The 72,089-nt window shown below is 41.3% G+C and overlaps 2 protein-coding genes and 2 long non-coding RNA genes across 4 annotated transcripts; 2 read left to right on the forward strand and 2 right to left on the reverse strand.

Annotated features, from left to right (window-relative positions):
* Positions 1–2,655: 2,655 nt before the first annotated feature.
* On the forward strand, positions 2,656–6,385 carry wfikkn2a (info WAP, follistatin/kazal, immunoglobulin, kunitz and netrin domain containing 2a). Its single transcript, XM_004558465.4, has 3 exons — positions 2,656–3,230; positions 3,962–4,278; positions 4,476–6,385. The coding sequence occupies exons 1-3, from the start codon at positions 3,018–3,020 to the stop codon at positions 5,674–5,676; spliced, it is 1,731 nt and encodes a 576-aa protein (XP_004558522.1). The 5' UTR covers positions 2,656–3,017; the 3' UTR covers positions 5,677–6,385.
* LOC111501026 (uncharacterized) lies at positions 4,575–9,678 on the reverse strand. Its single transcript, XR_013098321.1, has 3 exons — positions 9,575–9,678; positions 4,909–4,955; positions 4,575–4,686 (listed from the first exon to the last, which is right to left on the reverse strand). It is a non-coding gene; the product is annotated as an uncharacterized LOC111501026 (long non-coding RNA).
* A 25,762-nt stretch (positions 9,679–35,440) lies between these two features.
* Positions 35,441–56,205, forward strand: LOC143418357 (uncharacterized). The gene is made up of 3 exons (XR_013098322.1): positions 35,441–35,810; positions 36,952–37,024; positions 54,902–56,205. It is a non-coding gene; the product is annotated as an uncharacterized LOC143418357 (long non-coding RNA).
* A 174-nt stretch (positions 56,206–56,379) lies between these two features.
* LOC101476055 (protein Tob1) lies at positions 56,380–60,019 on the reverse strand. Its single transcript, XM_004558464.6, has 2 exons — positions 59,745–60,019; positions 56,380–58,461 (listed from the first exon to the last, which is right to left on the reverse strand). The coding sequence occupies exon 2, from the start codon at positions 58,229–58,231 to the stop codon at positions 57,212–57,214; it is 1,020 nt and encodes a 339-aa protein (XP_004558521.1). The 5' UTR covers positions 58,232–58,461; positions 59,745–60,019; the 3' UTR covers positions 56,380–57,211.
* Between the last annotated feature and the right edge of the window lie 12,070 nt (positions 60,020–72,089).

The following is a 72,089-nucleotide window of genomic DNA, read 5'->3' on the forward strand; positions in this document are numbered from 1 at the left end:
TTGTGACCGCACTTGGGGACATATTCAAAGTTTTGCCAATTTTCCAGACCAACTGAGCTTCAGTTCTTAAAGTAATGATGGACTGTTGTTTCTCTTTACTTAGCTGATTGGTTCTTGCCATAATGGGAATTCTAACAGCTGTCAAATGGGGTTGTCAGCTGTTTACCAACCTGACTTCTGCACAACACAACTGATGGTCCCAATCCCATTAGGAAGGCAAGGAATTCCACAAATGAACCCTGACAAGGCACACCTGTGAAGTGAAAACCATCTCAGGTGACCACATCATGAAGCTCATTGAGAGAAGTCCGAGGGTTTGCGGCACTGTCAACAAAGCAAAGGGTGGCTACTTTGAGGACTCTAAAATATGAAATATATTTAGAGTTATTTGTCAATTTCTTCTTTGAAAAATGAGACGGCATGTCCACATTTTTGACTAATGCGAGGATACTGAACGTCTATTGAACGCTTAAAACAGGATAAAATGTAATTTTGAATATTTGAAGTAAAATCCAAACTGCTAAGGGAGAAATACCGATGGTTAGAACTGGCGTTCCCCAGGGTGCCATCCTTGGCCCCTTATTGCTCATGCAAACACTGCTGGAAGTAGATGTCCTTAATGGCAGGAAGGCTTCTGCCAGTGATGTTCTCTGTCACATCCAACAAACTCTTTAGTGATTTTCGACTTTTGGCAGAGCAACTCCTATAGCAAAACTGTCCTGCAACCTGTTATCAGGCTTTTGATTGTATATTATATAATGTATAATAAGCATAAAATCGTAATATATTTTATTCTTATTATTACAAACATAAAATTGTCAGGTTCTTGGACTGTTCGGTCGGCACAGACACATGGAGAGGGTGCACAGAGAAGGTCAAAGTCAAGGTCTGTTTTCAGACAATATATGTTCTGAAGGAAGATAGACTGGTGGGCTGCATGGGGTCCTCCGTGTAGCTTTATTCAATATTTGACATGCCCCGTAAGCACCAGTGTCGACTATGTTGGGAATGCAGGGTCTTGAGGGTTGAAGGTTAGGGGTGGGGGGGTCTGTGGTGGTGGGGGTGTGAGTGAGCAGACAGTAAAAACATATCTTGACTGTGACTGTATGCACGTCCATAGGTGAATCTTTATAATCAGTGTTAAACACATTCTCTATATACTTCCTTTTTATGTGTCTGTGTTTATACAAGTGCCCTCAGACAGGGCTAACAGACAGGAGAGGAGAATGGGACTGCAGGGCTCGGCCTAAAGAACAGTGGGCCTCTTCAGGCTCAGCAGGGACTCAGCTTGGGAAGCACAGCAGACATAACCATGCTCTTTACCTCTCTCACACACACATATAGAGACGCAGAAGCTTTCAAAATGTAAACATTTTTATTCCTTTAAAGCTGCACCAGTTATTTAACACAAGCAAAGGCTTAAAGTGAGGACTATAGAAAACCCTTTGTTCCTGTGGTTTTGTTCACACCAAGCAGACCTCCAACCTATTTGTTTTGTTTTGAGGCCTTCTCTTCTGCAGCACTTCCTGGAATTGCCTTTTGCGGGAAATGATACAGTTTCTCACAGCGTGATTTCAAGCTGTACTATTTGTGACGTCCTGCATGTCAATATTGTGATAGCTGCCAAATGACCCTGCAGACTCTCCTTTACTGCAGCATGCCCTGCCTAAAGTTTTTCCTTTTAGGTTTCCAGACACTGCAAAGCTTTTAGTTAAGAAAGTTAAACACCAATTTCTATTCAGTTTATAATTGACTAACTTATCAGTAAGAGTCATTAAAGGAAAATCAGTGGTTATTCCTTATTTAGCAGTTTGAGACTGATTTTGATTTAACACACTAATAATGTTAAAAACCTCTTTTCAAAATAGTAAGAAGCAGAAATTAACATTGTTATAGTTTTACATGTCTCTATAAATAACAGGAATTAAAAACTTGAACAGAGATCCTGACATGTATGACACCATCTGGTGCGCCGTCATAATTGTTTTCTGTCTGAAAAGTGTGAATCAGAGTTTGTGAGGCACAGAATCGTTTCCCGGTGGGAAGACATTGAAACGTAAAACAAAGTAGATGGGTAAAGACCTATTATCCAAAATAAAAATGTTCAAATCCGTGCGAAAACAGTTATAATAGCCGACACAGTGCAGCCACATCTGCATTTCACCCCAAGAAGACTGAATGAACCAGGCACTATTTGGTGGTCTCTCTGTGCAGAAGGCAAAGACCCGACGGAACTGCACTGAGTTTGGCGCTATCTTCTGGAGAGTCACATTTTCTTCAGACGACCCGGTGAGATTTTACAGTAATCACTGCGCATTATCACTAAGATGAAGTGATACGCAGTCTGTGTAAAACATTATCTCTGAACAGAAGCCCACTCAAAGCTTAATATGCTACAGGATAGTAGCGTTTTTTTCTTCATATACTGAATAAAATCTTAACACTGACAAATGAGAATGAATGAGCTCGTGCCAAACCACGACGTCACATTTATTAATAGTTTACATTTCTCTTTTCATGGATACTAAATGGTGTTAAACTCCCGATATAATTTCGGAATCATCGCTACTTTTCACCGACATTGCAAGTTAAGGGTTAAGGCAGGCAGCGCCTTACGCACAGGTGTCTCACCAGTCTTCTGTGAAACAACGCCTGCAAACTGTTGGCGAACTTTTAATTAAGTTGTTCATGACTGTAACTCAGCTGGGTTTATGCTGTCCGAGTAGACGGGTCACTGTAATTCATGTAGCTAGACCTTAAAGGGGTTCGCACCACCACAGCCCTCATCCTCTGCCTCTATCAACGTAGGAAGAAAAAAAAAAAACCCGGACAGCTCTCAAGATCGGTCCCGGTCCCGCAAACGCCTTTTTATTTCTACCTTCAATTTTATTCGTCGTCTCTTTTTCTTTTTTAAATTTCACGCGACTGGACTTAGTGTAAAGACATCTTAAAAGCCCTAAAGTCGGCGAGACCCGGTTGTATTTTCTGCATTTTAGTGCTTCCATTACGCGCCGGATATGTGGTGGATGCTTTTTCACCGATGGATCTGGTTTCTTCTTGGACATTGCTATACTCTACTCCTTTACATAGACAGCTGCCGTGTGAGAGCAATGCCCATGTCTGTGGCAAAAGTGGTGTACTCTCACGCAGGTCTTTGCCCGAACGATCTGAACCCTAACCTGTGGGTGGATGCTATGAGCACCTGCATGCGCGAGTGCGAATCCGATCAGGTGAGTTCTCTTACTGCTTGTAAAATGTTCGCGTGCAGCCGAGATTTAGGCAAACTGGATTTAAAAATAAGAGAAAAAAAACTGCATTTCAAGAAAAATCATTTAAATTCATTCATTGCTACTGAATACTGAAGTTAAAACGGTCGAGGCTGAACAAAAAGAGGAGTTAAGACTGATCAGTGGGAATAATTTGTGTTTTTACGTAGATTAAAGTATTACCTTCCTTTTGCACTGTAATAGAAACTGAACACAGCCAAAATAACCTCTGTGGCGAGGTCATGTACCAGGAGTGCATTTATAACTAAACTTACTCCTTTCAAAGTTTTTATTCCACCCGTCACACATTGGCCAATACTGTTGTAAACAGTATTTAAAGAATCCTCAAGACAAAAATGTATCTCAAATGAAAAATGTGAACACAAAATATGACTTCTTTAAACTTTAAAGCAGGGGTGTCAAACATAAGGCTCGGGGACTACATTTGGGCTGGCAAAGACTCCAATCTGGCCCTCTGGAAGGGTTTGGAAAATGTGAAGTGCAACGATTTTGAACTTTTAGCTGTATTGTCATACGTTTAAGTAACAGATAAACAATTAAATGACAGAAAACTTCCTCTTTTTCCACTTTTGACATCCCTGCCTTAAAGTGTCTTCTCTGTTTTGTCCAGTTCACGTGATTCCATTCACTGCTGATATGTGGTAGAAAAGTGTTATTTTCTCTTCAAACTTTAGGACTGTGAGACTTTTGAGAAGTGCTGCCCTAATGTATGCGGTAACAAGAGCTGTGTGGCAGCACGCTATATAGACATCAAAGGGAACAAGGGCCCCATTGGAATGCCAAAGGGTGCCACCTGCGACAAGTTCATGTGCTCTCAGCAAGGGTCCGAGTGTGACATCTGGGATGGCCAGCCAGTTTGTAAGTGCCGAGACCGCTGTGAGAGGGAACCCCACTTCACGTGTGCATCTGATGGCATGACGTATTATAACAAGTGCTACATGGACGCTGAGGCCTGTTCCAAGGGTATCTCTATCTCTGAGGTCACCTGCAGGTAACATGTTAAGTATTTTAGATCTCTACTGTTTGCTTTTTGGTAACAAGGTAACGTTGTCCTTCTTCAGTCTTAAAAATTGAGACTCTCCTCTAAACTTTAGTTTAGCAATATTAATGTGTTTTGTGTACAAAACATCCCAATGGGAATGAAAGAAGAACCTCAGACATTAACTGGCTCTGATTTATTACCTACAGGTACCACCTGACCTGGCCAAACACCAGCCCACTCCCCGTGGAGACCACATTACATCCCACCACCGCCCTCCAGACCACCCTCCCGACTGACATCCAGCTTCCCGCCATACACAATGGACCCAGCCAGCAGGCTGTCTTTGTGGGTGAGACAGCCACCTTCCTGTGTGAAGTGTCTGGAAAGCCGCGTCCGGAAATCACCTGGGAGAAGCAACTGAAAGGGAAAGAGAATATCGTAATGAGACCCAATCACGTCCGAGGGAACGTCGTGGTCACTAACATCGGTCAGCTAGTTATATACAACGCGCAACTTCAGGATGCTGGAATCTATACGTGCACAGCCAGAAATGTTGGAGGAAGTGTGTCATCACACTATCCTCTGGTAGTGATCAAGAAAGAAACGAAAAGTAAAAATCCAGAGGGGAACAGCACCAACCTGCCTTTTCCAGCTGCCGAGTGCCTTAAGAGTCCAGACACGGATGACTGTGGGGAAGAGAGCATAAGCTGGTATTATGAACCAAAGAGGAACAACTGCTTCACCTTTACCTACAGTCAGTGCAACAAAAACAGAAACCACTTTGACACCTACGAAGCCTGCATGCTGTCATGCGGAGGAGAGCTGGCAGCTCCCTGTAGCCTTCCAAGCCTTCAAGGCCCCTGCAAAGCCTACGAGCCCCGCTGGGCTTATAGCAGCACTCTCAAAAAGTGCCAGTCGTTTGTGTACGGAGGCTGCGGTGGCAACGAGAACAACTTTCAATCTAAAGAGGCCTGTGAAGAGATGTGCCCCTTTCCGAAGAACAACAACTGCAAGGTGTGCAAACCCCGAGGCAAGATGGTGGCCAGCTTCTGCAAGAGCGACTTCGTGATCCTCGGCCGGGTGACCGAGCTGACAGAGGAACAAGAGTCGGGCCACGCTTTGGTGACGGTGGAGGAGATCTTGAAGGATGAGAAGATGGGTCTTAGATTCTTTGGCAAAGAACCACTCGAGGTGACTCTTCTAAACATGGACTGGAACTGCCCCTGCCCCAACATCACTGTAGCCGACGGGCAGCTCATTATCATGGGGGACGTCCACAACGGCATGGCCATCCTGCAGCCCGACAGCTTTGTAGGCTCCTCGAGCAATCGCAGAATCAGGAAGCTGCGTGAGATTATCAGCAAGAAAACCTGCGATTTCATTAAAGATTTCTCCACCGTCCAGTAGACTCTGATAGCAACTGAAAGCTCATTACAGGTTGTCATTTTCAGATAAATCCAGTGACCTCAACAGTCAGACTGACTGCCAACAAACGCAAAACTAGAAACGTATCTGCAGGTTGTTTTCTTTCCTCTCTCATTTTCCACACAGCTCAGAAGGTCTCAGAAAAACATTTTACATCATCCGTACTGTTCACTGTGTTATTTCTTTTTATTCAGTTGTGGGGTACACTGTCTGGATTAAGCAAGTGGCATATTAATAGTCAGAAGCATTTACCCTGTTTAAAGTATTTAATCCTTTTCCTTTCCAAATGTTACCCAAATATACACTAATGCCACTCGTATATCAGCATATCCTAATAAGATTAGTATAGTTGCTTTAATTTTTTGATGGGTATCTCACAGTTGATATTTTGTAACATCTGTCCTCAGCACTTAAGCCCACTATAATGCCTCAGTTTATCAACCAGAATCAAATAAGCTCTTCGGTTCCATTTTCTGGACAATTGTTTTTATTTTTCGATTTTTTTTGAGTTTCCATGTGTTTGTACGTGGACTTGTGTACTTCATATTTATTTTTACTGATCTAGCTCTGTTGATCTAATTGCATAGGGACCAGATATGTTTTTTATTTTGTCTATGATATCCTACATTAATGTTCATTAAAACATGTATAAAACATGATAGCAAATAAATAAAGCTAATCTTGAAAAATGTTCCTTCCTTCTTGATTTTTTTAAATGCTGTTTCCTCTGCTGAAGGAGAAATACCAGACACTGCCACAATTTGTCAAAGCGTTAAGGCGGGCAGTGCATGTTGTTCTGTAGTTGATGTCCCTCCATCCATGTCCTCCTCCTTCTACACACACACAGAGACACACACGCAGGGCCGAGTCTGGCATTAAAATTCGAAACAGGTCACATTCCAGCACAGCTGTGGTGGCCTGTGGAGCTGTGTGTTGTGTTGTGTCTGGGTCTGGGGCCCTCGCATAGCACACACCCCACCGGCCATCCATTGGCCTTGCACGGTCCCTTTCATGTGCAAGAGGCCGCGGTGAAGGGGAAGAGGAGGAGGGGGAGGAGGAGAGGGATGTTGGCTGATTCTCTCTCTTTCGCTCCCTCAGTTGGCCACATCTGTGTTTAGGGGACATAATAGAGAACAGAGAGAGGAGTGGAAGGGGTGTAAAAGGGTGTAATAAGTTAAGCAGGAGCAGGGGAAGGTAACTCATGAAGCAAGCAAGTCAGTGCAGACCTTCAGCACATGCAGTTATTCTGAAAACGCTTTAATGTTTTCACGGTAAGATCTTGGTTGTGGATGGTGACAATGACGAAAAGAAAATCAGCCTTGCAGGTTTTTGTAATTTGAGAATCGAGGCAGGGTTTATAAATGCTTTGTGAGCTGGATCAGCTGATCATAGCGCCAGCTAGCCTTTGAATGTTCTCCCCTCCCTCCTTTCCCCTCTGGCCTTATATCCCCTTCTCTAAATCCCTTCCTCAGCCCTCTTCCTCAGCCCTCATCCTCAACCTCCTTCCCACCGACCGACAACCAGCCTTGGGCGGCGACCTCTGACCCTGCTAATGAAAAAGAGGCCACCAAGGAAAAGGCCACTTTCATTAGAACTGTTGACAAGTGTTAAGTGACTGGCTGAGCTCCAGACAGAGCTCCGCACAGCCTCCTTGATGTACTACACATCACAGCTGGCTGCTGATTTCAGTATCAAGTTCACTTAGAGACCACCAGCCAGGCAGCCAGCCAGACAGACCATAATAATCAGCCAGACAGCCGCAGGTACAAAGGGGGGAGGGGCAGAGTGCCCTCAGTGACACAATATCACTGAAGATCTTCCAAGTATTCAGAGCGGTGATTTACTTTCACTTTAAGATGACTAATTGAAAAAAATAAATAAATGAAATTACGTTATACATTAGATATGTTGCACAACCAATGTCCATATTCATTATAATTTGATCAAATCTATAGCTATTAAAAAAATACACACATATGTGATATGAAATAGAAACAGAGTAGAGGCCGTCCTTGCATCATTTCTATGTCTCGCAATCACATCACAAGATTTTGGTTATTTGTGAACAAATAAACAAATAATTTCAGTTTTTCTTATCCTGTGTTGGTGTTTGCAATCATTTAGAAACATTCAAGTCAACAATTTGAACAGTTATCAGCTGCCAATGTCTTTATATTCTAAAATACTGAAATAAGTCAAAGCAGTTTGAAAATGTAGCCTTTCAATTTAAAGTATAAAAAAATGGATCAGTGAGTCTAACATGTTGCTTATTTTAAGAGGCTGTTTAGATTAAATCTTGGACCAGGACACCAAAATTAAATGTAATCAGAACTAATAGTACATTTTTTAGTTGCATAATGGGCCGTTGTTGTGTGGTGGATACGAAGAAAATTACACTACTGATTTTTCTTTTCAGCAGTCATTGTGTTTGTCCACTGGGTGGCAGCAGAGTACTTAAAAAAAAGAGAAAAGCGAGCCATGAGCCATTGTAAGCTTGCCTAAGTACATTTAAATAATATAACGTTAAATCGGACTGATAGTTGTCTTTCATCTATATTTACTGTTCATTAAATACACATAGTTCAAAATACGAATAAGAGTGTAGTGAGAAATAAGGTAAGTTTAACAGGACCTTTGTTTCTAATATACCTGGGGCTGATTATATTACAGTTGTGAGTCTTGAGCTGCCCCTCATTTTTTTGTATTTTGTTAATAATATCATTAAACTATACATACAGGTACGGGTACATACAGGCTTTATGAAGGACGGTCAAAGCTCTTCTTTAGATGTTGGCTGCCTTTTGTTCTGTTCTCTGCCAAGATGATCGCATGCTGGTTCAATGATGTTAATGTCTGGGCTCTGGGGAGGCCAATCTATGACACACTGAGTGTTTTTCTACTCGAGTGTGTTTTTACCAGGCTGGCAGTGTGTTAACACATTGCCAGTCAGACACTCTCCAGATGATATTGCATAGCGGTTTAAAATCTGATGTTTTTTTTTCTGTATTCATAATTTCATCAACTGTGACAAGATCCCCAACACCACTGGCTGAAACCATGACAGAGCCTCCACCGTGTTTTACAGATGGCTGTAGACACTTACTGTTAAACTTCCTCCTCTTCACATACTGACTGTGATTTTTCAGTCCACTTCTTTTGGAATTTGGCATATCTCAGCGTTCCCTGCCTGTTTCCACTCCCTAAAAATAGCTCCTTGACAGCCACTGAGACCATTTCTGGTCTTCAGTGAACAGCAGATGGATCAACTGAAGGGCCAGATGCATCTCTCAGGTTCTGTGTCAAGATTTCTTCCTGTTTCTTGAGGTTATGATTTTCAGATACCGTTCATTTGCTGGAGATAGTTTTTAGGTCACTTCTTCTTTTATCCTCCACTTGTCCAGTTTCCTCAGACTGAACACCAGTCTGACAGATTTTCACCCTACAGCTCTTTGTGAATCACCTGATTAGTGCACAAATACCCCTTTATGCCTATCAAACTGTGTTATCTTTGGCACATTTCATACATCAACTAAAGAAACGTGAACAAAAATAGTAACAGAGTGCCTAAAGATACGATTTAAAACTAGTTCTTTGCTGTGAGTGTGTTTTGTGCAGACACAACAGTGGTTCAAAAACCATTCTGAAAATGATCAGGTACAAGGACCAGACAAGAATGAGTGAAGAAGCCGTCCAAAATTCTTAAAGACCATCAAGAAGTCTGGTGATCTATTGCTCAAACTTGCTTTAAAGTCTGGCTCCTTATAAGCAAAATACAGAGAAATGAGGGTGGCTCAAGACTTTTGCACAGCACTGTATGAATATATTATAGATTTCCAAATGTTCCTACACACAAACACATACACACAGTGTGTCATTTTACCTTATGAATGAATCCACAAGCAGGCAGCCAGATGGTCGTGGAGCTCGTGCCCAGTGCTTTGGATGTGCTAGTACTTCATGAACACGCACACATTCTCAGTAGCATCTCTTCGGAGCACAGCTGGTCTGTATGTACACTAAAATGTGCCAGATGGGGAAGAATACAGAGAAGGCCAAAGAAAACAGAAAGCCATAAATTATCAAGATAAAATGCAGATTGAGCTCAGTGCATTAATGTGATGTTGCTAGAGGTAACTGATGAGTTGGTAAGCAGGAATTTTTCCACTTACACAGAGGCCGGATCATATTTGAACAAACGGCAAACAAGTGCTTGTGAAACTCACTTTACAAGCTCACAATCTGGCCACAGCAGTTTTCTCTGTCTCTCGTTTATTTTTCAAGACATGTGGCATGTGTGGTGAATGAAAGGTCTGTGGACGTTTGATCGAGAAAGGAGAAGAAGATGAAAGCAGAGCACAGAGCAAAGGGGGGGTGGAGACTTGGATACGTGAGCGATGAGAGTAGAAAGGTCGTTGTAGCATTAGGAGGGTGTAAATTGTCCAGAACATAAAACTGCTGCTGCTGACTCCTGGGGATTCTTTTCCCCACTCATCTTTAACTTTCTAAAAATAGTACCTGCTCAGTGCATGATAATGCAGGCTCAAAATTGCCTATTTCAGTGTCACCTGCAAATGAAGAGGCAAGAAAATGCAAGAGTGAAAATCAGGTTTAGTTGCCATCGCCCTGAAATGTGAATAACAGAGAGGCAGAGAAAAAGCTGACAGCACTGAGGGAGAAAGAGGACAGGGAGTGGCCAAAAAAATAGAGAAAGCCTGGAGGAGGGGGGCTGGGAGAGAGGGATGTTTTGGGACAAAATATGCTAATCCCAAACCAACATCACACATGGTTATTTTTAGGGATTTCTCATTGTTCTATTTTGGGACAAGGACCATTGTCCTCGTGTGGCCCAGCAGAAAGGCTGCAGAGACCAGATGCTATCAGGAGTGGAAACAAGAGGAGCCAGTCTCTTGTGAATGTGAATGACCTACCTTACATATGATTAGATGCAGAGCAGAGAAAAGAAATCTGCTTATAGAGACGGAAGGACATGGGGGATTTTGGGATGCTGGTACTTAAGACTACTACTACACAAAGGCAAACATGAAAGACAAACCGTCTCGCGTCATATATCTTTGAGTGGTACAAATATGATGTGTGATGTCTGAATCTGTCTTTATGTACTAGTTTGACTAGTAGGTTTGAGGTGCCGAGACGCTGTTAGCAAGGATGACAACTGTCTTTGGATACCACTGGTACCCCAAAAGCTAACTTTAAAGTGGTAATGCTATAGGCCTACAGGAACCACCTGGTTTAGCTCAGAGCTGGAACAATGAAGCCAGTGGTGCTTGCATGAAGCTAAGTGATCACAGATAATAAATCTCTGCAAATCATGCTTTATATTTGTCAACATATCAACATCTCAGTGTATAGGTGTTTTTGTAACAGCATAAAAATGACTACTAGTGTCTTCCCTGGCATACATCCAATGCTGTATGTGATTATTGGCGCACACCAAGAATGATTGTTTTGTTTTCATGAATATGAAAAGACGTTCCAGTCCCAACAATCACCTCCATTTCAATTCACTTCAATTCAATTTTATTTATATGGCGCCAAATCACAATAACAGTTGCCTCAAGGCGATTTATATTGTAAGATAAAGATCCAATAATAATGCAAAGAAAGCAGAGAAAACAATCATATGACTCCTTATGAGTAAGCACTTTGGCAAAAGTGGGAAGAAAAAACTCTCATTTAACAGGAAGAAAACTCCAGCAGAACCAGGCTTGGGGAGGGGCGGCCATCTGCCATGATCAGTTGGGGTGAGAGGAGGAAGACAGGACAAAGACACAAACTAAAATCTACAAACACCTCTTAAGAAGTAATAAAGCAGTACTGAAGTTACTGTTACGTTACTAAACCCAACAATGGCTGCTGTAAAATGTACACTCACATGGCATTTTATTAGGTACACTTTAAGAGCACCAGGCTGGAAACCCTCTTGCCTTCAAAACTATCATAGATTCAGCAACAAAGTGATGGAGACATTCCTCAGATGTTTTGGTCCATGTTGACATGATAGCATCACACAGTTGCTCCAGATTTGTAGGCTGCACTTCCATGATGTAAATCTTCCGTTCTACCACATTCCAAAGGTGCTCTGTTGGACTGAGATCTGATGGCTGTTGAGGCCATTTGAGTACAATGAACTCATTGTCATGTTCAAGAAACCAGAGATTGTTTGAGCTTTGTCACATTGTGTGTTATCCTGCTGGAAGCAGCCATCAGAAGATATTTACACTGTAGCCATAAAGGGATGGACATGGCCAGCAACAATTCTCGGGTAGGCTGTGATGTTTCAGAGATACTCAGTTAGTACTAAGGGGCTTAGAGTGTAGCAAGAAAACGTCCCCCATATAATCACATCACCACAAGCCTGAACTGTTGATACAAGGCAGGACGGGTCCATGTTTTCATGGCATTTGCATCAAATTCTGAAAAACCATCCAAGTTGCAGCTGAATTTAAGACTCATCAGACCGGGCAAGATTTTTCCAATCACCTGTTGTCCAATTTCATTGAACCACGTGAATTATAGCCCCACTTTCTTGTTCTTAACATACAAAAGTGACACCTGGTGTGGTCTTCTGCTGCTATAGCCCATCTGCTTCAAGAGTGTGCATTCAAAGATGCTCTTGGTTATAAAGAGTGTGAGTTACTGTTGCCTTCCTATCAGCGTGAAGCAGTCTGGCCACTCTCCTTTGACATCAACAAGGCATGTTCTCCCAGAAATCTACTGCTTAATGGATGTTTTCTCTTTTTTAGACCATTCTCTGGAAATCCTCGAGATAGTTGGTGGGAAAAATCCCAGTAATCCCAGTTGTATTAAGGAGCAGTTGAAGAGGTATAATAATAGATATGCTTATTTTTCCCAAATAATTCATGTGCTTATTTTCCGAGCTTTTCTTTCAGTCTGTTTTAGTTTGTGTATATACCAGGCCTTTCCTTTCCTATCTGCTTATGGCCTCAGTGGCTCCACAACCCCTGTTGCTACCACAGGGGTACCAGACGGGCCAAAGGATCCACGTCTTTGCTGAGTGCTATAAAGCGCTGCAGACACTGGAGGGAGTTCTAGACTTCTCCTTGTCTTTACGCGTGGAAAAAAAAGAGAAAATTAGTCCTTTGATGTTTATAGTAATAGTCATTTACATGGTGACTCAATGATAATATTGAGTACCACACGGAACTTGTAATGAGGCAGCAGGTGAAACATTTAGTTATATTATTAATATTAAATCAATTCTCTAGCCTTACTCTTTTTCTTTCAGTTGTGTTCCTCCAGCTGTTCCCCCAGAAGTTTTTGTAGCATAGTCAGGGCATTTTCTGCCAAATATAGTGCCAAACAAATGTCAGATCACTTTCCCAAAGCAATGAGACACACATGGTAAATCAGGGATCAGAGGAGAACAAATAAATAGATGAATTTGTGATTTATTTTCCATTCTCTCAGTCCAGTGCTCTGGATTACACTTTGCCAGCTTCCTACTTTACTTTTCATTTTTGTCCCTGTATAATGATAGGCAGAACCATCTGTGTCTTGCGCATTTGGCCATGTGACTTGATACTCATGGACACATAGATCAGAACTTTGATGCAACCTTTAAAAACCTTCTCTTAGAAGCAGACACATGTAATTTTTTTAATTTGTTGTCTCTGGTTTTTTGTGCTTTGAAATAATCCATCTTGCACCTGTGCCTATTTATTACATTTTTAGCATCTGACTAATGGTGGCCATTACATAACAGGTCACTCTCTGTTGTTTGACCCTTGTGTCAGCCGACAAGTCAGTGAGAAATAGCATGTAAGATCGTTTCCTCAGAGAGTAATCATTTCCCCACTTACCACTTCTTGAATTGTGTACACGTTTCAATCCATTTTATAATCAGTTTCTTGTTTCATGACAGACATGATCTTCAGACTGTCACGTTGCACAATAGTGTGGCTTTATGCATAATGCATATTGTAAGACTTAGGCATCTGACCTTATTTCAGGAGAATTACATAAGGGTTCACTACTTGAAATGGAAGGAAATGCCTGGGCTTGTCTAAGACAGAGAACAAGAAAGAAGTTGCATTTGAACTATTTTTGGATACGTCAGATTCCTTTCCTCCACCGTTTGTGCCTCTCCGCCTTGAGAGAATATGAATATTAATCAGTGCTTTTATCGTTTGTTGTGGAAAAACTCCCTCTGTGCTTGAATGGCAGGAAAGCCATAAACCTGTTTCCCTGTATTGCATTAGCTCACAGTCAAAAGCAGAGCAACAGAGAGAAGCAGAACATAAAAGTAGCTGCGTGGAAGAAAGGCTGGGCTCCACACCTGAAAAATTTGACTTTTCAAATTTGCTTAAAGGAGTTGTGATTAGCTGCTAACAGGTACAAAAAGACAAAATGTTCTTCTTATGCACCCACAAATGCAACTGTATTTACACTTACATTTTGTGTGTGCTTCTTGGCTGCAATTCAAGTACCTTTAAGCTGGCTACAGACGAAATCCTCACGTGCAGCTCACATCTAAGCAAAGCTTGTGTGTTTGTGTGTGTGTGTGTGTGTGTGGGTACAGCATTATTGTGGGTGGCAGATCGCGGGACGTCATGCTTTCGTCCTGAGCAGCCTAGGCAGCATGCCAGTGTGTATTAAACATCCAATCACATGACACCTTCACCCTTGACCCCTGGTGTGTCCAGCAACTGAGAGAAAGACATAAGCTCAAGCAGGAGTGAAACCCTGAGAAGAAACACAGAAACAGATTTGATTAAACAATAAGTTAAGACAAAGAGGGTCGTGTGATGGTTTGCACTGTCTCACCATCCAGCCTAGGGCCTTTCTGTGTTATTTTTAGGTTTACTGGTGATTCTAAATTGTCTGTCTTTTTATGTTGGCACTGCAACAGATTGGCAACCTGTTCAGAGTGACCCCTCCAGTGACCCTGAAATAGTTAAATGGTAGAAAATGGATGGATGAATGGATGAGTGGATGGACGGGAGGTAAGATGAATAGGGAAGGTGGCAGGAACATGGTGAAGTTGACAGCTATTAACGATCTCCCTAGTGGAAATCTCCTGTCTAGTCACCAATAATGGGCTGTATGAATCTTACCCTGAGGATGTGATTACGCTGATCTGTTACCATAACAACTGAAGATCCAGCTGGCATAGAGAAAAAAACGTTTTTGTAGTAAGTTGTGAATAGATGAGGAGTCCTTCATTTACTTTATTTTGTCTGTATGTAAGTATCATTCTAATAGAAACAACTTTCCTCTAAGTATATTGGCCTACATTTGCTGACCTGCTTGTCTCCCATGGCTTTGCAGCAGCTGGCCTTAACACTCAACCCTCTGTCTGTCTTTGTAACCCTCTGTGCAATATGTTAGTCAACAATGTCTTTTGCTTTGTTGTCACTTCAGTTGCTCAAACTTGAAAGTAGCTGAACTCTGTGCATGTTGGTGAAAGTAATTTCACCTGTACTCACTACAAGTTTCTGAATTTTATTATTTCTTAGTCTCTGGTTGCTACTTTACTCCTCATTTCTGTGTGTATGCACACTCAGCGAATTCTCATCCTGGGGAGTCAAATACGGCAGTTATATGTTACAGGTAAGCACAACATGTCCTTTGGTACTTGTGCCATGAGACTGGGTTTTTTTTTTTTGTTGGTATAAGTGAGATGGCCTCATTCCTAAATTTGGGATTATAATATTCTATGTTCATGAGTCCACTAGGGTCTGCTTGGGTCTGAGTGGACTAAACTTGTCACACACCCTTTTAAGATATTTCTCAGCATCATCTGCACTCGGTGGCTGTTAGCATATTTCTTCACAACAGGCTTAATGTAGTGAATCTTCTTATAAACCCAGTCAAGGAGTTTCTGTTCCATAAACCAAACCAGAACAAAACAAAGTGGAGAACACAGAGCTCCCAGATGTGGGACACATGTCCGACCTCTGAATGTGGACTTTGTTCTCTTTTAAAGAGGATTGGCTGATATTGCCTCAGTTGGTACATCAAGGCATCAGCGCTGAAAGGACACCTCATGTGTATCACCTGGGATGTATTTGACAGCATTCGAAAGCGTGGGATGCAAATGCGTTTGTCCACGTCCTTCTCGTCACATCAAAAGGTTTGTTGTTCACTCCCTTGTAGTGTTAATTAATTTTATAGCCACGTACTATGACTCATTCCATCAATCTCACATTTGATGCCCACTCTTTAAAAAAAAGGTTATATGTACTCTCTGATGTGTGTAATTGCCAGGCAATATAATTTTGTCCTTGGTGGTCCGTGAGCCATTCTTCCATATGGCATTTCGGGCTTTAATATCTCTCCTAATGTGTGTTCTGCGCTTTAATCATCTTCCCGAGCCAGCCATTAGTTTCCACCTCCAGCTGCAGTCAGCTTTGACTTGCAAAGATGACATTCATTTACCTGGATGCTCATTTGGAACGATGAGAGGTTTCGGTAAGAAGAAAGAAAGCGATGAGAAACAAAGAGGGCATGCAAATGTCTTGGTACACGTATATTTTTATTCCTCTGGTGTGCTTTTGATTTGTGTCACACTTACAAGCTGCATGGCAGCAGATGGGATATGTGTCCCTTTGCCAGAGCTTCCACTTCTCGCTGTGTCAAATAAACGCACACGCGTAACATAATTTCCATCACTTTAGAGGACATTATGATCGATTTCTGGAGACTTACCCTCACCTTGACCTCAGCCTTACCCTTGCTCTAATCTTAAATCTTGTACTTTAAAACGTCATCAGTTAGCTTATGAGACCTTGTTTTTTTACACAGAATGGAGAAAGACTGGAAGCGCAAACACAATTGTCCTCGCAATCTTAGTAACCTAAGTATGCAAACACACTAACGTGCACATGCAGTGCCTATGATTATCCCCCTTGAAGGCTCATCTGCTCAGGATATTGCCTTGGGACAGAACCGGAGCTGAAAATATTGGAGCAGCTTTGCTGTTTGCAGCTATGAGTGACACGTGTGAAAATACAAATATGTGGGAAATGTGTTGCTTCCAGCTGATGAGTTTCCTTCTAAGGACTTTATTGGAATCGGCCAATGACAAGCACAACTTCTCAAGGGTTATGTGTGTATACAATAACTGCTGTTCATTGAAGGCTTATGTAATGACAATGAGTTTTTACTTTTTTATGATAAAAATGTAACTGTTTCATCTCCCTTTATTGTAGGTTCTGTCGTTGCTCATTTCTAACATTTCTCCACCATAAATGAAAAGACACTGCACGTTTTCAGGCACACCCACACGAGCAGTCACAGCAATAAAATCAGACATAAGAAGTGTAGACTCACTGGCTTTGTTGGGTACACTTGTTCAACTGCTCATTAACACAAATATCTAATTGACTAATAACATGGCAGCAATTTACAGTCACTACTTTAATATATTCTACTTATTGTTCAATATTGTTTCTTTATTAAATGTATCACTGCTGCCGCTGCACCAATCCATCTGTCGATGGCCCGTAGCAATGGGCCAGATACCCCATACTCCCGTAGTGCTCCCCACAGGACTCCCCGAGGGACACGGTCGAATGCCTTCTCCAAGTCCACAAAACACATGTAGACTGGTTGGGCAAACTCCCATGCGCCGTCAAGTATCCTCGAGAGGATAAAGAGCTAATACAGTGTTCCACGACCAGGACAAAAACCGCATTGTTCCTCCTGTATCCGAGGTTTGACTAACCTCGAGGTCCCATCCTGTGGTTTTATTAATGGTTCAGGCATTCAAAGCGCTGGGGGATGTTTTCTTGGCAAACCTTTGGTCTTATGGAATCAATTGAGAATTGTTTAAATGCACTGGTCAGCGTTGCTCTGACCACATTAGTCCCTTTACGCCCAGTGTCCCCATCTCCAGATGGCTGCTTCCACTGGGATAGTGCACCATTCACTTAAATTGCCAGATCTCAATCTAATTGAGCACCTTTGCGATGTGGTGGAATGGGAGATTTGTTTCCAGAACCGTGTTGTTTTAAGAATTAAGGCAGTCCCGAAGGCAAACAGAAATCAGCCTGGTACTAAAGTGGCTGGTATAACTTTAGCCATCATGGGAAACCTTGGCTCACAGCAGTCATTTTGAAGTTACCGTCATCACCTACCTAAACATTGCAACACACTATTTGAGTACAGATGAAAAAGTCTGCTGCCTAAATTTCCCAACATGATTATATTATTAATATTCCTGTCAGCTATTTGCATGTGAGGCGTCTGATGACAGGTGCAGAGTGTATTACTGGCCTACCGAGTCAGTCTGTCTGCCAGACTATTCTTAAAACTGAAAGTGAGAGGAGGGGCTAAACCTTATAAGTAAACTCCCTTTATATGATACTTATGTAATTAGGAAAACATCTATACTGCACTGCATGCAATGTCCTTGAAGCTATATGCACAGAGAAACAAACACACAGGCTCTTAGAGTAGTGTCCAGCCTCCAACTTTGTCAGCCTGCTACATAGTACACCTTCACTTTCATTAACACACAGTTTTACAAACATGAAGTACATGCACGTACAAGGGGGCAATATTCTTGTGCTTGCAATTGAAGTTTCGTCCCTAAATGGTCCATGTTGTAATATTTGTATGAGCATGGCTGTTTTAATGTAATATACGGGCTTTTTATTGCTTCCATGTTTAATTAAGTCATGACAAATCTTTAGAAGTAATACTTTATTGTATCATATCATATCATATATATATATATATATATATATATATATATATATATATATATATATATATATATATATATATATATATATGTATATATATATATATATATATATATATATATATATATATATATATATATAAAACGTGTGTACTTGTATTAAGCAGTTGCCCTAACCAGGTCTGATCTACAGCTCTGCATTAGCTTGGTGTTTCCTCTCTTTCAGGTTAAAACAGACAAGAAAACAAAGCAGGCTCAAAGCTAAAAGCACACCTAATTTCAGCTTCAAACAAACAAAGAGTACACAAGGGGGGACTTCTGAGAAACACAGCCGTGGAAGCCATGTTAAATTAGGTGCAGTTCAAAGGAAAAGAAAGAAAGAACTATTTTCCAAATGACAGAGTAGGTGAGTGTTTTGGGTGTTGTTGTTTTTCCAGTTGGCAGCAGTAGTACCGGATGGAGCAGAAGGTGGAACTCTTTCCTGCTAATCAATACAAGTTGTAAAAGCCTTTCACTCTCTCTTCCTTGCTCCTCTACATCTCTCTCAGATTCATTGTGATGCAGCACAGAGCACTCCACACATGGCCTTGACAAAGGCTGCTTGTACTCTAGTGGACCTTGGGCCGTTGTGGCAAAAGTCTGTGACCTCACTCATTCCTTTTATTTCACGGCCGAGTATACACGAGCACACGGTATTCCCGTCGGAGAGCAAAGAGGTGAGCACTTTGGAAAAAAAAAGTCTTCCACCTAAATGCGTAATTTTTTGCAAACGTATTTTCATGCCCTTCAGCGTACGCTGATGGGCCGACACACCAAAAAACGCGTATGGATACACAAGCTCACTGTGCCCCAGTCCAGCTTTGCACAATGCTAATGGCCTTGGTACTTTGAAAGCATGGAGCAACAAACACAATGCCGGCCCACACGGCATGTGAGCGAGTGGGTCGTGAGTTGTGTCCTGAATGGATCTGTGTGTGTGTTTGTGAAGGAGCTGGGCTTTGTCACAGCGCTGCACACACTGAGCTTCCAGAAAAGGCCGTGTTTCAATATGGTTTTGTAAGGACCTTGCCACCAGGGCTCACAGAGGACACACTGTTCCTGGAGCCCATTTCATGATACGTTGTTTAGTCAGTGACTTGTCACTAAGTGAGTTTGTTTTGCAATTTTTCAAAAGTATTTTTAACAAACTGAAGGTGGGTTGTGGTATAATACAAGTTGTTTATAAATGTTATTTAAGCCTCACTGGCTGTGTGCTACTTGGTACTTTCTGCACTTTGGCAAAGTCAATCTTATTGCAGTGCTGTCAGTACATGAAACAGTTGCCAAGCTATGATGTAGCTTCTAGTTTGCTGTTTTGCTGCTTTTGATTGATTGTAAAGGGAAAACTGTTACAAGAGTCTAAAATCAAAATCTAATAGTGGAGGTTTTGGCTGTGTTCTTGCACATGTTTTGTATGGTGGCCCTGAGAGGTCAAATGGAACAGAACTAGACCCAGAAAACCAAAGGAAATAGAAAATTGCTGCAAACGCACACAAAAACACAATGGAAGTTGATTAAAACACAACAGAAATATTTGTTTTACACAATATAAGTAGAAAAACACAAAATCTCACAAAATACAACAGAAGTATTTTAGGGGACACAATACTGTGACGCATTAAAGTGACAGAGACCAAAACATGTGAAGCATTGTACCGAGACACGCTGAAAACAAGCAGAAGGTTCATCAGAGTAGTGAGAGAGTAGGTTAATGTGTGTTTAGATCATGTGATTCATATAATACTGTAGACACATATTTGCTGTCGGCACTTCTATTTTGTTTTGCTATTATTATTATTGTTATTATTATTATTATTATTATTATTTTAGCTTTTGCAGCTTTTTTCTATTTCTGTTTTGTTTTCTTAATTTGCGATGCATTTGGTCTCTCAGGGCCACTGTAATCACTTTATTTTTTATCTGAAAATTCCTCAGGATCCTGATTCTATCTTTCAAGTCTGTTTTTGACAGGCTAGCGTTGCTCTCATTTGTCTTTTTGTGGGGCTTTGGATTGATGTTGTTATAAGAGTTAGAAATACTTTTCCAATACACAAATAAAAGAAAAAGAAAATTAAAAAAGTACAATAAAAGAAAAAAAAATAAGTCAGGTCAAATCCATCTAATGTTCTTTTCCATACTGTCAAAGTACACATGAATACTGCATATATAGAGCAGATCAGCTAAGATGCAGATTCCCTGGCTGCTTCTACTTTACCCATTTGTGTGCTGTGCATGAACATAACCTTATATCAGGTGACAGACACACACACCATCAAACACATACATCAAGCATGGATAACATAGGGAGGTGCATAGATTACTGCAGTCATATGCCGATAGCACCATATATTCAATACTGCTTAACACGGCTGCACAGCTGGGAACAAAGCTGATTACTGACTCTTCTAATAGGCATCACAACACAGAAATGGGAAATTACAAAGAGCAATTATCTTCTTGAAATTTTGGTTCAAATATTTAAATTTAAAGCAACATTTTTTGTTACAAATGTCACAAATTAAACTGAGAGCCAATTACATATATAAGCCAATTATATATTTTATGTTTTATATATAAGGTAATAACATTTTTCATTCAACTTTGTTTTGATTGCGCACACTGAATACAAAAATCAGCAAAGCAAAGAGCTCTGCCTATTTCCTTTGACCGTACAGGGACATGTAAAGCAGCTGTGCTGGCAGTTGTCAGAGACAACTAGAGAGCGAAACAGAGCAGGACTTCAGCAATAATACCGCAGCGGCTCTGTCTGTGTCTCTATGTGAGAGCAACAGAGAGAGAGGGAGAGAAAGAGAGGCAGAGCCTGCTGAGCCAGGTCTCTCATTATGTGCGGTGTAATCTGAGCTTTTGGGCCCCGGGACGGCCCTGTGACTGCACTGAATGGGGGGTCGAGCACCGGCCCCCGCTGTCTTTCCTGTGCTTTCACTCTGCTTACCTCGGCAACTCTGATTATAAACCGAGAGGGTGGGGTCGGCATTTGGGGCTGGGGAGCATCGGAGGTTTGGGTGGACCACGGGGTGGTGAAGCTTAGGGCTATAATTGGTGTGATGGTAAGCTTTTGTTGGTGGCTGCCTGAGTCTGTCTTGCCGGGTAGTTAAGTTCTTGGACCTTGCAGTTTGTGGTCTTTTATGGTCTGAAAATGTCTAAAAAAGTATGAGAATCAGACTCTCGTCCACTTTGCTCCCAGTGACACGTTTCTGTGCTATCCCGCCTTTTACCAAAAATAAAAAAATAATCAGCACTCTTTCTGATACATCATCTTCAAATGTGCTCAGATTTGCAAAACATTACCATTTCATTTTCTGCACTTACAATATATAATATGACAATATATGTGACTGGACGCTACTCTTCTTCTTTTAACTGAAGGACGTAATAAGGTTTATGGGGTGAGATTATATCTTATAATATCACTAATATGACCCTATACTGATATTATCTATACATTTTAAAGCCAGTTACAGTGTTAATGTGCAGAGCTGTTGACGGTCTACCCCAGTAGGGAGCAAATATAACCTTGCAGACTAAAGGGCACTTTCATGTGCACAATGTAGATGATTAATTCCCCTTCAGTTTCACATACACACAGAAAAGAGTGTGTGTGTGTGTGTGTGTGTCTGACAACCTTGGAGGTAATGAGGCCTGGTGACCAGCGTCCCATGGCCTGATCTGTACTTGATGGGACATCTGCAGTGCTCTTGGGGGAGCCAATTAATAATTTGCTAAAATGTGCACGTCAATTGTTTGGTCCAGTACACACACACACACACACACACACACACACACACATATATATATATATATATATATATATATATATATATATATATATATACATATACATATATATTAGGGGTGCAACGATACTCATATCGATATTGAACCGTTCGATACAGTGCTTTCGGTTCGGTATGCATATGTATCGAACAATACAACATTTTTAATTTATTTTATCAACTTTTCTTCTGACGTTGCTGTCTGTGTTGAGCGCTCAGTGGATCTGCGTTCGACTACTCCACCTAGGCTGCACTGTTGAGCGCAGATCCACTGAGCGCAGCACAAGCTAGCAAGACAGAAGCTAAGCTCGTTGCAACATGGCAAATTGAACCTCCCCCACCCTCATTCAGATCTGGCGTTTGGAACTATCTTGGTCTTCATGGCACGTATGACCCTGATGGTAAGCGCGTCATGGACAAAAGTAAAACAGTATGTCGGATGTGCCACGCAATGCTCAATTACATGGGTGGGAACTAGTGTTAGCGCAGTTAGCTCATTAACGTGTTGACGCCGTCCAGCCCCACGCACAGGGCGATCCGCGGTAGCTCGTTAACGGAGATTTGCCGTGTTGTGGCGTTAACGTCATTTCAGATTAACGCTGACAGCACTAGTGGGAACAAAATGAATATGACTGCACATTTACGCCGACATCATCCTAGTGCAAAGACAAGTGGAAGCAGACAAAAACAACAAGCACGCATGCTACAAACTTTACCCGAGTCATTTAGACAGCCGTTAGCACATGATTCTCCTTATGGGGACCTGATATGTTTAATATGCTGCTGAGAATATAGCCCAGAAAAAGCGTATAGTATAGCTTTTATTTTGGAAAGAGCCATTTCTCTGTAATAAACTCTCTTTTCCAAAGATGAGTGATTTCTCGATCAGATAGATTTATTATTTTATTACTTTGTTGTTTCAGCAACATTAAATTTAAAAACTGTACTTTTGAGTTAAAATATATATTTATAATTTTAATAAATGACAAATTAAAAAGGCATGAACATTTTTTTGTATCGAAAAAATATCGAACCGTGACACCAAAGTATCGAACCGAACCGAACCGTGAATTTTGTGTATCGTTGCACCCCTAATATATATATATATGTATGTATGTATATTTAATACAACACACTTGAGTCATCATAATCAGCTTGTAATGTGACCCTATTTCTCAGTAGCAGAATTAGGTCTCTCTCTAATATGAAACAGGGATTGTGTGCTCTCATGTGTATTTTGGTGTGATATGCTAGGATTATAAGGGTCCTTTTATAAAAAGGGGCAATGGCGTACCTTAGGGGAGCTCCCTGCCTACCTTTATGTGCCTTTGTGTTTACCTTCTCCCAGTTGTAATTGGAGGAATGACTCAGTTTGGTGCTCCCCAGGGAGCAAATTAATAAATGGTATCCCGCTTCTGTCAGACTAAAGTTCCAATATATTCATAAAGAGAAGAAGAGCAAAAAAGATTTTGGGTATGTTCTTGAGTGTGCGGTTACATTACCCCCCCCCCCTCCCTCCCCCATCTACCCAAAGAAAATAGAAATATATACTTGGCTTAATTGTAACATTTTCCCTCCATCCTGTCAGCTCGCTCTTTCTCGTCTTAGTTCTGAATTCTACCTCTGTTTCTGAGTAAAATGTGTGTTGGAGCGAGGAGGGCGGTAGCTGGCAACCCACGCTGCTTGTGAGTCAGCTGAATCACTTACACTTGGCACAGCATGCCATTTGAAGAGAACGAAAGAGAGATAGAGAGAGAGAAGAGAGGCAGACAGCTATAAGGCCAGGAGGCTCATGACAGAGGGAACACCGCGAATAGAGGCCGACAGAGGCACGAGAGGTGGTAAAATATGTGTTCCCAAAATCTGATGGGTGCAGTCGGTGAAAAGATTGATGTAGTAGCAGGTGTTCTGTTGCTGATTCACTTGCCGCACTTGCTCAGAACAACATTATAGCGTGAAATTAAAGTTACAGCAACATGCTGTTAATCATGTTTGTGATTTCTCCAAAAGTCACAAGATTTTGAGCTATGAGACGTTTCTGGGCTAATGCTGCTTTGTTACATTTAAATGCTGCCTCTGCTGCCATTGTTGCTATAAAAGCAGTGGTCAAGGTTAAGAGGGACCAATGTTGTTGTTGTGAAACGAACAATAAAGAGTTTTAGAGTTTCCTGTGTTACAGTCTTTACATTACCCACACTGTGCTGATGATGATAAAAAAAATTGTGAGAGGAGATAATGTGTCACTAACTGTAAACATCTGTCGCTATTTTGAGTGCCTAAGGGCGAGTGTGTTCACACTAACAAGTAGCTAAAGGTATGTTAACAGTATTTAGATGATGGGCATAATCCATCCAGCCAGCCAGGATCATGGCGGGGATAGCTAACTGTGCATTCATTGTAAGTGTTCTATTGTGACACTACAAGTTTGATGTTCAATTTTAGACAACAGTAGGGGTGGCAGTGGCTAAGGAAGTGTGTGTATATGGATCATAAGGTCAATAAGGTTGGCTCTTCCAACCCTACATGTTACCCATGATAACACACCCAGAGTTGCCCCCAGCGCTTCTGTATGATCAACACCCTATGATAATATAGCAAAAAAATGCTAGCGATCAGGCTAACTTAGCAAGCTAGCATTACCCTTATATCCTCGAGATAAAACTCATTATAAATTTCAGTTAGCGAACTCAACCATCTGCAGGACTCACACCAGATGAGTCAGATATAAAATAGAACAAGACACAGCAGTTTGAGCTTATTCAAATTACAACTAATGGACTTAAGAAATCTTTAATTAGCGACGTGAACAACGTGACAATGACCTACCTCTGGCCATGCTGGAAAGTGCTGTGACCGGAGCACACGTGCACGCACCTACGTCATCACACGGTTCACCACCACACACGCACACAGCCTCAGAACACACAGGCAGGAGATTAAAACCAGAGCCCTTGTGAGTAAGTCCCAGTCGTGTTAGGAAAGGTTCAGGATTCGGGGTTGTCATGTGGATCATGTAGCCTTCACATTTCAACTGCTTAGTGGGCAGTTGAAATGTGTTTTTTCTTTTTGTGAAATGTGCTTTTTTGTATTTATTTTTTTTTACCTGATTTTTGTATCTAAGAAAAATGAGAGCCACATATGAGGATATTAGTTTAAAATTTCGATAGAACAGTAGAAGTATAACATCAGGCCCTTGTAGAGCAAAACTGAGTATTTTTGTCTAAATAACCCAAAATGTGATGTCCACATTTGTGGATGCCAGGTCCTAGGAGGTTAAAAATTCACCTTCTAAGCTGCTTAGCACCGGCTACTGTATGTCGATAACTTTTAGAACTATTGCGACCAGACATTACGAACGGACATTACGTGTCTCTGTCATGGTCCTGGGTCGGTGACCCAGCGCTTTAAGTTTATTATTATCATTTTCCAATTTATTATCATGATTATTATTGTTGTTTGAGTTCTACGTGTTATATTCGGTCTGCCTCTGAGTCTGCGTCTGTATCTGTCTGTCTATTGTGTCACCCCGTCTGTTTGTGAATCTGTCTGTTTAGTTCAATGTCTTGTCTGGTTCCATGTGTCTGAGTTTCCTGTTTTATTGTGAAGGTCTGTGTCGTATGTGAGTGTGCTCGGTTTACGTTTCCCCTGTCTCGTCAGCTGTGATTTCTCCCAGGTGTGTTCCCCTCCTGTCTCTCATCCCTTGATTACTGCTATCTGTGTATTTAAGCCCTGTTGTAGTGTTCTGTTGCAGAGTGTAGCAACTCCGATCAAACACCAAGCTAAACCTCTGTCAATGAATACACGAGTCCGAGTAGAGTTGACCTTTTACTCAGAATCTTCATTTGACAAGCGGTGAAAAGGCGTTGCCTGAACAATGTTCCCAAGTGGATGGCTGTGGATAAGTCTCAGAGCAAGACCGCATGTCACTCTCCCTCTTAGAGATCCAGGAAGAGGAATTAAACAGGAAATGAAGCAATACAGGTAGCCCACCAGGAAGTGAGGTTATTAGCAAGTTCACCTTCAAAATTAAAGCTTCTTAACATTTTTAACTCTTTTTACTGTTCTTTCTAACGTAAATACATACAAAAGAATTACTTTAAGCAAACATTAAAGATAAATGAAATAAATGCCTTTGAGGCATCACACTCCCCGCCTGGCCTGTGTGAGGCCACTATGAACTTGAATGAGTCCAAACAACAGTCCTTAAATCAGTCCTTAGGCAGAAGAAGAACTACTTCTGCAACTGGCCTAAGGAAGGTTCTTGTGTCACCTTGGTCGGTCGTTTTTACTTCAACCTTTTTCACATGTCCATCCTTCCCAGGAAAGGTTGCTGTGACTATGGCCATGGGCCAGTAGTTATGGATGGTCTGCTTGTCCCTGAGGAGGACCAGATCCCCAACTTGAAGGTTTCTGCGTGTCACTGTCCATTTTTGTCTTTGTTGTAAGGATGGTAAGTATTCTTTGCTCCAACGGGCCCAAAACTGGTTTGCGAGCGCTTGAACTTGCCTCCATTGTTTTGTGAAGAGGTCCTTGTCTGTGAAATCTCCTGGAGGAGGTGGAACTCCTGATTTCTGTGTGAGGAGCATGGCTGGTGAAAGAATGAAAGGTTGGTTTGGGTCTGTAGACACAGGTAGGAGTGGACGTGCATTGATGATAGCTGTAATTTCTGCCATTAGTGTTGACAGCACTTCATGGGTCAGGCGGCTCTTTTGCTGCAAGAGCATTGAATCAAGGATTCTCCTGGCAACACCAATCATCCGTTCCCATGAGCCTCCCATGTGGGAAGCATGTGGAGGTCTGAAGTTCCAGCTACATCCTTGCCTGCTGAGGTACCCCTGTACAGTATTACCCATCTCCAACTCCTTGCTAGCTCCAATGAAGTTGGTCCCACAATCAGACTGAAGTTCCTTTGCAGGGCCTCTGAGAGCGAAGAACCGCCTGAGAGCATTTATACAGCTAGATGTATCCATAGACTCAATCAGCTCAATGTGGACGGCCCTTGAACTCAAACAACTAAACATCATGGCCCACCGTTTGCTCTCTGCCTGTCCTCCTCTAGTGCGTCTGGCTACAACAGACCAAGGTCCAAAGACGTCAAGCCCCACGTATGTGAAGGGAGGACAAACCTTGAGACGTTCCGGCGGTAAGTCAGCCATACGTTGTTCTTCCGGTCTCCCACGCAGCTTCCGGCAGATTACGCATTTGTGTAGGACTGAATTGATTAGTCGCTTACCACCCAAAATCCACAGTCCAGCTGCCCTTACTGCACCTTCTGTGAGATGTCGACCCTGATGTCTCACCTGCTCATGGTGATGTCGTACGAGCAGTAAGGAAACGTAGCTGTCCTTGGGTAGGATTACTGGGTTCTTTTCTTCACACGTTAGTTGAGAATGTTTCAGTCTGCCTCCAACGCAGATGAGACTACTCTCCAAAGTTGGACTGAGTTTATGCAACGGGCTGTTTGTGGGCACCACTTTGTTTGCTTGGAGGGCCGACAGTTCCTTGGCAAAGGCTGGCCTTTGTGCTACTTGCAGAATGACATGTTTCGCTTGAGCTATTTCACCCACAGTACGAGGTAAGCGGCATGTGTGCCATCCTGTACACCTGCTGTTTTGGTTTGAATGTTTGTGAGATCTTGCCACATGGATAAGGAAAGCCACAGCTCGCCGTAGAGAGGTAAAGGTGGAGAAACGGCGAAAGCGATCAGGGGTAAGTACAGGTTCCTTCAGATGAGTAGTGTAGGTGCGTACCTGCAGTCGAATCTCTGAGTCATTTCCCAGGTCGATGAGCTCAAACGTCTCACTGGTTTGTGTTGTTTCTGCAGATAACTGATGCAGGAATGAAGGTCCGGTGAACCAAGAACTCTGGGTCAGATGGGATGCAGGCAGAGATCTGGATGCATGGTCCGCAGGGTTTTCTTCCGTGCACACATAATGCCATTGTTCTGGTCTGGTAGAATGTCGGATACGTTGGACTCTGTTATGGACATATGTGTAGAAGCGTTTTGTCGTATTACAAATGTACCCGAGTACCACCTTACTGTCCGTGTAGAACCTGACAGCATCCAATTTCAGATCCAGCTCCTCCCGGATGAGATCCGCCATTTCTACTGCAAGGACAGCAGCGCAGAGTTCGAGCCTCGGGATTGTTGGTTCAGACTGGGGTGCTAATTTGGCTTTGCCCATAACAAATCCTACTTCCACTTTTCCATCCTCCTGGATGGCTCTCAAGTAAGCGATAGCCCCAATGGCCATAGTTGAGGCATCTGAGAATACAAACAACTCTGTGCGCACAGCTTTGGTGAGCGAGGTTGATGTGTATGCACGTGGCACATGAAGCTCCTTTAGGACTTGAAGAGAATCTCTCCAAGTTTCCCATTTCTTCAGCTTGTCTTCTGGGAGAGGTGCATCCCAGTCAGTCAGTTCCGAACTAAGTTCCCTAAGAAGAGCTCGTCCCTGGATTGTGACAGGTGCCAGCATACCCATCGGATCAAAAACACTATTGACGGTGGAGAGGACTCCACGTCGAGTGAAAGGTTTGATAATAGTTGATGCAGAGAATGTAAATGTGTCTTTTCTCATCTCCCAAAGCAAACCCAGGCTGCGCTGCATGGGTGCTGTCTCCCCACTCAAATCCAGATCCTTGATGAGCGGGACACAATCTTCTGGCGGGAAAGCTCCAGTGACTGCTGGACTGTTCGACACAAACTTGTGCAAGCGGAGGTTTGATTCAGCAAGTGAAGCCTGAGTCTGTTGGAGAAGGTTGATTGCTTCTGCTTCAGATGGGAGAGACACCAAGCCATCATCCACGTAAAAGTGCCTTTCCACAAATTTCATTGTGTCGGCACTGTACTTCTGGGCACCTTCAGCAATGGCTCTTCGCAGACCATAGATGGCCACAGCCGGAGATGGTGAGTTGCCAAAGACATGAACCCTCATGCGGTAGTCGATAACTGCCTTGGTGAGGTCGTTGTCCTCATACCACAAAAACCGGAGGTAGTTGCGGTGCCTTTCATGAACCAAAAAGCAGTGAAACATTTGTTGGATGTCGGCGAGGATAGCTACTCTCTCCCTTCGAAAGCGTAGAAGGACGCCCAAGAGAGAATTGTTGAGGTCGGGACCAGTCAGAAGCACGTCATTGAGGGAGACCCCGCAGTACTGAGCGCTGGAATCGAAAACCACCCTGATTTGGTTGGGCTTTTGTGGGTGGTATACCCCGAATGATGGAAGAAACCAGCACTCTTCATCTTCCCTCAAGGGTGGTGCCACCTCTGTGTGACCGTTGGCAATGATCTTCTCCATGAATGCCACATATTGCTTCTGCATCTCAGGTTTCTTCCTGAATTGGCGTTGCAAGGATTCAAACCTCTTAACCGCATGCTCTTTATTATTTGGCAAACGTTGCCGTGGCTCCTTGAACGGCAATGGAGCAACCCAACTACCCGTGTCATCTCTGTGGACATTTGTATCCATGATCTCTAGGAAGAGGATGTCTTCTATTGATGGAGCAGGTTTGTTATCATGTTCAGATTGGTTAAACACTGTGTGTCCTAGCATCCTCTCTGGCATTTTGTTAGACTTGCTGAAGCTTGGCTGTGTTTCTTTGACATGCATGAAACTTGCACAGGGCTGAAATATGGAATGGCGACCGCTGTCTACCACATGGGTCTTGAATGTGTCCACCGTTGGCTTATGCACATTACCTAGGCACACCTCCCCTATCACCACCCAGCCTAGATCGAGACGTTGTGGAAAGGGAGCGTTGTGTGGCCCGTTAACTTGCTGCCTGACCTTGTGTGCTCTAAGCACGTCTCTCCCGAGCAGCAGGAGTATCTCTGCTTCTGGGTCTAGATCGGGGATGTGTTTGGCTATGTGGTGGAGATGAGGATGATGCAAAACAGCACCTGGTGTTGGGATTTCAGCTCGATTGTTAGGGATTTCAGGGCACTCAAGGAGTGGTGGAAGAGGTATGAGCACATTGCCGTTCAACGACTCTATCTGGAATCCTTCTGCCTTTCTGCCATACGTTTCGATGACACCGGAGCATGTTCTGAGATGGTATAAGAGTGGTTCGTTCTCCACACCAAACAGCTCAAAGAACTCTGGCCTGGCTAATGAGCGATTGCTCTGGTCGTCCAGAATTACATAAGCTTTAATGGCTTTGTGTTTTGAATGTTTGGGGTAGACCTTTGCAAGGCAGATCTTAGAGCAAGAATGACCCCACTGGCCGGGGCCACAAACCTCTGTGCAGCTGGTTCTAACATCAGTTACATTAGAGTCATCTTCTCCCTCCCCGCCGTTCTCTTGTGGTGGTGGAGGAGCCTTGGTGAGTTGAGGTTGTGGGCCAGGGTGCATGGCTGCATCATGATAGATGCTTTCACACTCTAAGCATTTCACGGAAAATTTGCAGTCTTTGGCAACATGTGAAGTTGAAGAACAACACTTGAAGCATATTCCTTTCTGTTTTAGAAAGGCCTTCCTGTCATCGATGGGCTTGTTTCTGAATGTCCTGCATTTTTTAAGTGAGTGAGGTTTATTGTGCAATGGGCAGTTCTTGTTAGGGTCATTGTTGATTGTAGAGACATCTGTTTTGTGAACCGCGATAGACTTGTTGGTGTTAAAGCTCTTCATAGGTAATCTTTCTGGTTTTGTGGGGTTTGCGCCGTTGCTTTGACGAATAAAGCTGGGGTCATTTCGCTTCTTTGCCTCATGACAGACAAAGTTACAAAAGTAACTAAAGGGAGGGAAGCAGCCCTTATTCTCTTCTTTGTACCACGACCCAGATGACACCCACTTCTCCTGGAGCCCATATGGGAGCTTGTCTACTATGGGTCCAATACCTCTGGAAGTGTCTAGATATGACAGCCCAGTGAGGTATCCATCCTCCTTGGCGCCTTGTATCTCCATAAGCAAATCCCCAAGTTCACGTAATCTGATGTGATCTTTGGCTGCAATTTTTGGAAAACTGTCAAGTCTCTGAAACAGTGACTGCTCAATCATCTCAGGGGCACCATAGCAGTCATTCAGCCTCTCCCATGCCTTGCGCAGAGCCAAACCAGCATTATTCACATGCACTGAGCGTATGCATCTTATTTGCTGTCCAGACTCTTTTCCTAACCATTTGGTCATGAGGTCTAATTCTTGTGTTTCTGTAAGTTGAACCTCAGCCACAGCATTAGTGAATGAGGACCGCCATGCACGGAAATTCTCTGGCTTATCATCAAATTGGTACAGTCCTGACAAGGGCTGAACGATATATCGCATTTGCGATAATATCGCGACATGATCAAGTGCAATTTTCTAACCGCAAAGGCTGCGATTATACTCTGGACATGTCCAAATTCATGGGCTGCATCCTCCTGAGGCCGCATTTGTAGACCGATTACGTCACAGCGATGCGCCGAAGGCTGTCCAAATTACTACCATATCCCAGAATTCATAGCGCGGCCCAGCCAAACTCCAGTTTCCAGCAATGGCGGCCGCTACTGAGTTTTAAAATTACTCATACTAATCTTTCAGGGTCACAAAATAAACTTTTAACATATTTTCAGGCGAGAAAGTAGTTGTGTAAACATCAAATATCTGCTCGGTTTATCAAGATATCCCATATTTGCAAAAGTGCTTCGACGTTTTCAGAGGCGTCTGCTACCCACCAGCTCGACAGCTAGCCGGGAGCTCGAGGGTTACTGATGCGGCCGAGAACGGCACAACTCCCGGCACATCATTTTCAGATCACTGCGGAGTTTCGCTGCTCGGGTTAAACGTAATATATAAGTCACTTAGACAACCTAAAAATGTTATTGTTGGGCTTTTTTCAGTGTTTTGTTTGTTCGTGAGTAAATCGGTTTGGCTGAGATTAAAGTTATTAGATTAGATAAAATAAAACTTTATTAATCCCCCGGGTGGGTTCCTCCTTGGTTTTCACACAGCTGACTAAACGTCAAACAGAAAACTTATTAAACAGAAGTATGAGACAGTCGAGAATTTACACCAGTGTCTGGTTATATTTTAGATAGCAAGAAGCAGACGGCCGAGTTTATTAAACTCCACCGAGACAGCGGTGACGCTAATCAGAACTAGACCGTCCAATTTCACGCCTTTAAATTTTAAAGGCGTGTTTGTGTGTGTGTTTATACAATTGCTATTATGTTTGCACTTTATGTGTAATGTTACTGACTGCAGAGATCAGTAAGATGTGTGTATTTTTTATTTATTAGTTTTATTTATTTAATATTATTTTTTAATTTAATGACTGTCTAGTAGTTCACAGATGTCGAAAAACTGAGTGTGGTAAAGCCACTGATTTTTTTTTATGTATATTTCTGCAATCTGCACATTGTACTGACTTTCATTTTAATGTTTACACCAGGGTTCCTTGTCAGCACTTTATGCTCAGATGTTTGTAAGCTAAAAATAAACTATTGTGTATGTTCAAATATACTGTTGTGATTGAAGAAGTTAAATAAAAATGTCAGTCATCAATTCATGCATCACCTCATGTCATCATAACAGAGGTCTGTCTTCCAGGAAAGAACAGTTTAAAATTAATGTAATATAGTATTGGCCATACTATATGATGTATTGCTTGTCTTTGTTTAATAATACAGAAGACAAAGACCTTAAAAAATAATCGCATATCGCATCGCAATCGCAATATTGGGGCAAAAAATCGCAATTAGATTATTTTCCATAATCGTTCAGCCCTAGTCCTGACGTAACGAGATCACGTCGCGGCAAATATTGTGCCAGAGGGTCTGGTGGTTGTGACACGCTCACTGGAAGCATATGCCGGGGTGTTTGTGATTGAGCACCTATATACGTGCGAGGGTTTGTTCTTTCGACGTCGGTCTTCAATTCAGCTCTGGTCAGTTTAGACAGGTTTGTTGTGGGTGGATGCGTCCCATTATCCACTTCAGGCTTGGGCTTGCTATTGCTATGTTGGAATTCCGCTAAGCTTACAGGTGGATGCCATGTTCTGAAACTGTCTTGTGATTCTGCACGGTCTACAGATTTAACAGGTGGGACAGATACTGGTGCAAAGGTAGACCGATTCTGATCATTTTGAGAGCAAACATATTCACTAGTACGTTGCAATCTAAGCCTGTCTTCTGACTCAGATTTCACATTTTCTACATTTCCATGCATTTCTGCTACATCTTCTAACACCTGTGCTTCAGCGATGGCTGCGTCTGCTTCACGATTTAATGTTAGCACTTCCAGCTCTGTATCAATTCTAGCGGCTTCCAACTGATTTTGAGCTTCTCTAGTTTTCCTTTCTGCTTCTCTAGCAGCCTTTTCCAATTTTAATTTAGCCTCCTGGCTAGCATATGATGCTCGTACCTTAGCAGCTTCTGCTTTAGCTCTGGCGCGAGCCGCACTTACAGATGATGCTGATGTCACGTTGCTCCTGGTATTTGATACCGATGACTTGTTGCTTGCTGCCATCACGAACACGTAGGACCATCGAGTGCCGCCTTTTCACTGTAGTGTTCTGTTGCAGAGTGTAGCAACTCCGATAAAAAAACCAAGCTAAACCTCTGTCAATGAATACACGAGTCCGAGTAGAGTTGACCTTTTACTCAGAATCTTCATTTGACAAGCGGTGAAAAGGCGTTGCCTGAACAATGTTCCCAAGTGGATGGCTGTGGATAAGTCTCAGAGCAAGACCGCATGTCACTCTCCCTCTTAGAGATCCAGGAAGAGGAATTAAACAGGAAATGAAGCAATACAGGTAGCCCACCAGGAAGTGAGGTTATTAGCAAGTTCACCTTCAAAATTAAAGCTTCTTAACATTTTTAACTCTTTTTACTGTTCTTTCTAACTTAAATACATACAAAAGAATTACTTTAAGCAAACATTAAAGATAAATGAAATAAATGCCTTTGAGGCATCACACCTGTGTTTCTTTGTGTCAGTGTCGCGTCGTACTCTCAACTTGCTGTGTGTTTGTAATGTCCTGTCCTCCAGCACCTCGGTTTAGAGGTTTGTTTTTGTAAGTTTTATTTCGTGAATCTTTCCTCCAGCAATAAAGCTGCGTTTTCAGTTTATTCCCATCTCCAAGAGTTCTGCAATTTTGGGTCCACCACTTCTGCTTGCCACACAGCCAACCATGACAGTCTCTTCCATTCAATGGCTCTGATTAAAACCCAAATTAAAATATTTAATAAAAAACATGTGTTTTTTGTGAAATTCATAAACTTTAAACACCACTGCTACATCAGTGAAGAATTTTAGGTTAAAAGAGATTAGGTATGGAGAAAAACACTTTTTTTGCACTACCACACCCACCTGTGTGACTGGGCTTGTAGTGAGAAAGCTCTCTAAGTACTCAAATTAAATAGAAAAGCACTACATAATTGCCAGTCTGTTTACTAGCCTGCTGAAATCCTATCTTTGTTAGAGTAAGTACACAGGGTACATATTGTATTACATGGAAGCGTACTAATGAGAGCATCTGGATTAAGACCCAGTGCTATTTTAATGCTATATAGGTGATTACTAACAGATTACTGGCAGAGAGCTTTCTTATCTTTCTGCCAAATCTGGTTGGAGTCAGTGAAAGTGGGTCAAATAGATGTCATTTCTCTGTATACTTTACCCTGTAATAGCACACTATACGAATGTCGAGACATGGACAGTGAAGATCAAGAACGAGCTATAGTGGCAAAATTAAAAAAAAAAATCACATAACTTACACAAACCTACATAAACAAGGACAGACGGGTAGAATGGTGAGACACATCTCCCGACCACCGAGACGTGACAGCGACGTGAAAAGTGAGGGTGAACACGGAGAGCCACAGAGTCTGCATGAAAAAAAATGCTATTATGAGCTGCTAACGGGAAAAGAGAGAAAATATCACTTAGGAGCGGTCTGTGGGTGGTTGTGTGTTTAAGAGCATTTTTGTGTGTGCCACCTCTATTTCCTTATTCACTGTGACTTTTCAAAAAATCAGAAGCAAGCCAAACCCTGTCCTGTGTCACTGCGGGTCAATGTTTCTCTCTCTCACAATAAGACAGTGATTTGTGTGTTACTATGAATAGGCCCTGCTGACCTGTCAGTGGCTGGAAACAGAGACCTGAACCAGGAGGGGAGGTTGAGCTACGAGAACGGGTGTGTGTGCATCCTCAGGGTGTGTGGTCTCAGATGAGCTTGACCTGCTTTTAAGAAGATCATTGTGCAATGCCTCATGAAATCTGCTCCAGACTCCAGTTGCTTTCTCAAAGATCAGCAGCAAGACTTTCAGTAAGACTTTAGGAAGAAGAGATCAGATAACAACTCGTATTACATGTTTCAACCAAGCAGAGAATTATCTTAACACTGCAACTTGTACAGCTGTTACAGTCTCCCCATACATGAACACTGCGCTGGGGTCATTAACTAAAATTGTATTCAGACTTAGAGTTATACACGGTGACTATTATTGACAGATGGGTGCAGACAGAGGAAGCTGTAGCTGTTACTGTATGCTAAGGCATCATTATCGCTAATTCGCTGAATTTGACCTCTTGCAGTGCGGTTTGGAGCCTTTTTATTGGGTTTATTTGACTAACAGGCTTTCCCAGTCTGTGTCTGGAGTCTGTGCTCCAGTTCCGGTGAGTAAAATTCTATTTCTATGTCACTTAGCACAAATTAGCTAATATCTATGTCCGTTTGATACACTTAAATGGTTTCTAGAGACGGATTGGTAACCAAGCTTGATAGTGTTAACTTAGCACCCCACCATCTTGTCCAAATATGGTCACATCTAGCTCAAAAAACAAAGACGCATTGGCCATGATGCCAAAGTGCAGCCGCATAACGGGACAAACCTTTGAGTAACGTTACGTTAGCTAAGTCCACCTCTTATATAAAGTACATAAAGGTTTAGACACATAGACCGTCCGGCCCTCAAACGCATCATAATAATTAAATAAATATCTCAGCTTGGGGAATTTGTTACTGGAACATCTGAAAATACTGTAAATTCAAATGTTATGGGGGAAAAAATGTAAAACACTAACCAACAGTGACCAACTTCTGTCTCTTCTCCAGCAAAATGTGTCACTGTCAGATGCCTGCCCCTTCATATTGGGAACAGCACTGTTGACTCATGTCCTTATTCTTAGCACTCTGCATCAGATGTCCTCTTTGTATAGTTTGGCTGGGGTACTATCTATTTCAGCCTTCCTCTACAGACAAACATAGTGTTAGTGGTGAGAACGTGAGGCCACCGAGCTGTGGCTTTCTCATGGTCTCGCATTTGTGAGCGTATTCTACTTCTACCAATGGCAGAAAAAAACTGCTTGACTGGAGTTTCCCCGCTCATTTTATATTCAATAAAGGAATAATTTGTCATTTTGAGGAAACATGTATTCAGTGAGAAGATTTAAAGTATCATAACTTACCACAAAGCTCCAACCAGCATCTGGTTACCTTTAGAATAAATACCGGAAAGGGGGTGTTACTCTAGTTCTGTTATCTTGTTAGTTAAATTAGTGCACATGAATGGTAACAGCATATTGTGCCTATGTGACCAGTTATTGGCCAGAAAAAGGGATTTTTAAAAAAGCATAGAAAAAAATATGTTATACCAATGTGCATATCAATGGGTGGATGACACTTGCAAAGTATTTGACTGTTCAAATAGCATAATGGCATTAAAGTAGTCTTCAGGAATAGTTCTTCTTGCTTCTTGAAGGATATTCAAAGCTGTTCTGTTGATGTTGGCTGCCTTTTGCTCTGTTCTCTGTCAAGATGATCCCAGACTGCTTCAATAATGCTGAGGTCTGGGCTCTGGGGAGGCCAATCCATGACTGGTAGTTTCCCAGTATGTATTTTTCTATATAGGTATGCTTTGAGTGCATTGGTAGTGTATTTGTGTTCATTGTCCTGCTGAGAAATGAAGCCGTTGCTAATGAGATGCTTTCTAGATGCAGCCCCAATGACAGAGCCTCCCAGCGTGTTTTACAGATAACTGTAGGCACTCATAGTTGTACCTCTCTCATGACCTGCTCTATACATATTGATAATGATTTGTTCTCCATATTTTGAATTTGGAGTCATCACTCCATAATTCTTAGGTTCTTGTGTAATTTGGCATAGCTCAGCCCTTTCTTCCTGTTTCACTTCCCCGAGAGAAGCTTGTTCACAGCCGCCACTCCTCTTAAACTATTTCTGATGAGGCTTCAGTGAACAGTTGATGGATCAACTGAAGGGCCAGATGCCACGTCTTCCTTTGTCCTCCACTTGTTCAATTTCCAGGTGATCACCTTATTGGTAAAAAAAAAAAAATACAATTTTGTGTTATCTTTGGCATTTTTCACAGATTCAACTAAAAAATGGGAACAAATCCAACGTTTTTGCAACTGTTTTCCAGCAAAAAGTGCCCAAAGATGCAAATTTCTTTGCTTTTTTGTTTGTTCTGTAGATTTTAAAAATTGACAAGAAAATCTGACTTCTTAAGTAAAATATAAAGAAACAACAGCACCACATTTCTGATATAACTATACTTTTTATTTTTATTTTTAATTCATACACAACATGAACCTGAACCCCAAAACAAAAAGAGGGAAAACTGGATACATCAGAAACAGCAGTCACTGAGCCGTAAGAGTGTAAACTCAAAGGATTGATAGTCTACTATAGTCAAACAGAAAATCCATCATCTATAACCAAGATTTATTTTCTCAGAGTGAAACTCTGTCACTCAATGCATCAATCTTCCTTTGTGAACGAAAGCACGAGACTCTCATATCTGATTACACCAAATAGATCTGCATTTTATCAAGAAGCCTGTCATAGATAGCATTTGCCTGGACACTCCCATGTGGCAGACTTTTGCTGTTCGGGCTGCCGAGCTGACATAGCTGTGAAGATCTTCTGTCATCTTAACCCTTGAAGCATTTCAGTTTCTGTTCTGTTCTATTTGTGTCTCTATTATAGCATGTGGGAATTACTATAAAAATGATTCAAGTTTAATTGCAATAAATACTGCTGTGCTCATCAATCAATTAGGATTATGGCAACAAAAAAAGCTAAAATATTACGATACAGAAAAGTTTAAGCATCCCTGCTGCGCTATTGCAATAGCTGAAACTGTCAACAGCTTCATCAGATGTCAACTTTAAATATCAGTCTGTCAGTGAGAAACCCCATACTGGTGGAAATAAATGGTTCATGCTGAGTTTCAACCATGTGACAGCACTCTCCAGAGCTTCTATTACTGGAACAGGAACTGGATCTGAATGGTTGATGGTAATTTTTTCTCGTCTGGTACGTGTCTAATATAATTTTAGCTCTCAATGGGTTTTCGCTTTTTTCTTTCTTTTTCTTCTTTTTCTCCAGAAAAAGCTGATTTAAAAAACATATATGCTTATTATTGATATGTTTTTTAGTCCCTGAATCCTCTGTTTATCTGCAGAGCTTTCATTTTACATCTTTGGAAATATTTATGGCAAATAGCTATAATAGATAATAAAGCCTTTGAGTCTCAGAGTGCACCTGCATAAACTTTAAATCCATATATATATATGTATATGTATATATATATATATTGTAATTCTGCAAAGGAGACTATACAGTTGTGAATAAATTAAAGGCTTTTATCCACAACTGTCCCCTCATCTTAGATGTGCATGCTTCTCTGCTGAAGAAGTGATTTTGTTTGTTTTGTAGAAAGGAAGGATCGCCCTCTGCTCAGTGGGTCTGCTAGTATATGGAAAAGTATTAGAAATAAAAACCAGGCTCTTTGTCAAGTTATTTTATTTTTTGCTTATTCTTAAACCGTGTTCAGCCACCCAGATTAAACTCATGGATGTTCATTTTGTGGGTGCTAAGGGAATTGGTTGCAGACAAAATTTCAAAGTGTTCCAATTTTTTAACCTCACAAATTTGATCTTAAAATTGTTCTCTGGTCTCACCCATAAACACATATAAAAGCATATATGCAAACAAGCATCATATAATCAGTGTCTGAAGTTCCCCGTGAAAGGGAAGTCAGGAGTCTAAATGATGATCTTTATGTTGTGGTTCGCTGAAAGCCTGTGGTCTCAGTAAGCCTGTATATGTTTCTGTTTTGTGTGTGTGTGCGTGTGTGTGTGGCGCATGCTGGAATGCACCCACCCATTACTGTGTCTATTGTGTGAGACTGTCAAGCCACCATGAATACAACTGCCGTTTCAATTGCAGGGTGGGAGGAAGAAGCTTACGACCTAAGGATGACATTATATGTTCATCTCTGGCTTAACGACCCTGGTTACATTCTCAAAGGTTACAGTATGAAGGAGAGATGACAGAAAATCCAAATCCCATAATACTGCTCTGTGCTCACTGCAGCTAGAAATGTCTGAGGTTGTCCACTTTGAGTGAACAGGAGGCAATATGCTCTTCTTTACTTTCTTCATTTTCAATTATTTCCATTATATTTAAATTCACCTTGCATGCATCTTTCTTCTTTTACTTGTGTTTTTATCTAAAATGAATATAAATAAAAAGCAATACAGATAACACATTTCCCATCCACCGACTACAGGCTAGTTTGCTTAGGCTAAAGACTAGCTAGCAACCACCTGGCACCCACTGGCCACTAGGGAAAAGTGCATATTTGAAACCAGTTGTGTCTGCATGGTATTTGCTGTGAAATAGATTTCTAAAGCCCCTTCTCCTGGTAACCAATGGTCATTATGGGAAAGTGTGTATTCTGCAACTGGATGGCAAGTGGTTGCTATCGCTGTTGCTTGCATGAATTTGATTATTAGAGCTGGTATACAGTGCTGCAGCTGAAATCTCTCCACAACTGGTTTGGTTGTTTGGAGATAGCCTCAGCCACATGTTGTGCGAAAGAAAGGAGCTGTCAGCAAAAAGTACTCGCCAAGCAGTAATCAATAATTAACAATAGTAATAAGCAGTGTTGGGCAAGTTACTTTGAAAAAGTAATTAATTATAGCTACTAGTTACTTTTTCAAAAAGTAACTGAGTTAGTAACTGAGTTACAAGATTCTAAAAGTAATTCATTACTTGAAAAGTAACTATTGCGTTACTCCAGGGTCCAGGGTATAATTGGCCCTTTTTAACTACTTTTGATGTTTCCTCTACATTACACAAACTATTTACTTTGCCTTGTTTGGTATCATTGTTTTCAGCACAACCTCACGTGTCTGAATTTACAGTTATGTTTTCATTTTGATATACTGCATTAACACAAATGATCTAAAATCAAACAAAAATCAAATCAAATCAGAGTAGAACAAGTTGTATTTTTACTGTAACAACCACAAACCTTAATGAATCATATTTCATAACTTTAAATGCAAATATAAATTGTCAATTTGAAAATGATATGCACAAGTTTTGCAAACAAAGTTATTTGCAGCCATTTACCTTTTACCCCCTTTTAAAAAGAAAAAAACATTTCAGACTATTTACATAACAGTCAGCTGTTCTGCATTCAATAAGATGCCACACAAATTATTTGTGCCAGTCCAAATATTTCTGTCCACTATAAAGGAGAACATCACAGCCTGATACCTGCAGGTCTGACAGCAGCAGGTGTATCACTCCTATTTTCTACCTGGAGACAGCAGTCGCCTCATTGTTCTGACACACAACATAAAACTATCTACACACTACTAATGCCGTTAGTAATGCTGTTACTAGTGACACTGTTATTCCCATCACTGGTAATAAGTAATAATATTTGCTAGAATAGATACACTAGCATAAACTGAAAATCATATTTAGCCTAGAGCATATTAATGAATTTGCCAACCCCACTTTTAAGCAATCTTTTAAAGGTCCTCACTGTTATTTGTGATTTAAAAACAGATTTGCTATCTTTGGAATTACACTAGAATTCATATCATTAAGCTCTTTAAAACAAGCTGTGAGATGGAGCCATGTTAAGAAAACTTATGTGTGAGAATGATTTTGAGTTTAAATTTTGAGATGTGAAAAAATGTTTGCTTTTGTTTGTGTAGTATGCAGCAGAGGTGTGTAACATGGAGGAAATGAATGGGTTAGTCAGAATTTCTTGTGTGACGGAGTTGGCTGTCTTTTTAACTGCATAAATCACCACAGTAAAATGACCATGGTGACCTGAACACATAACCTGGTTATAAGGAGGTTATGTTTAGTGTTCCAGTCTAGGGTAGGAATGCAGACTGACCAGTACATCGACAAGTTTGCTTTATGCTCAGCTCTCTCTTCTCAACAACAAATTGGTGCAGCATCCGCATCACTGCGGATACCGCCCCAATCCATTTGTCAATCTCGTGTTCCCCTCACTATTAAACAAGACCCAGAGTAAACAAGACACCACACTTGAACTCTTCTACTTGGGACAGTAACTGCTCCCTGACATCGAGTGGGCACTCCACCCTTTTCCGGCTGACAACGGTTTCCAACTTGGAGTTGCAAATTCTCATTCCTGCTGCTTCACACTCAGCCGCAAACTGCTCCAGTGCGATTGGAGGTCACCACCTCTAAGCCAACATGAGATCATCTGCAAAAAGCAATGCTGAAATCCCGAATTTGCTTCCTGTTTTTTTCCCCTTAACTTGAGCTACCTGTAACAGAGACTTCTGTCCTGTGCTAATAACATCCTTTCTCCCCAGGCAGCCCAACTATTGGCTTCATTAAAGACTGTCTTCCTGCTGGGAACTGAGCTGGCTCATTGTTATCTCTGACTCCGCAGCCTGTCACATACTGTTACAGGGCTGTGCTTTCTGCTGTCAGCCCACATCCACCTGTCTGCCTGTTGAGGACGTTCACGTCACTGATTAATTTCTGAAGATTGTGCAAGAGTGTTTGTATTTGACAGGGGTCACTTGGGACAGCACACTGTTACTAAGGTTGCTTGGTTATTGTGCTTTGAAGTGAACTCTTATCTTAACACTAAGTGGTAGTTAAGTTTGTGCTTTGTGTCCATATAGTATTTTATCATGCCTGTATCTGGTATATGATCAGAGTCATACTTTTTCACCTTTTGTTCATCCCTCCTCTCCATATGCAGCTCCAGCCATCACTCTCTATTTCCCTCCCTCAGTTGCCTTATTTCTCCACCCATCCATGTCCCTGCTAAACTCTTTATCATGTCACCAGCCTATTCTTCATTTCCTACCTTTAGTTCCTCAACCTTTTCCCTCCATCTGCTAACTAACCCCTCACCACCCACACCCTCAAACCCTCATCCCTCTCAGCCGCTGGCCAGGCTGCTGACGTTTGCAGTAGCAGTGGAGCACAGCCAAGAACTGCCTTAAATCAAACTGATTTCCAATGAAATGCACACGCGCGCACATATGTGAACTGAGAAGTGTGCCAGGAATAGAAACAGAAGTATGAGTGCCCTTACACACACATATTCACGATTTCACATGTATAAATCATTGATACATTTTCACATAAATTGCAATTGCAAACTGCAATTCAGTTGCTGATGGAATGAATTTCAAATTGGAAACATGTTTGAAAATGTAATGGTCCTTTTTTGATGACAGCATTAACATCAACAATATTCACATAATAATACAGTCCTGGGGAAAAAGTCTTCTTGTTTTATTATATTTTGGTCAGAACATGAAGAAAAGGCTGAAGTACAATCACATTTTTATTCACCATGCAATCCGATCTGGAAAGTCTGATTGACAACAGCTTCATTTTTCAGCATGACAATGATCACAAACACACTGCCTAGGCAATAAAAACCTGTATGGAAATATACACCATGGAAAACTATTTTTCGTGGATTGGCCTCCCCAGAGCCTGAACCTCGACATTTTTGAGTGTGGGATCATCAGTCAACAGAGAACACAAGAAAAGGCAATCAACATCCAAAGAAGAGTTTTAAATATCCTTCAAGAAGCCTGGAGAAATATTCCTGAGCACTACTTAAAGACATGACGAGTGGGTTCATTTACTCTTCTCAGTGTTGAAGAGTAAAGGTGATCCTCCAAAATGTTGACTTTCAAGCTTGTTAGAACTGTACAAGCTCTGTTTCATACGTTTACCTATGCAAGTATACATTTCCCATTATCTCCTTTCCTTTTTCCAAGCAAAACATGAAGAAATGAAGAATAACTCAAGACTGCACTACTTTACATGACCTGTTTTAACTTTAGTGACATAGTTAAAGTATTTCTTTAGGTGCTTTTACATCATCGTCGTCCTTCTTGAGAAAGTTATTTTCATTTTGCCGGTATGATGCATCTAATTAAGTTTCACGTTTTGGGGATTCCTAATTCTGTGTATACAGAATTATCCTCTGATGTCTCCATTTATAGACAACATTCACAACAAAAATCTGGAAAACTGCACACATTAGATAGAGCGTGTTAAATATTTTCATATTCCCCTGAGCTCAAAACCTGTGTTAACAGACCCACATGCTAATCACGGCCCAGTCGTTGTAGCTTAGTTGCAAACAGTTACTTAGGCAAACACTCCAGTGGGTCTGGAAACAATATGGATGTCATCATTTTTGTGTCTCTTGGCCAATATCACTTAGATTTTTTCTGTTTTTCAAAAGAACACTTGATTTTTAGACATGGCACAGGGCGAACAACTAAAAAGGTCTGTCAGCTCCTGGCTGCGCTCCTTCATGTGGGACCTACAGATCACATTTCAGTGACATGGTGCGACATGACCTGCCAAAGCCCCTTCTCCAGCTTCTCCATTTACATTTCCTCCTTGTCCTCGTTTGGCTGTAACCAGCTGCCAGAGAACTCGTAACAGTTCTAGTAATCCTCCATGATGACTGACAGCACAGCAGGCACTGTATCAAAATATGAAAATGGTGTTTTATTGGCCTGCTGTGGATTGCTATCAGCCTGAGAAACAAAAAAGCATGAGTGAAAGATGAAGTATAAATTAGGGCTGAAATGTGACTGCTGTAAAACTCCACACAGAGAGGAGGCTGTCTGAGGCTTTCACCTTGCCAAACATTCCTCAGTATCATGGAGGATTGCGTTTGGGTACTGACTGCTCAAGTGTTCTGTCGAGACCACTAAAACAGTATCATTTCACTGCGCCGTGCAACGGTTTTCTGGAGTTAAACTAATTGAAACCATGCTTAAGATTTAGTCAGAGCACTTGTTTTCCTTCACCTCTTCTACCTCCTTAAGCATTTAATCCTGCTTAAGATAAAACAGTCTTTATTTCCTCCTTCCTCAAGCTGCAAGTGCAGTGGGCCACAAAAAGAGGCTCCAATTATTCCCTTAGAGCTCGGTTTCTACACACTGTCAGGACAGAAGCAATATGTTGAGTTCTCATTGTTGATAATGTAAAATGCTGGAGGATTGATGTGATGCTGTTCACTGATTCTGCACCTGTAAGCCTGTGTTAACATGTCCAAACAGCTAGCACGCAAACATACTGACATCTAAACTGAAGACAAATAGCTGACTGAACCAAAAGTTACAAAGTAGCAGGTCATCGAAAGCGGTAGTTGTGTCACTTAGTGAGAGATAAAAAATTTCACAACACTCGAGATGGAGAACTTCTGTATGAAAGCTAACTTAGGAGGAATGTGGCCTAAATGAGGGAACTCGCTTATTTTGAGACAAACCTTAAAGTCACAAGTACAAATATGTCTCTATTACAGTGTCCATATAGTGTAAAGCTTATAATGAGATCAAATATGATAACATGTTTATGTGCTAAACAGATGCACAAATAGCACGTTTCAAGATGTTTTTTCAACATTTTGAGTTCATGTCCTTTACCCAAAAGTAATCAGATTACAGTAACGCGTTACTTGTAATGTGTTGCTGCCCATCTCTGCTGAAGTGTACGCTGGCTCTGAGTGAATAAATGCACTGCAGCTGAGGAAAACACCAGCACACCGGAAAATACTACAAAAGCACACAAAACCCAACAAAAGCTGAATAAGACACAACAGAAATAGAAATAAATTCTGCAAAAGAAAATTTTTTAAATCACAAAACAAAACAATAAATGGCTAATAACAAACATGTTTCTACAGTATTATATGAATCACTGGATTTAAACAGGCATTATCTTTTCCCCTCACAGCACCGATGAACCCTTTGTTTCTTTTAAATGTCTCAGTGCAGGCCGTCACATGTTTTGGTTTCTGTAACTTCAGCACTTCAGCAGCTGGTTCGTCGTGTTGTTGTGTCCACATAAACAACTGCATTTTGTTTTATGACATTTGTTTTTTTTCTGCTTCTACTGGTTTTATATGCTTTTGCTGTGTTTTTCTATTTAGTGTTTTTTTTTTAATTGTAGTCCATTTGACCTTGCCGTGCCACCTTAAAAATGAACTGAAATCAGGTAAATAACATATATTATGGCATCTCGTTAATTATTCTTATAAACAATCCAAGAAGTGTACTTCTTGTAGGGTTATATTCTATTATTATTTTATCAATTTGTTAGTGCTAATTTGGAGTTGCAGCATCCCCACAGTAGTTTGTTTTCTTCCATCTTTTATATACAGTCTGTGGTTTTTAGTGAAACAAACAAATAGTTTTTGTTGTTGTTGTTCTGTTCTTTTGGTGACTTGTAAATCAGTTTTGGTAATGAAGACTTTCCAAAGATTATCACCCAGATCTTCATGTCCTCTTGGCTTTGCAGTGCTTCTTTTTTCAGCTCATCGCTTGGCCGCCCTGCTGTTCACACTCACCACATTCATACCATTGTTTTGTTTTTTGTTTTTTCTTGGCCTTTGTGGTAGCTGTTGTTTACTAAAGTTTCTCAACTTAAAAGGTTATTAAATGTCACTGACATGTTAACTTCTTCGCACACTGACAACAACGCCATTTATGGAGCCTTTTAAAATAAAGTTGCAATGCAATGCAGTTTGGTGTAATAACAAAAGAATGGCAATAATAAGATCCACATCACTGGGCTTGTACTTTGTCCACTTTATGGCATCATGAAATCAAACTGACCCTTCTGAGGTGCTTCTCATTCTCAAGCTGACAGAATATTTAGAAATATAAATAATTATGAGACATGTTTGGATGTTTAAATGCTGATGGAGAAGAGAGGGCAAACGCTATTGATATAAGTTGCACTGTCTTTAAACAGAGCAAGTTTTCCGTGTCCACTAGAGCCAGAGTACCTGCTTTTTTCTAGTTTACTTTTTGCTACGCGTCCGTGTCTTTTTCTGCTTGTCTGTTTGATCGGTGATGTTAGCCCGGTATAATCATGTGTTTACTTGTTGCAGTTGCTCAGTGGGCATATTTCTACAAACCATGATCCACGCAGCTGACTCAGACAGACACCAGTGCATGCTGGGCTTAGTCCATGTGTGTGTGTGCTGTCCTGTGTGAGACAGACACAGAGAGAATGGGTGGATAGGCGAGACAGAGAGACATCAAATGATGGTCCCTCCCTTCCCCCTCCTAATTTTCCATCAAACCTTGCTTCAGCACTAATGTTCTTATGCAACGCCACCCACCGAGGGCCCATCAACACCTCTCCCCCACACACACCGAGACACACACACACACATGTTATGAAGTGGGCCTACACATAAAGAGTACCCTCTAGCATCTTTGTTCTGTGTGGGAGAGAAGTGACATCATTTAGTCCACCTGTGTTGCTTGACCAAAACAAGCCGCGCAGCATTTATGCGGTGTGGCTTGTTTCAGGGTTGGGTAATCTATTGTTTGCTAATAAGACTTGGATTGCCATACCGGCTAAAGCTCAGGCAGATTTGACTGGTTAATGCAAGAGTTGGGAGAAGAGAAAGTTGGGGAGAGAGTTCAGTCAGCTGATTATTGTGCAGCTAGAGTGGAAATAAAGATTTAGATACTTAGATATATACATTTGTATTGATTTTTCGTGAAGATGAACATAAAACTTTTAATTTTCACCCCAGGGGCCTGGAGTTTCATGCCAATTATTGGTAAGAAACCGTGAACACAGCAATTCATTGGAGGAGAGGGCTTGCAGTAAAATACCTCGGAAATAGGGTAAGAAGCATATGTTTATCCAGGTTTCATGTGGCTCTTAATTGCAGAGAGAATATGAATTTGTAGTCACCCACACAGAGCGATTAATTAAGCCATTATTTCAGATATGCCCTCTGCCCAAAATGGATTGCAGAGTAAATGACTCCTCTCTATTTGTTTGTGTTATACACCGTTTTATCATGTGACAAATGATGAAGCCCCGGTAAATAGCCTTGGATGATACCTGACAGTTTGTATTAGTTTAATAAGCCTGCATGTCTTACACAACTACACAACATTACACAATGCAGTTAATTTCAGATGCCGATTAAAGGACTGGGAACAATATTTCTAAAGCAATTACAACAACAACAACAATCTTTATTTATAGAGCACATTTAAAAGCCTTGGGCATACCAAAGTGCTTTACATAAAACAATAAAAAATAAAACATTTCACACATTAACATCAAATACATAAGAGTAACGGATTATGTTCACAGATAAAAGCCACCAATAAGAGTAAACTGCAGCACATAGGTTATAGCAAGGTAAGACTGTACCACCATGATAAAAGACACCAATAATGGAAAGATAGCAGAGAATTTAATACAATACAATACAATAGGTCAATAGGTCACTGCAAGCAAGCCAGCATTTAACTGGTAGAAAAGGCAAGTTTAAAAAGATATGTTTTTAGCCGTGATTTAAAAGAATGAATAGAATCAGACGCCCGGATGCCAATCGGGAGATTGTTCCACAGCTCCGGTGCAACTAGAGCAAACGATCGATCACCTCTAGATTTCAGTCGAGATCTGGGCTGAACCAACAGTAACTGTGAGGATGACCTTAAAGCCCTAGCAGGAGCATATGGGTTTAAAAGTTCCTTAAGATAGCTTGGTGCAGTGTTATTGGTAATTTTAAAAGTAAACAACAAAATTTAAATTAAAGAAACTGATCTCTGTTTTCTTTTTTAATTTAATATCACAACTTTAACTTTTCATCTTTTAGCCACCAGTTAAACATTGAAACAACATGACAACAATTTCTAACTCTGATTTCCGAGGATCGACATAATCCTTTGATTCCAATGCTGATGCTGGTATTGGATCAATGTGACCAAACTGCTTTAGAGACAGAAACATGTAAATTCCAGGTATAAAAAAAAGGAAAGAAAGGGGAAATCACAGTGATTTAGTGATCATTAAAATATGTACAGAATATGCAAACTGATGATGATTCATCTCCTAAACCATGACACACTGTTATACCCCAAATAAACTTTATAGATTAAAACTATTGGTATCGATATTGGAAATACTGGCCCTGCATTAACTTGGTATTGGGTTTGCAATATCACATAGCACTAATAATCCTACATTCACAGCCTCTTCATATGGTCCAGTTTTACATGTTACAAAGTCTGTAATGTGACTTTGTCTTGATGAACTTTTAACTGAGAATGATAAATAAAATAGATGAAGCATTAATTTTATCTACTTATAAACTAACTTCTCAATTTAAGTCGTTTAAATAATAGGTAGGATCTAATCTGGTCGTTAAGTCTGACGTCACTAGCCGTGTCTGGGCCTAAACTCCGCTGCAGGTCCATATATCAAACGATCACTATGGCATTACTGAGAGTTGAAAAACTGTCTAAAGTCTTTCATCTGTAATAAAATGATCAGCGTTCTGCTCTACCAGGTGTAACAATTGAGTTTAACATCGAGGCATCCATGAAAACGGAATTTATGACATTTAACAGAGTTAGAAGTTAGCAGGAAGTTAGCTCGCTAGCTTCTATCTAAATACAATATAGCATGTCCTGACTGCGGGGTTTTGGAAACAAATTCAAACGTACAGCTCTGTTATCACTTCCAACATAAATGAAGACAGAAAACTAAACAGCAGTGACGTTTGTAGGGTTACTGAAGTTTGGCTAGCTGGTATATAAAGATGTGCTATGTGACCGCTAGCGACACAGCTATGTTAGCACAATATAAACAAGCTAACTTTTTTTCCACTGGATAAAAGTTAATGTAAGTGTTCATGGTGGTCAGAAACAAATGTAATCGCATGAATGCTGTAAAAGGACCAAACTTCAGCCAGGAGAACAACTGAGATAATCCATCCACAATACGAGGTTAGTCATTCATATACTGCTGCATGGGCTGGGCTGTAGTTACATCCTAAGGTTTTAAAAACTGAGCTTAAATAAATGATTAGTGGTAATAAACAGTGGTCAACAGTGATCACTGACTGTTTTAGGAGCTTTTTGGGATTAAATAGAAGAAAATAGAAAACATTAAACACAACACAAAGCCCGGAAGTAGGATTCATCACGTCATCACTTAACGACCGGATCCCATATTATAAAGTAAATGCAAATTACAAAGTAGCAAAGTTTTCTCAGACTGGTATAAAGTATAACAAGCATATTTGGACTTAAGCAGGTGTTCACACCTGTTTTCTGACGTGTACACTTTTTTTGGATTATTTCAACATCTTGTGACCATCAACAGTGCAAAAGGAAGTAGGTTTAGTGCAGGAAACTCAAGTCTGCCTTCATTTCAGCGATACTGGGCTGTTGGTTAACAGGTGTGTGGTACATTCCTCAGACCATTGCCCAATCTGAGCAGTACCGCAGACACCACTGGGGGAGGTGATACCACATCTAAAATGCTAATAATAATTAAAATAATGATAATAATAAAAGGGATAACAATGTCTTTTCAATGGTGGTGAACTTTGAAACTAGCTGCCGTGAAAAGCCAGTATACAGTTTGGACATATGTGAGTCAATAGCACTATGATGGAGAGCTGGTCCAGTAACAAACCTTCTGCAACTCAGAAAGCACAGAAAGCATGGGAAAGCACACCCTCGGGAAAATCACAAGTGCAGTAATATCTGAGGAATGTTTCCAGCTCCTTGTTGAATCTGTGCCACGAAGTTTGGAAGGAAAAACATGGTTCAACCCAGTACTAGCAAGGTGTTCCTAATAAAATGGCCAACGATTGTATATGTGTAACTGAATGAGGTCACTGATTTAGAAATACTCTCGACCTGTACTACATGTACACCACATTTTATTTACTATTGTCTCACAGTTCCCACTTGTGGCTACAGTGTCCACTCCTGACAAAAATGTAAATATTCCTGTTATAAATGGCTAAAATGAGACTCAGTTTGACTCATTTAATCCACCATCTTTTCTTGCTATTCTCTTTTTGCATTTTTTAAATTTACTGGACTGCAGACGTTTGGCGTAGAAAGTGACGCAGGAAAGTTTGTGTTCGGGCCTGCACGTGAGTGTCCCTGGCAGCCGTATTAGAAGGATGGTTGAAATTCCTTAGCCGTGAGTCAGTAAGCGTTGATCCAGCTGTGGAGGCATTTCTTGGTGATGCCCAAACAGGTTCCCATAGTAATGGTGATCTCAGCTCCCGCCATCTCTTTGTAAACAACTGACAAAACCTTCCCCTTAGAAACTGCCCGTTTACAAATGGCAGACACACGGACTGATTGCTGGTTTAATGGTCTTGAAATACGTTTTAGAGGAAAGCAGTGCAACCCTCGCAGCCCTAAACACGATTTTGGTTTTAGTGGAAGCCCTTCTCGAAGGCATAAAACTGACATAGAAGGGTCCATTCACAATTACTGCTCTCTGCCACTGCCAGCAAATGCTACAGAGATGTCTTTTTCCTCTGCGTGTTTTGACTTTCTGTCCCACTGATCCACATGGGTGTAATCCCAGACTCACACATGAGGACAGGCAGGAGAGGGGAAAAAGGTTTCCTTTGAGAACTTGAGCCTACATTAAAGCTGTTGACAAAAACACTCTACTGCTGCACAAACATACGAAGGTAAGGGAACAAAGTGTGCATCTCATGACTTGAAGTCAAAAGCTGGCCAGCTGTTTCTTTCATTAATATGTGCAAATATTATTCATGAAAGTCTTCAAAGCACAAGCCAGATAAATCCAGCCTGACTTTAAGCAGACAGGAGAGCTGTTTAGAGCGCTATATTTTCTCAGCAGTGGGAAAGACACTATAGGTAGAGTGGATTAAACACACTTTGTATGAATGCAGAAATGAATGTGAGACATCACCAGACATGCAGTGTATTTATAAAGATCAAAAATGCTGGTGGCATGAGGAAAAACATCACAGGAATATTGTGGAAAAGACTTTCATTTCTATAGCTGACCTTTTTGGTAGCTCTCTATTCTTCACATTTCATAAAGAAGGTGTGTGTTTCTTTTGTATTTCTCTGGGTTGTTGTCATGCTTTGTTGCTACGAGTGTGATTTTCCTCTCCATCTCCCTTCCTTCCCCGCATGCCTTGGCATCTCTCCTGGCTACAAATCATCCTCTTCTGAGCCTCGGGCCTTGTAGAGACAGCAGAAGATTCCTTTGCTCCTCCCTCTCTGCGTCTTTCACTCCAGCACACAGACACACACACCAGGAAGTGACGGATAGCTGGTGTCCACCAGCCCCCCATACTACCTTTTCCTCACCAGCACCACAAATTGCACCACGGCGATTAATCAGGTCGATGTTGAGTCGTGTTGCTTCGACACTGCAAAGCTGCCAAATTTCTAAAATCATCTTTTGGAGAGTTTAACCCAATAGCAGAAGTTTGTCTGGGGCAGGCGACGACCTGTTGACCTTACAAGTTGTTTACATATTTGCCAGAGATTAGTATGCGGGTAACTTAGTAACTTTGCAAATCAGAGTTCTGTTCCAAATTTTACTTCCAAAATATCGGTGTGACCCATTGGCAGGTACGGGAGTGTCGTGATAAACTACCAGGGAAACTGAAGTATGTCACCCGGAGAGGTGTGGAGAGGGAGGAGAGGCTGAGGCAGAGGACTGTGGTTTGTTTATGCTCTCCTTTTGCAGATAAGAGCAGTTGCAGTTTAAACGGCTGGGTGTGTGAGTGTGTGCTGAGGAGATCTGCAGCGTACAACACAAACCGGACAGCCCACTATGCATCAGAAAGTCTAAATATAGCTCACAGTGTGTGTATGTGGCAGCGTGTGCACAATGTATCTGTCACTCATGATGCCAGATGCAATGGAAACAGCTCATGCAATTCCTAAAAAGGCATGTATACTATATACAGTACATTAACCACGCTAAAACTGTGGCTGTTTGAAATAGCTAAAGGGCGTCAGTGCAGTGTGTTAGTGTAGCACAAGAATACATTAGAAAAAAAAATGTAAACTGCTTTTGTCTGCCCACTAAAAACAGCCCAAATGTCTTTGAAGGCAATTGTGCTTCCAATACTTAGATGTCACCTGCTAAATGACTCAACAAATGTCCCTTTCTCTGTACTAAAATGAATTTGATTTCAGTTTTATTCATATCACAACACAGTAGTTGCCTCAAGGTGCTTTTTAATGAAATGTAAAGACCCGCACCTATAGTAATACAAAGAAAACCCTCACAATCAAACAACCCCCTCTGAGCAAGCACTTGGTGACAGTGGGAAGGAAAAACTCTCTTTTAACAGGAAGAAACCTCTCGCAGAATCACGTTTTGAGAAGTGGCCACCAGCCAAGACCGGTTTGGAGTGAGGTGGGGAAACCAGGCCAAAAACAAACTAGAGCCAGAGATTAATAATGACTAATGAATTAGATGCAGAGTGGTGTAAAAACACAAAGTGATTGCCGTTCTTCAGGGTCGGTAGAGATCAGAGAGTTAGAGGTGGCATCTGTCTCCAGAATCTAAACTGGGAGCTGGTTGTGCCTCCCTTTGTAAGTTTAAATATCCAGGGAACCACAAGAAAGCCAGCAGTTGGAGAGAAAAGTGCTCCACTGGGGTAAAATGAGGTCTTTCAGATAAGATGAGCCCTGATTACTCAAGGGGAAGGATTTTAAATTTCATTCTAGATTTGAACGTGAAGATATAAAAGAAGAATAACATTTCATACTTTTTTCTCACCTCTAAAACATTTTATTTCATTTTAAACTTAGCAACTGCTTGGTGAAGACAAAAACAACATCGTGCATTCTTCTGGTTACATTCTTCTATGTCGGGCTGATATGCTTTGTTTTCCTGAGATACAGATAAGGCGTAGTGAAGAGATGTTCAGGGGGGAAAGCGCAATTCCTTCCAGCTTATCATTGCTCAATCAGCTCTAGCATGCTTCCAGAAATAGACGGGGAGAGGAGTTGGACTGAAAAGCCATTAACTGCTCCCCCACATCACCGTCTCGTGGAGGGGACCACAAGCTGGGCTGAACTCCACCTGTTTTTATGACAAGCAGGTGGGGGGGTTCTGAGAGGTGAGCTTGGCACTGGGTTTGAATCAATAGCGGTGCTGGCAACATTTCACTGTCGCACTGCTTCCAGCACATAGCTCGTCTCTCTCTTTGTGTCTCTGTTATATTCTGATCCCAGTCTCACTCTCATTTGGATTTTCCCTTGGTTGGTAAAATATATTACACTCCCTCATGCTGTCTTTGGTCGGTCCTCCCTTCTGTTTTCCACCATCCTTGAGTTTAGCTTGTAGATCAGGTTAAGAACAACTAAATATCTGATGTTGCTTTACAAAACATAAATTTAAGTAAGCAAACTGAAGAGTTCGGATGTAAAAGCCGTCGTCAAAAATCTCATACGAGCTTCAAATATCCCTAAATCCCACAGTGACCCTCTTCCAAAACAAGAGTTTTTGGCAAATAAAACTCGAAATGGCACTACCTTTTGTCGGCAAAAGCCAAAGCACCACTAATCAGAAGACACAACTCACATCATGTGACGTTCAACCAGGTCAGCTTGGATTTATCAGTTTGCTCAGACTGCTATTGTAATGCTGTTTGCCAGCTTCATGCCCGACTTCGTATCTTAACTTACTTGACGTGACAACAGGTTTTATAGTTACTGATACACTGAAGTACATTGATCATAGTGTACTTATTATTTTTTTTGTCAGTTTATCATTTATTTTTTGTGCTGTCACTTAGCAATGAACTATGATGTCATCTTGTGGATTTTGCTCAACAGCTTTTTCAATGTTTCGCTTTAATTTCTGCTCTAATGATTTCCAGTGTTAACAGTTGCATCTTTTGCGGTAGAGGCATGGACTGCAAAAGAATATCCAATTTGTTAAAAGCCAATAAATTAATTTAAGTTACATTTACAGTTAACATAACATAGGAGCCTGATTAAAAGAAAAACAACGCTTATTAAAAACAAAACACGTCAGATGGACTTAGACTTTTCTGTCTGAGCTCTTCAATCAAATTAATCCATTTACAACTTGTAATCAAATGATAAGTAAGAAGCAACAAAAGTGCATCATGAAAGTCTAGGAAGTATGTTTGTCTTAGAAGGAATGACTTCGACATTGATTTTTAGAATCAAATGTGAGAAATAATTTAATCTAGAGCTGTAACATCAGTCAGTTCAGTGGTCCATCTATTTACTGACAACGGCCAATCGTGTGCATATTGTATAAGAGATATAACTGTGCTTTAAAATGATAAACTGACTGCCTTTGTGCATGTCAGCATTCATGATATGATTATTAGTAATCATTAACAAACTAAACATCACTTGTGAGATTGCATTTATGATTGCATGTATTTGCAGAAATAGCAAACCTAATTTAAACAAGTAGCAGAAAATAACTACTGACTGGCATTAGCGCACCTTTCCCTTTCATTCCAGCTACTGGACATCTCTGATCTCAACCACACACATTACAGTGACTCATGCTTTGTATACCATGACAAATCCTGGATAAAGAGGGAGCTGATATCACTAACGCCTCCTTTCTGCCTCTGTTGCAGGAGCTCCGACTCCCAGCCCCCACCCCAGTATTTTTGAGAATGACCCAACACTTGTGCACAAACACCGTGTCACGTACCAAGATAAACACACTCCCACCAGAGCCTGTATCAGCGGCCGAGATAAACCAACACACACGCTGAACTTTGCACTGCCTATCAAGCCCCGAGTGTATCAGGGGACATGCAGACAGACAAGCAATGATGAGGCAGCCCCAAAGGGACAAAGATATGTCAGCAGGGTCGGTGCTGGCATGATACAGTTCAGCAACCTCTCATCAGAACAAACAGCAGTGACGCAGCTCTCAGTAATGGCAACCCAGGCACTGATCCTTAAATCTGATGCATTTTTTAGTCCTAGACATCAGGGTTTTTTTCTATAATTACACGTCCATCGTTGTAAATATTCTAATTTATGTGGGGGTATCATCCGATTGCCTTCCCTAGTTTGACATTACCAAACTAAATTCAAATTCAAAACTGCAAAATGAGCTGAGCATCCAAAGACTTGAGTTACCTTATATTTTTTAGTGGTTTCTGGGCTTCAGTCCACTTGTTCTGTCTTGATATGTCTATTTACATAAAATGTTTTTTCCCTGCACCAAAAGCACCCATTACCAGCCCACATCCTTGAAGACACTGAGTAAAACGTAAATAATGAACATATCTTTCACTCGGTTTTTCAGTTTACACAGTTAAAGTGATGACTGATGTCCGCCTCATCACACTGATTATGCAGTTCTGCTTTTTCACTTGAACCACAAAATATGCCACATCATTTCTCTAATCTACAAATGGGCATTTTCATCGTATCCAAGGTTCTTCTGCCTTCTATACACGCTGTGCAGAGTACACCTCAGAATCCAGTTGACTGGTTTATCCTGCCTCGACTTAAATGTGAGCCTAAGCTAAGAGGTTATCAGGGTAGACAGAGTCACACTCGCATTAAACGTGTGTGCAATGGCACTTGGCCCAAGTCTGCAGGGCGTGAAAAAAGAAAAAAGTGCCAAGAGCTAGCAGTGTTGCTTGTGTACTGGCATATCTGCGTTACAGGCAGAGGAAATAAAACAATGTGTTATGAAATGTCATGTGTAAGAGCAACTTTGTTCCTGAAACTATGTTGTAGACACGAAACCTGCAATCTCTAACTTAAAAGCACTATTCATGCTCGCTAATGACATGGCTACGCACCAGTGACTTCAGTGCACTCGCCTTCACCAACTGAACCACAAAGACCAACGACAAAGTGAACCAGGGCAATTATTTTCAAGCTTTTTAATACAAACTTAATAAACCATCAGTCTCTCTTAACATGTAAGACACTGACTCTGAATACTTTGTTATACCGTTTGTTTTTATCAAGTATTGCACAATGTAGGTACAAAATTAATATACGATTACATTTTGTCCATGATATAGCAAAAATCTTTTAAACTCTTAACAGAAAATACAACTCTCATGTATTTTTTTTTGAAAAAAGAAAGAAAGAAAGAAAGAAAGAAAGAAAGAAAGAAAGAAAGCAAATATTCTTATATCCCACCACTACGGAATATTCTGTACACAATCTTTAGGATAGTCAATTTTTTTACATTTTTTTTTTTTAAATGATAAATTCATTTTTTATTTCAATAAAAAAGAAAACAAAGTTGCTGCAGCCATCACAGATCACTGGAGTAGTAAAAAGATATAAATGCAATACCATGTCGTAGAAACAATAGATACTCTGATATTTTACAAACTCTGTACTAAATTAAATTATACAATTAGAAAAAGACCAGGAAATCCCACTTATTTATGCCAATCTCTTGAAAAAAACAAAACAAAAAATAATTGGCGATGTCCAGTTATGTTTAAATACTGAAAAGAGGCCATGACTTGTGTTGTTTTTTTTCTCTTTTTTGTCTTTTCATATATATATGTATATATATATATATTTTTTTTTTAAACAGTCACATAAAAAAAATATTTTGTGCTTGGTTGGCAAAAGAAATAACAATGATGCATGTTGAAGTTTAGGTAACCAAGCTTGGACATTTTGTACTACAAGCTTCATTAAGGAAAAGAAAAAGGTATAACTCAAGGGGGCAAAATAATTCACCCTCGGGCTCATGCTCTTAGACTCGTAACAAAGATCTTACAGGTGACAAGTCACTTTTTCCTTTTATACTTGACATTCTGTTCTTGTTTACTTTTTTTTAATTTTTTTTTTTTTATTTCTGTTTTGAAATGTGCATTTGTGTTTGTTTCCCCCCATCACATTATCTCTGGTCGTTTCTGTATGAAGTAGTAGCTTAAGTAGTACCTTCACGTGTACTAGTTGGCCATAACTGGCTGGAATTGCTGGTTAGAATACTGCATGTTGCTCAAGCTGAAATTCAAGCCATCCATAAGCGACTTGTCATTAAGGCCACCGTAGGCCGCAAACATATCAAAGGCATTGCTGTACTGCAGCGGGCTGAGGCTGAGCGAGCTGTCGCTGGGGAAAAGAGCACTCTGGCTGCCCTGGCCCTGCAGGCTGGGGAACACAAATTCCTTGGCATTGGGGGAGAGTGCCGAGGGCTTCTGGTGCTGCTGCTGCGGCGCGCCGAGGCCTAACCCGTACAGAGAGTGCATGGAGGTGGAGATGGCTTTCTGTTTCAGAAGACTGTTCACATTCAGGCCCAGGTTGGTGGGAGAGGTACGTGCCACCTTGTTCCCAGCACCACTGCCGCCATTGTTGCGTCCACTGCTCTTCATCTTAGTGGAGCCAAACTTGGTGGCAGCAAAGGTGGCTGTTGTGAAGGTTAAAGGCTGCGTGGAGCGGGGCATAAAGGTGGGGCTTACTGCTGCCGAGTGGCCAAAGGGTGGGGAGGGCGAGCTGGAACCCGGGGAGGCACCATTCACAGGCTCATTGATGGGCATGAAGACCTGCGCGTCTGGATTGAAACTGTTCTTGATCTCTTTGTCCAAATCAAGTCCCACATTGCTACTTCCACTTTCGTTGCTGTCGTCGACGTACAACACTTTGACGGGCCCCTTCTCCCCAATCTGGTAGGACACCTCATAGGGGTCAATCCACACACTGAGGTCCTGGGGAAGGTTGTTGCGGACATCTTCAATGTCCAGCCCACTCTCTTTGGCTGCCTTCTCCACCACGGGGTCAACCTTCTCCCCAACGTGGATGCATCTGAATCCTGAACCTTTGTATGGCTTGTCCGGGTACCAGTGTCCTTCATATTTCTGCTTCAGCTGCCGCTCCAGCTCCTCGCCAAAAATGTTGACTCGCCGCCTGGGCAGCTTGTTATACAGGTATGAGATGATGAAGTTGAGGGCTACTTGGATTTCAAGCTGCATAGCTAACTGCTGAAGTTTACCCGATGCAACAAGATTATTTGTGTCTGACCTTGAACGTATCCACTGGGTCTGCTTTGTTTATCCGTGTTTGGCAGCACAGCTGCTCTCTCCAGTCGGGATGGCAAAAGTAACCAGAACTTGGATGAAACAGGTTGGGGAAAAAAAAATCAAAATCAGAAGTGCTGGTTTTGTGTAAGTGGTGTCCTTCCACAGGGTGTGATATTTTTTTCCTGCAAGAATTAAAAGTGGGGGAGGGACAAAACACATGTATAAGTACATGAAAATATATTTGGAATGATCATGCAGTATGGCTACACAGCTAAAACGAAGGGAGGAGGGTGCTTTAATTATTAAGCATTTGTTTTTAAAGCAGGTATGTTGTACTGTGACCATTTGAGCTCATAAATATGTAGGCTGTAAGCCATAAAATGGCCAACCAAAGCAGGATCTTAAAGGTAAAATAAACCAGAAAAGAGGAATATACAGAATATATTCTAATAATATGAATATATTGACATAAATAAACAGAAGAGGCACTACAGCTGGGCTATACTGTTGTCAACCCTGCATCTAAATGTCAAGAAGTAGGCATCGTGCACATTAACCTCACACTAGGACTGAGAATCCTATTACATAATAGGCTTCTAGATATCCTCCTTACAGCAGGAGACAGGAAAACTACTGCGGGGTTACCGCATTTCATTATCTAAAAAGGGTAAGCTTGACTTAGTGACTGCTTTGTAGATAATACCTAATGGTGGATAAGTTGGCAAAGAAACGATCCGGTTGGATTTCAGGCTTATAACCGTGCTACTGGGTTGGTATGGTATGCATACGGCACAGATTAGTCGAAGCAGTGTCGCCGAACAACCTGTCTGCGCCCATGTTTTGCGATTTTTGCGAAAGGATTTAGCCATTAAACATTTACTGAAACGAAGGCTGGATGCAGGCAGCACAGAAATAGCCCTCTTCTACCGAGAAGAGCTAGACAGAGAGGGTCTATAGGGAGTCAGCCTGTAGAGGCTGCTGAAATGCCCCAGAGTGGATTATTTTATTTCTCAGAGGGGGAAGCTAGCCCACACTGGAAAATAAAACCCCAAAAATCTGCAGTGTCTACACCTCACTAATAAAGATTGGTCGCAGTTGTAGCTACAGGTCTTGGCTGGTGTTACAGTAAGAAAGGCATAATATTGCAGAAACTGCAGCGCACAGGAACAGACTGTACTGACACTAGAAAAAGGCGATACAATAAAAAAAATAATAACGGGCTGCAGTGAAAATTCAACACCACATCGGACTCATTTCGAGTCTGTGGAGGTATCGCTATGTGCTTACATAAGAATAGAGAAAAAAAGAGCACACACAGCCTATATACACCCCTCCCTAACTTCGTGAACTGACGCAGCAGATCAGCTTATAGTTAAGTATGAATAGAGCTACAGTACAACTAAGAGCAATAATAAAGACAGCGACACACACACATTAGCAGAAACAAGAGAGCTGGAGTACTTACTTTTTTGTAAAAAATAAAGATTCTCAGTAGTTCTGAAGTACCGTTAGTTAGTGCAAATAGGAAAAAAAAAGTATAAATACTTTCTTCACATATAATAAATTATCAGCGTTACAAAAAAGTCTTCCAGTACACGTAGATTTTTGGAGGATTGGCGTTTACGGTTTTTTTAAAGGTTATTTTTCGGTTTTTTGTTTTTTAGCTCTCCTCTTTCAGCAGGCTTGCAGAGTAGCTCCCTCCTTTCTCGGGAGTTTCGCAACTTCGTCCTCTTCTGATACGGCGTTGCTCGTATTTATAGCTTTCCTCCGCCATGGGCACGAGGTAGGCGGTGATGCGGTTCCAGAGGTCAAAACAATGCAAGCGCCTGCGATTGGTCCGCGGCGGGAGTCCCGCCCTCTTCGTGACGCCCGAGGCGAGCACTGATTGGCTGATCGGCGCTGTCAAACTCGGACAAACGGTCCTGTGAGACGAGAGACGCCTGTGATGAGGAGTTTGCGTCAGAGATAACCTAGGTCTGTGCTGACAGCAAAAGGCAAAAGTCCTAATTAATGTTATTCACTAGCAGTATTATGTAAAGAGATCGAGCTGACTTGAAACAAACATAAAGGTGAAACTGTGGCACTTCCGGGAAGTAAATATGTTATAATAACCCACCCAGCAGGTTTTAGTCGTCGCAATCAGATAATATTTAAGACTAACAGCTCTGTGCCATGTTGATACCAGAAAAAGGGGCCTTAAAATAATTTGCTCCTACATTTCGTCACAGAATAGTCACAAAGACCCCCCCCCCCTTTTTTTTTTTTTTTTTTTTTTTTTTTTTTTACCTGCCACGAAAAGCTGCAGGATCTGTGATAAATGTATAACGCCTGAGAGGAGATTCCCCACAGCGGAACGATACAGCTGGCAAGCAGTGTGGGTTGTGCTGCATGCTATCTAGAAAACACAAGCGCTGATTGGCCTAAAATGGGGCAGGAACCATACTGTGAATGGTGTACCCGTATCCAAGGTGCTGATGTAGGCTGCGCACGTCATCGCTCGGCTGAACGCACGCTGTTGCCCAATTTAAAGTGAACCGGCACACACACAGGTATCTGCTCAAGAAAGGAAGAGTCGCTGGGGCTTTAAAAGCCTTTAAAACCACAATAAGGAAAACGTGCTTTCTCCTCATGATTAATGGTGTTATGTGAAACGGAAATAAAGTCGTTATCCTGATTAATTTACTTTGCTGACAACTTTGAGGTCGTATAGATAGATAGATAGATAGATAGATAGATAGATAGGTCGCCTTATTTACCATGGCAGCAGTGCTTTTTATTAAAAAAAAAAAGTCTGACAGAGTGGACATTCTTATGTTTCCCAAGCAGAGTCATGTGCTTGATGTGAGCTGTAAATGCGAGCAAACAGGGCTCCTGTGGAAAGTGCTTTAGGGAACAAGACATGACAGATGAGGCAGGGGTGGCTGAAATAGAGGGGGATTATACGATTTGACATTGCCCAGCAGATTCAGATTCACCATCTATCTTAAAGTGGAAGTGGGCGGGTGAGTGAGTGGACTGCCAGCCAGCAGCACTGTGTTTTGCAGCATGCCTTGTGGGCTGTTTTCACTGTAAAGATCTCGGTGTCACATGTCCTCCAGAATCACTTCCATATAGCCATTCTGCTGGGGCTCCTTTTTATGGTATGGTGTTTATATTGTGTATGGCTCCTGTATTTTTCCCCCACTAATGTGTACACAATTTGTGCCCTTGTGATGTTTGGAGTGGCAATAAAAGGCATCAGCTGACAGAGCAAGGTCAGCAGCTATAATCAGGCACGTTAAGACTGCTATATTGTCTTAGAGCGTAATCCTCTAATCATTGGAGTCCAGTGTATCTGCCACTCACTGCTGCTTCTGTCACATGAAGATTTCTAATTCTCCCCTGAAAACAGTGTCCAGTCTAACTTTGTGCCACAGAAATGAGAATATAGGCAGTTACGTGAGTAATTTAGCAAACGCTGCAGCTCAGTTGCCTTGTTGTATGGAAATCCAGCTCATCAGGGCTTAAGCTGACCTTCCTGTGGAACTTTGCAACAAGAAAGGAGAAAAGGGTATTTTAAAGTTTACTAAGCCATTTCTCAGCAAACTGAAGGGCATCTTTTAAGTATTTACAACCAGGCCTTAACCTAACATTCCTCTAGCACCAGAAGACAACACGGTGTTGCCCATCCTTCACTGCTGTCCTTTAACAGAAAAACACAAGCCCCTGGTGTGAAGTGACTACAGACCATAATAATCCACTTCTGCTTTCTTCTGAATGGTTTGTTCAAAGTAATAATAATAATAATAATAATACATTTTATTTAAATAGCGCCTTTCAAAGCACCCAAGGACACTGTACAACAGATAAAAACTGGGAAGCGATAAGAAATGGGAAAAAAGACAGCCCAATAATGTGCAATAATGTAAAAGGCATTATCCTCTTAGCAACGAGGAACTTAAGGGCTGTGATTAAATAACCATTTGCTTTGTGTTTATTTAAGGTCTACTTTTATAGTGCAGTGACACAAACAAACAGACACACAAGTGGAGGAGGATTTCTCACACACTGCTGCTTCCCTGTCTGCCTCCCCGCCTTCCTTTCCTTTTATCCCTCTTTCTATCTTTTTAAGGTAGATACAATATAATAATACAGAGAAAACAACAACAGTCAAACAACTGCCTATGAGCAAACACTTGGCAACAACGTGAAGGAAAAACTCCCTTTTAACAGGAAGAAACTGTTGGTAGAGCCAGGCTCAGCGAGGGGCAGTTATGTCTCTTATATGTCTGGTAAGATGATAGAACACAATAAGTACATCCACATTAAACAGGACAAGCTAAAGCTACACTTTTCATTCATTCGACATATTTAATTCACATAAATATAAATCTCACTGAGATCTGTTTCTGAGTGTTTACATCAGTGTTTCATGGCAGTATCAGCCAGTCTCTGTAGCAGCCTTTCAGCTGTGGCTGTCCATTAAACATCATGCATCAGTGGCTCGACTATGAGTCATGCTGTGTGCATACGCACTGAGGATTTACACGGCACGGTATGTGTAAATACAGGGGTTGTGTTATGAGTTGTCACGACATCGACGTAAACGCTTTTCTCTCCCGCACAGCCACCTTTAAAATCCACAGAGGCTGTTACATAATTCATCCAGGAGCGGACCGCTGGGACAACATCAATAGATCTATGTGACATCTGCATAGAGTGGGGGGGTTAAAAAAAGCATCTTAATACAGCCAACTGTAAGCTCTGTAAAACGGCAGAAAAAAGGAAATAAAAGATACACATTTGTCTGGACTGTTATGTATATATTTTATGTTTTTATAGTTGAAGTTTGCTGTTGCTTCTCTGTTTCTCTGTTTTCGTGCCGAGCTGCTGCTTTACATTCATTTATTTTACTTTGACCTTGTAGCGCTGCTCAGAAAAAAGAACGTGCTTCAGCTTTAACTTGGACTAAATAGAAAACACACACACACACACACACACACACACACACACACACACACACACACACACAAATGAGCAGGTCAGTACCTTCAGCTGAACCGCCCCAGACTGATATTTCCTAGGAATGGTTCCTCGTGTGACGGCTTTTTAAAGCTAACTATCTTCACCCTGTATTTCTATTGATTTTGGCTGATTTACAAGGGGGAAAAGAGAAGGAGGAAGATAATCAATCAATGCGATAGCTCTGTGTCAACTCAACAGAACATGCATGCTGGGTCTCTTTGCACATAAATTCCCTCATATGATCAAGTGACACCCCGTTTGCCTCGTGGAGAATCAATTTAGTAATGAGACATGGATGGCTAATGGAAGATATGAAAAAAAAGTGCAGAGGAAATTCTGATTCATTTATACAGTGACAAGGTTCATCACTTTTTGTGGTAGATTATGTTGCTAGTTAATATATATTATTACTTTTCTGCACTCTTCTCTCTCACTAATCATCCATTTGGATGGCAACACAGTTGCTCACAGTGTGCACAGGATCTGAAAGGAGGGGTGGAAGGTCCCCTGTGGTCTTGTACATACTCCACATGAGTCAAACAGCAGGAAGTGGATGTGCTCCAAGTTGGCAATCTAAATAGTAAACAAATAGAGCTGGGTAGACGCTCTGCAGCTTGTTAGTTTAAAAAGAGAACAATGCGTTATCAATAATTTACAGTGGCTCAATGCCACAGCTTGGCAAAAAGTGCAAATGTGTAGCTGACAGGATGACAGACACAGCCTGTAGATCCTAAATTTGTAATATTTCTAAAATCAACGAATGATTTTACTGAGTTGTTAAATTCTCTGCACATGTTCTTCTTCAACGACAAGCCTGGATTAGATATAGACACTATCTTCAGCCCACCATATATTTTTAATGATTCTGTTTGCTTTTCATAACAATCATAAGTTATTCTAAACGTTCATCTTGTGACTGTTATTCTGTTAATGTTGTCACATCTTTTTTATGTTAACACCAGGGACCTTCCTGCATTCACGGTTCTAAAAGTGATAATGGGAAAATCTTTTCCTCGCCTCCCATCATTCTGCCTGTAATATTTTTATTACATTTTAATAGATCTAGTTTGGGATTCATTTTGGGAGATACTGCAGTGTGTCAGAGCACTCTTTAGTGTACCCCTGAATGGAGTTAATGTGCTTGCACAGTAAGCAGACTGTAAAAACAATGCATGAAAACTCACAAACCAGACTAACATCTACCCCCTATCTGCCTTTTGGTCTAAAAACTGTCTGGCATGTTTGGACTTTTCAGTCCTTCAGTTCGGACAGGGGCTCATTTGCATTGACATTATTATTATATTTGTGGCCCCATGTGTCACTGACCACCTCCAAATGTCCCTTCAGGAATGCGGTGGCAAAGCCTCTCCGAGTACGTTCGCACCTGTATATAGAGCTGTTATTTCCGATTGGGTTACTCAAGACGCATTTTAGTGCTCAGCGTGACTCTTGGGGTGTTGGGGAATAAATAGCGTCTAGGGTTAAAGGAGTGTGGAGGTGTGAGAGAGGAAAGAAAAGGGGAAATAGGGAGGTATAAAGGACAGCTGGGAGGATATGAAGAAAGATGCATAAAAGAGGAGACGGTTATGACCGTGTGGAGGAAGCATGAGTGTCACAGAAAGTGAGCAAGAAAGATGAGAGGACAGATAAGTTCAGAAAGCGGATACGTGAATAAGAGAACAAGAATGAATGGATGAAAGCCATTTAAAAGCTTCAGCTCAATTTTATTTTCAAAAACTCAAGTCATCAGCATTGAGGCCTCCGCAGACAATCCTGTAAGCCTATTCAAGGTAGATTCAGCGGCTGCAGACTCCGATGCACTTATCATAATTCCTATTAGAGCTGACCCTCCGTGACACGCCGCGCAATTAGGATTCATGGAGAGAAATTAAAAGTAAACAGCAGGAGCTGTCTCTGCAGACGTGGGCCTGATAGATGAGAGGAAAGATAGAGGCAGACAACAGAGGAAGAGGAATGAGGATGAATGAAAAACTGAGAGGGAATAACAGTCCCACTGTTGTTTTTAACAAAGGGGGGGGGGGCTCCACTGTGTTCGTGGCTGCGGAAAAATACTTTATTGAATCTGCGTCTCCATCAGAAATACGCACACACGTCAATACATTTCTCATCACACCAGCCGTGTGTGTGTGTCTGTGCGTGCATGTTGTAACTAATGATGAAGCCACACACCGGTAGCTATCTCATCTGCTTTTAAAATGAGATTGTGGTTTGACAGCTTAAGAAACACCCATATTATCTTGAAATTTTCTGGCTATTGTATTAAATTATTCAACATGTAATCATCCAGCCTGTCACAGGGGGCAAATTAGATTCTGCAGCTCATCTTATACAAACGAAACCATTCAATAAAAAAAGGACGCCCTGCGCTGTTTAGCCTGTGACGTTGCATCAGACCAGAGCAGCCTCGATGTGTTCCCCTTACTCAAAAGACAGTAAAATGTGCTTAAACTTTGCACTGCTTCCATGCGATTCCAGCAGTTCTTTGGTGATCTGAATGATTTCTTAGCTTAATCAAAGCCTGATCCGAGAATAACGGGACATTCCTTTGCGTTTACAGACTGCATTTTAGCGTGGCTGTTTATTCAGTAACGCTGAGGAAATGTTAACATCTGCTTAAGAAAAACGTGTGTGTTTTTCTGAACCAGTCATTCGAGGGCAAGTGAACTTCAAAATAAGAAAATATAAATGAGAAAGTGAGTTTGCGTGCATGTGTGCTGCTAGTGGTGGGATGGTGTTTGGAAGATGTGGCGTGTGTTTAATTAGGTGAAAATTTATTTATAAATTCAAGTCGCAAGTTAGATTCGATATAATTTTTATCCACAAAGATTAGAGATGTTGTTTTGGCTTTACATTCCAAACCAGTGGTGAACGTCACATCAGCACAATTGGAGTAATCACACGGACTTTGTACTAAGAAGCTGGCAGGTTAAAGACAGGCGAATGTCCTGAGTCAGACATGCAATTCTGCAGGGTAAGTCCCGGGGCAATCACAACATCCAAATTTATTGTAATGATTATTTTATTCTCTTGAATATAATTGTATAAAAGTACATAAAAAACAGTTACGCTGTTATTTACAATAATTGGTATATAGTAACATATAGGTTTTAACACCATACTACCTTGTTAGAATTGTACAAAGTCAGTTTTTGCCTTCTCTTTCACTCTCCCTCAATATATGGGGAGGTGTGTGTAGTTGTGTGTGTTTATATATACACAAAATACAGTTTAAAGCAAAAACAGAGCAAATCTAACAAGCTTGGAAGTCAATATTTGGTATGATAACCTTTATTCTTAAACACAGCCTGAACTTTATAAAGGCAAGTTTTTTTCTTGTCATTTCTTTAAGTAGTCTTCAAGAATGGTCTCGAAGGACATTCAAAACTCTTCTTTGAAAGTCGGCTGCCTTTTGTTCAGTTTTCTGTCAAGATGATCCCACACTGTTTCAATAATACGGAGGTCTTGGCTCTGCAGAGGCCAATCCATGACTGATAGAGGTACAGTGCTCAGCATAAATGAGTACAACCCCTTTAAAAAGTAGAAATTTAATCAGTAGCTCAATGAACAAAAGAACAGTTTCCAACATTTTCACAAGGCTGAGTTTTATTGAACACTTGTTTAACTCCATAACATGAAATTAAGGTTAATAATATAACTTAGATCACAAAGTCTTCAGTTTTACTCAAATCGGTTGAAGCGAAAACGAATACACCCCGCAACAAAAACTACTACATCTAGTATTTTGTATTAACACTGTGATTTTCAAGGACAACACCAAGTCTTTTAGGCATGGAATGAACAAGTTGGCGACATATTGCAACATCTATCTTTATCCATTCTTCAAGAATAACCTCTTTTAGAGCCTGGATGCTGGATGGAGAGTGATGCTCAACTTGTCGCTTCAGAATTGCCCACAGGTGTTGGATTAGGGTTCAGATCAGGAGACAAACTTGGCATTTCAATCACCTTCACCCTGTTCTTCTTCAGAAATGAAACAGTAGCTTTAGATGTGTGTTTTAGATCATTGTGAATCCACTGCAAGGCAGGTGCTTTCTTCACGTTATTTTACGGTGGATCAAAATCTGACGGCACTGTGTAATCCCGTCAAACCATGACACAGCCTCCACCGTGTTTTACAGTTGGTCCTACACCTCGTCCATACATACTGACTATGATTTGAACCAAAAGTTTCAAAGTTGGATTTATGACTCCATACTTCAAGTTCTTGTGTAGGTTGGCATACCTCCACCTTTTCTCCCCATTTCCTGTCTTTAAGAACCCCTTCTTGATCCTTCCACTGAGAGCATTTTAATGAGGCTTCAATGGAGAGTCGATGAATCAACTGTAGGCCCAGATGCATCTCTGAGGTCCTGTTTCAGCTTTTTGCTTTGACTCAAGCCTTTGAACGCTACCGTATCAAAATTATGTTGTATCGAATTCTCATAATGAATAAAACTCATAAATTATTCACAATATTTTTTCTTTCCCAGAAGGATTATGACTTGAAGGAGATGTAACAGATAAGCACAGCTCTGGGTATATAACTCTTTACTTTATCTTCAGCTGATGACTTGCAAATACTTTGCCCCAGGGTACATCTGGCTGGAGCAGACACACACATTTTACTGCACATAATCTCTGCTGGTGTTCCTCGGCATTACCAGACATCTCTTGTCTCTTGGAACAGTGCAGTGTGTGTGTGTGTGTGTGTGTGTGTGGGTTTAAGATCTCCTGCCCCCTTATCAATGCGTCACACCTAAGCACAGTAACATGGAAACACAACTGTGGCAACAGCGTGTGACTCCCAGCAGCTATTGGTTGTACCTGTTTTGGGAACAGATACGGTATCACAGAGAGCCTGATGCATACTTAAAATGAGTACAGCACATTAACCTTTCCTTTATTTAGCTTCTGTCCTGTGGAGTCAACGAGGTGAACAAATATCAGATGGCAAACCGACTGGCCATGAATGCAAATCAGAAAGCAGGCAAACAGCATAGATAGTAATTGACAGCAGCTCCGATGAATCATCTAATGGATCTGTGTGTGTGCGTGTGCTTGTGTGTGTGGGTGGGTGGGTGGATGTTTATACATAATGGCGATAGAGTAGCAAAGAAACTGTGGATTTCAGTCGTTTCCACTGGGTGATGAATTTTCTCATATCTCCATTAGTAATTACAATTCATTGTTTTTATGATACACACCATTAACCTGAGTTAAAGGGACACTCCACAGCAAAATTAAGCAATGCAACTGTATGACATAATCACGCTCACAGCAAGGCAGCAGAACTGGGTCGTTTTTTTATGCCTCACATTGGTTTTTTGTGAAAGCCTGATTTATGCCTGTGTTGCCCACCTACAGTATAACAAAAGTTTGTTCAGAAAGCAGCTCAGGGTCACTTCTAACTCCACATCCAGCGCTCAGTCAAGTGACATCACTCCAGGCAGCTGTCAGACTCGGCGCAAAAGGCTTTATGTAACTTTTTTCAAATATGCTATAGGCCAGTAAACTCCTCAAATGCTGAAAACAGGCTTTCAGCTGTGAAACCACTTTCCATTTCCCCCACTTATCTTCAACTGCAGCTGCACTATTTTGTGAGCAAAAAAGAAAACAGTATCTGTATGTTGTGAACCAGTCGTATCCCATATTGTAGCTAATAAAGTTTCTAAAAACGCCACTACCCCTAAGGCACAGAATTCAGAAATAGCCCTCTATCTGTTTTATCCTCTCCTTTTTGTTTCCTCCCAATTCAAAGTGCTAACCAAACAATCCTTCTACAATACTCTGGCTATCATAAATCTTCCTGCGCCCACTAAAAGGAAGCACCCAGCTGCTACACTTCACACTCTGAAATTTGCACCAGTCATCTGAAATTTACTTCAGAGACCAGAGTATGTGCACGACTTGCCGTATCATTTACAAGCTCCCTTTGATCACCAGCGAAAGCATATGATGCATATGGCGTCCCTGCCTCCACCAGCCCCACTTCGAGTCAAGCATGTATGTAGCACAGCAAACTGTCCCCCTCGCCCTGACCTTTGGCTGACACACACATATGGAGTCACAAACACACGCGCGCAAATCTTTTTTGACATAATGGTGCCAGTTATGATATCTCTGGACAACTGTTGGCTTCTGTGGAGGTCGGGAAGCATCATCTGTCCATTCAAAGGCAAACAAAGACTCATTCACCAGCTGTGACTCTTTCCGACCTCCCCAGTCTGTAAGAGACCCCAAATGTCTCATCTTCACTTTTTTCAAAATGTTCCTTCCAAACACCACAAAAAACATACCTGTTAGTTTACACTTTTTTTTTTTTTTACAAGGTTCCCTGAACTCTACATCAAATGTTTTTTTCCCCATTTATCCTGAGGTGCTACAATTCTCTTGTTCCTGGACTTGTGAATGAACCATGCTGGGCAAAATCTTCAAAACAACAAATCAGGAGTCCTCTGGAAGGCTTATCATATAATTGTCAATTCCAATCATCCCCACTGATGTCAGACATTTAGAGGCAATTTCAAACTACCACCCGCAGATTCCCAGCAGCGACAGGAGAACAGCTACAATTACTGTCTGCAGGACATGAAGGAAAATGAATGGCATTCAGGAGTTACATCAACACAGCTATTGTGTTTAAAGGCTCGCTACAGGTGAGTCTGTATTAACACTAGCATGTGACAGGGCTGGTTTTAGCCTGCCATTCAAGGGTGGCCAACTTAAGTGCTAGTTGCAGATATGGGGGAAAGGTTAGTAGAGCAGAACAGAACGTTGGGCATAGCCACACGGTGACATTTCCTGAGATTAGTCTTGCAAATTTGTGTTTTTGAACACCATCCTTTATTGCGCATAATTTATCAAATCTAGGGCTCTCGCTTTCCTTACACTTGGATCACAAGGGAGAGCACACACAGCACACTTGGCCAGAATCCTAAACAGGAAATTAAAAGAAAATTCCTTAAAGACAATGATGGCTCCTTCACCAGAGAGCCGATCAGCAGCTGAAGCAGGAAACATCGATGACTCAGTGGTTTTGTTCCACTGAATCATGGAACAACAGCAGAGGTGCACAGCAGCTTCAACAGTGGGTGTTGTTGTTGTTGAAAAGATGCAGGTAGGGGTGCTTATTGGTAAGGAAACATATCCTTTGGATGGCTTATTGCTCTTGTTAATGTTAATTAGCGCAACGTCTTGTCCGAGTCCACTGGTGGGATGAGCCTGAGATGCTGATCATGTCTGCACTCTGGATTGACCAGTTATTGACGGTGTAATGCTGGGGAACCTGTGCATGCATTATGTTGTGTGCGGCAATAAAAAGTTGTTAAAACCTTTTTTTGTGGGGCAGCAAAGTCAGCAAACTCTTTTTATTATTTATTTATTTCAGACCAGGTTTGACAGTGACGTCTGTGAACTTGCAATTAAAGTTACGGCTCTATCATCCTGTGTGCTTGCCTTTTATTGGAATGCATTAGCTTTCATCAATCTATGCAAATGTCCGCCAATACATTGCTTCAATAAATCAAACTTTTAATAGAAGTTACAAAGGTGGTTTTTGTTGAAACTATTCTAGAGAAGTTGCAGAATTATGAACACCACAAACTATGTCTATTAAATCGACTATCTTTGACATCCATTTACCTGATGTTGTATTTGGAACACTTTCCAGTAACGTCTTGGGTCCACTTTTACTCTCAGAAATGTCTTTATTCAACATTATCCTCAGAGATCTTGGTCCATATTAACATGACAGCATCGCACAGTTGCTGCAGATTTGTCATCTGTCCATCAATGAAGTGAATATATTGTTCCACTACATCCTAGAGGTGCTCTTTGGCCCATATTGTACCAATTGGATATCACCCACACCTGAACCTTTGAAACGAGGAAGGAATGAGCCATGCTTTCATGCTGTGTATGGCAAATCCCTGCCATCTGAATTTTCCAGCAGAAATAGAGAGTCATCAAAGTATTTGCAGTCTTCTATTGTCCATTTTGGTGAACCTGTGTGGACTGTAGCCTCAGCTTCCCTTTCTTAGCTTCTTCTGCTGTAGTCCATCTGTTTCAAGGTCTGATATATTGTGTAATCAGAGATACTCTTCTGCATACCTTGTAATGGGTGGTTATTTGAGTTACTGTTACCTTCCTATGAGCTCAAAGCAGTTTAGCTGTTCTCCTTTGACCTTTGATACCAACAAGGCATTTTCATCCTGAGCTGCTGCTCATTGGACATTCTTCCTTATTTTCAGACCATCCTCTATAAACCCTAGAGATGGCTATGTGGGAAAACGTCAGTAGATCAGCATTTTTTAAAATTCTCAGACCAACCCACCTGACACGACAACCACGTCACACCTTCAGCTTCATTGTTCTGATGCTCGGTGTGAACTTCAGCAGGTCGTCTCAACCTTGGCTACATAGTTAAATACACTGGGTCTCTGCTGTGTGATTGGCTGATTATATATCTGCATTAAGGAGCACCTGAACAGGCGTCCTCAACAAAGCGACCGTTGAATGTAAGTCAGCTAGATAAAATTTCACATCAGTAATTAAATGTTGTAACAGTGACACCGTGCCCCGCGCTGTCTCTCTGCTGTCTTCTGTCTGTCAAAGCGATAACTCAATTAAAAATGACTGAGCTGGCTGGAACCTTAACTTCACCCCCGCACTACCAAACTGTGTTATTAGCGAGTTGACGTAACTCCCGATCTGTTACTGCAGCCACCCACGACACTGAGTGAAAGGAGGGAGAGAGAGAAAGAGAGCGGAGCAGGAAAACAAAACT

The sequence above is a fragment of the Maylandia zebra genome, linkage group LG4 (genome assembly GCF_041146795.1).
Source record: "Maylandia zebra isolate NMK-2024a linkage group LG4, Mzebra_GT3a, whole genome shotgun sequence".
NCBI lineage: Eukaryota > Metazoa > Chordata > Actinopteri > Cichliformes > Cichlidae > Maylandia > Maylandia zebra.

Coding starts and splice junctions, on each gene's coding strand:
- LOC101476055 (XM_004558464.6), bottom strand. CDS start 58,231: ATGCAGCTTGAAATCCAAGTAGCCCTCAACTTCATCATCTCATACCTG.
- wfikkn2a (XM_004558465.4), top strand. CDS start 3,018: ATGTGGTGGATGCTTTTTCACCGATGGATCTGGTTTCTTCTTGGACAT. Junction 3,231..3,961: donor GCGAGTGCGAATCCGATCAG/GTGAGTTCTCTT, acceptor TTCAAACTTTAG/GACTGTGAGACTTTTGAGAA. Junction 4,279..4,475: donor ATCTCTGAGGTCACCTGCAG/GTAACATGTTAA, acceptor TATTACCTACAG/GTACCACCTGACCTGGCCAA.